Source organism: Cygnus atratus, chromosome 11 (genome assembly GCF_013377495.2).
Source record: "Cygnus atratus isolate AKBS03 ecotype Queensland, Australia chromosome 11, CAtr_DNAZoo_HiC_assembly, whole genome shotgun sequence".
Classification (NCBI taxonomy): Eukaryota; Metazoa; Chordata; class Aves; order Anseriformes; family Anatidae; genus Cygnus; species Cygnus atratus.
The window spans coordinates 21,814,430-21,885,411 of record NC_066372.1 but is presented as its reverse complement, the minus strand read 5'-3'; the positions used below and the strand labels follow the sequence as shown (position 1 = coordinate 21,885,411).

The following is a 70,982-nucleotide window of genomic DNA, read 5'->3' as shown; positions in this document are numbered from 1 at the left end:
TTCTGTAACAGAAAAAGCCACATCTAAGGAAAAAACTGCAGGCTTCTCTCAGGAAGCATCTCCAGATGTGAAGGGCTTATGCTTTACAGAATTTAGCCCAGTTGAGGATAAAACATCATCACATGTTTCTGCTGAAGATGTAAAATCTTGCAGGTTCAAGGAAGCTAAAGAAGAAAAATCTCCAGAAATGGACGACTTTTACATGAAAGATTTAAGTTATGAGAAGAAAGTGTGGTTTCCAGAAGAAGTGGAAGAGATTTCTGTTCAGGGAAGGCGGCAGATATATGATAAAGAGAGAGAGAGCACATTCTTGGATGAGGTACCAGAATATGAAAAATCCCCTCCTAAAATGGGAGAAGTGGAGATCCCGTCTCCTGTAATACCTGGCAGTCATACCTGGAGAAGAGTAGAAAGTGAAGCATGGGGCTCTGCTTATGAGTGTCTTCAGGAAGGAAGAGACACTGGAAGAGCAGGGCAGTTATCCAGTGAGGAGGATGAGGATCTCTGTCATGCCAAAGACAAACCTGTGTTACTGCAAGCAGAAGCAGAATGTTTAAAAGTGGAATCACGTGATTACAAAGAAGAGACACTGAAGATTGCCAAACCTACAGCAGAAACAAAGATTGTTAACATAGCTCCTGCTGACATCACTTTCCCAGACAGTTCTCATTTGTCTTCTCAGTATGTCTCTGGTGAGGAAAATCAGGCCAAACCATTAACTGGAAACAAAGAAAGGCAAGAATTGATGTTGACATCCAAACAAGATTACTCCTATTTAGACGATGAGGAGGAAGCTGTCCTGGATATCTATGCAAAGTCAATAGACCAAGCACTGAAAGCATCTCCCCTGCCAGTAACAGCTAGCCCTCTGGAAAAGCAGACTGGCACAACGCTAGAAACAGGGAGGTCTTACAAGATAGATCTGTGCAAGGCACTGCAACAGGAGGAAGTTCCATTGAAGGATACAGAAAAGAAAACAGATGTTAGTGGTTTGTCTCAGGAAATGGACTGTAAATACAAGATAGATAGAAAGCAAGAAGATGACTACAAATCCACCGAGGCTCACTATGACTCTACAGGAGGCAAAGAGCAGGTGGCAGCAGCATCTGCTCTGTTCCAATCTACAAGACCAGCAGAATCTGAATATGTAGCAGCATCCCCAGAAGAAAGTGCTGCAGGGTCAGGGCAGCATGCACAGTCCCCCCTAGGAGAAGTCCCTCCTCAGAAAAGCAGTGCTGCCATTGGCCATTCTGAGGCTGTGGGTTCTGTGAGCCGAGTGGCATATCTTCCTGAGTCCTATTCCAGGAGCCCTGTGGACCCTTGTTCCTATGAGGAAGGGGTCTGCAGAACCAGAGGTGATGACAATTCCATGAGACAAGAGCAAGAAGAAAGAAAACCAACACCCTATCCTGATGAAAGAAGTTTCAAGTATGCTGACATCTATGAGAAGATAATTGTGTCTGGAGTTGGACTCTCCCCCTTCACATCCAAGGATGCAGACATCTCAGGTCACACTGACAAGGTGCTAACAACAGCACCGAGCTCTCAGAAAGATCAAGGTTTTCATGTCTCTGCAAAGGAAGAAGAGTCCTGCCTTTATACCTCTGCTGAGAAGGAGTTGTCATCTCCAGCATCCCCTAAAGATAAAGCAGATGCAGCCTTCGAGTATACAGACATCCATAAAAGATACTTGCCCTTGTCTGAAACAGATAAGCCTAAGATATCTGAGGGACTGGAAGAACTGAAAGTGTCCTGTGCTTTGCCAGAAGGAGTGGACTCTGAACATCATCCATCATCTGCAAGTACAGCATTTATCTCTCCCACTGACATATTTTATCAAGAAAAATCAGCTACCTATATTGGTGCCACTTGTCCAGATGAGAACATCGTTTTGTCTGGTGAGGAGCAGATAACTCTGTCCCTGAAATCTGAAAGCCAAAATCTCAAAGATACATACTATGACAAGGCAGGGCAAGGGGAAGAAAGCATGAGTGACTCAGAGTTAGAGAAAGGTGCTACGGAGAGATCCGAAAAGGAGTCTAAACTGCATAGCCCTGACCAAGCTGCAGGCACAGTCTATGCACACATCTCAGCAATGGAGAAGTTCCATGTAACAGAACCACTTCTGCAAAGCAAGCATGAGGAGTCCAATTCACCCCCTTCTACTGCCTCTTCACCTTCTGATCCAGTGTGGAAAGAGGAATATGGAATTAGGAAAACTGCATCAGCCACAACTGTGGGAACGTATGTTGCTGGTTACAGTGACTTGCCAGACATAGGCAGAGATGAGCAGGCTTCAGAAATGTGCCATTTAAGCCAAGATTCTTTGCAAAAGAGAAAGGATGCTGAAAAATCCACAAAGGAATCACATTTCTGTGTAACAGATTATCCAAGTACAGAGGTTGTCTCAGAGGGCTATGAGCAAGCCATATACTTGAAATCTGCTTCTGAAAAACAGAAAGAGGAATACAAGAAGGGGCCAACAGGAGAAGGCAGAGTGATGGATATCTCTTCTGGATTTGAATGCTCCCTGCTAGGAAAGAGTGAAACATCTAGTGTGTTCAGACATGAACAAACCTCAGCAAGCCATTTAGGAGATATCTCTCTTCCTTTAAAGGTTTCTTGTGCTTTGTCCTCAGGCCAGGGGAAGAAAGATGAGTACTTGGAGGTTTCTGAGATCAGCAGCCGTAACTCATCTTTAACTAAATTCTCACCACAGAGTCCATATGAAGAAGATAAACTGTTCTCCAAAGGTCTGGAAAGAGAGTCTGTGCCCCAACAGCCACTGAAAGATGACTCTTCCAGCCTGTCAGAGGAACCATCATCTGAAGCAACCACTCCTGTAATACCGACTACAGCAGAAAGTTTTTACTCCCATATGCTTTCTGCATATACAAGTGCAGGAGCAGAACCAAGTACCAAGAGTCTTTGGGATGCATCTCCACAGATTCCAGATAATGCTATGAAAACCCATACAGCTGAAACCAAAGACTTCGCATTTGCTGAAGAACGTGGTTCTGCATTCAGTAGCGGCATGAGTGACAGCATTTTGCCGTGCAGAAAGGAGTGTCAGAGTTCACAGCCCACACCATTCTCTGCAGAGAAACAACAGCAGCCCTGTGTAACTAGTCCAGAGCAGAAAGCACCATTTACAGAACAGCTGATGACATTAACATCTCTCCCTGATGTATTGACATCATTTCCTCATCATCAGCATGAAGATGAAACCACAGCCAATGGTCCAACAGAGGTGAGCACCAGTCTGCAAGCTTTCCAAAGCACATACCATGCAGCAGAGACAAAAGATGAAAAAACATGCCCTGATTCTGACAGCAGTTTTTCTCCATGCACAGGCAAAGAGGACGCAGAGAGGCAGAGCCGTCCTTCCTCTCTGATGTCCCCTGAACACAGTTTCCAGCCCTTTTTCCCAGGTGTGCAAAGGGCTGGAAGAGCAGAGGACCATGGAGATGCTTCCCATGAGATGGAGCCACATTTAGAAGGCAGTTTTGACTGCAGACAGAAATTTTCCTCGTGCGAATTCAAGCACAGGAAGGGAGAGCTCTCGCCCTCCTTCATTAACCCAAGCCCTCATGAGCTCTCTGAAGATAGTGACCTCTCACAGGAGGAGGGTCATCCTTCAGTGCAAGGAAGACCACCCCACATGAGTAGTAGCCCTGTGCAAAGTGCCACAGTGGAGGAAACCCCTCCAACATCAGTGAGTGATTCTGGAACCTCCCAGTCAGACTCAGATGTTCCACCTGAGACAGAAGAATGTCCATCCATCACAGCAGATGCAAACATGGACTCAGATGAAGACGCTGATTTCCTCCCAGTAGATAAAGCTGTTGGAAATGCTCATCATGCCAGTTCTAGGTCCAGCCAGGATCCTCAGCCTGTTCCAATGGTAGATCCCCACCCTCATCCTCCTCACCCTGATGTATGCATGGTAGACCCTGATATGTTGGTAAATGAGCAAGGCATGAGCAGAACTGATAAAATTTCCAAGAAGGACTTGAAAGAAAAGAGCAAAAGTGTGAAGAAGCCTTTGAGTAAACCCAAATCTTCCTCTCCTGCCCGGAAATTAGAAGTGAAAGGGAAACGATCACCCACGCCTGTGAAACAGCCATCGGACAAATCTCCAAAATCTGCCACTGCCAAAAAAGAAAAAGATGGAGGAGAGAAGCCCAAACCACGTAGTGTGCTTGTGCAGCCTCCTCACACAGAGGATGAATTGGCCCGGAGTAGTCACAGCAACCCTGGCAAGAACCTTGTTAATGGCATCAAAACAAACCCTGGTAAGAAAGTCTTCATTAAACATGCATTTTTCTCTTCAGGTTCAATAAAAAGAAAAAACACTAAGTTAAATGTAGCAGAACAGAGTTTCCCAGTCAGGCATAAGCAGTGAGAAAGTAGAGAGGTTGTCATGCAAGTCACATAAAAAGATCAAAGCCTTGAGGAAAACTCTGAATCTCTGTAGAGCTGAATCCAACCACGTCTGCAGAGAGTCCTGTGAGACCTAATTCAGAACTCAATAGACTAAGATTCAGTTCCACCTAGGGGCTACAGCTGTGGAGGGGCAGTAGGTATTTAGAGTTGGGTGCTGTCAAAGAAATGCCAGCAACTGAAGGACAAAATACATCTGTGTTTAAGAAGTGGTGGTAAACTTTTGGCCTCTAAGTAGGGTAAGTGTATTGCACAGGACAGAGATAAAGCTCTCATGTAGAATAACAGGAACCACCATGGTCAGATATTTTCTTTCCTCTGAAATATTAAGTAGAGATGGGATGGGAGCAGCCCTCATGTCTGAGTACCACACTGCAGGGCACTGAATGAAGACGTGAAAAGGGTACTTTGCTGCAAGTGTCTGTACAGCCCATGGCCTCTTGCTAATGTTCACACAGAGACCAGTGCTCTACTAGTATGCTACCAGATATGCACCAGTTTTAGGTGATACAGTGTAGCTGCATTATCCCCATGTCTGTGCTGAGAAGCTGCAGTGCCAGGCTCTGTGCAAAACACAGACCGATTTGTAATCTTCTGTTCCAGATCATTGACACTGAGTGTAAGACAAGAGCCAGCAGGTAGGTAGTGTCAGGGAGAATGAAGAAAATCAAAACAGTGCTCATGGGCTATGGTCTCAGCAGATGGCCACTGAAGACACTGTGGCAAAGAGAGGGTGTAGTGGGAGAAGTGGAGGAAGGTTTGCAGAGGCTTTACAAGAGGCTCTTCTTGAGTGAGAACAGCTGAAGAGAAAGACCTGAAAAGAGCCTATATGTGTGCCTGCTGCAAATACAACTCAGGTGAGGAGACTGTTGTCGGATGACACACTGATGGTGTCACTGACAGCAAGAGGGATGTTCAGGCTGAGTGGTTGATGAAGGGTCTGCTCAGTGTAGTGGGGAGTGAGAGGAAAGTAGTGGACGGAGTAGTGAAGTGGTCACAGTGCCAGCCAAGGGAAGAGTCTGCAAGGGAATGTGGCCTGAAAAGGTCCTGAGCCAGCTGACTCATGAGTAGCTGACAGAGAAATATGGTACAGTCAAGAGAAAGCCTGCATGAGGGTATTAGTAGTGTGTCTGTACAGTGTGGTCAGGTCCTGAAGGCACTGCACAGAAAGAGCTGTCAAGATGGAGTGTCTGGACATGTAAGCCTGAAGGGAAGGTTGAGACAAAGATGCATGATTTCTGTGTTTGGAGCAGTGCTGTGGGTTGCCCAAATCACACTGGGGATGAGGAATAGACACCAGTAAGAATGACTGCAACAAGAAAGGATTTTTTTGTTTGTGCCACAGCTAGCCAGCACAATTAGTTGTCCATGCTAGTAGTTAGTGGCTTTGCACTCACAGAAGAGAGTACCCAGTATAGGAAACAGAAGACAGAGGCCTCTGTGACTCCACAGAGAGCAGAAGGGAGAGAAGGGACAGTCCTTCCATGGGTTTTGTCTATATATGCCTATTTACTGCTGAGTATAACAACTCCTTTGACCATCTCTCATCTCATAAATATAAAGAGCAATAAATGACGAAAAGATGTACAAAAGTTACAGCAGTGTTGCTAGGAAAGAGCAATAGTCCACAGAATAGCAGTGATTCTCAGGGATGGCAGAAAGCCAGGGTGGAGTTTCCAAAAAGACCACTGCAATACCCTAGGATATAAACGGATATAGAGGTCACAGAACAGGTTTTTTTAGCAAAAATAGATCATTAACACACAAAAAAAAGGTAGGACAAAGTATTGATTGGGATGACAACTCTGAAAAAGCTAATAATGGAACTTTTGAGTCCCTTCTTCAGGAAAGACTTGTGACTCTTAAGCCTTCCAGCCCCCCTTCACTCTCACCCAAGAACAGCAGAACTCCTTTTCCCTCCCTTTCAGTGCTGGCTCAAAATTCCACCCAGATCTCCTCTGAGCCTGGATAAATGTTAACTTGTTTGCTGAAGGGAAAAGCCTTTCTGGAATCCAGTTTCTTCAGTGCTAATTTGAGTGCTTGTGCATTCCAGAAGGGTTTTGATAGTCTCTGCTTTCTTTTTTCCAAAGCTTCCAATAGTCCTAAAAGCAGTTTGGCTGTGCCCATGGGTCCACCTGTCTATGTGGACTTGGCGTACATCCCCAACCACTGCAGCGGAAAGAACACAGATCCGGAGTTCTTCAAGCGAGTTCGAGCATCATATTATGTTGTGAGTGGGAATGATGCAGCCAATGGAGAACCAAGCCGTGCAGTGTTGGATGCGCTCCTGGAAGGGAAGTCTCAGTGGGGGGAGAATCTGCAGGTATGTCACGGAAGTGCCTGGGAACGTATGTTTCTCCTTGTGTCACAAGCACCTGGGGGAAGGTGCATGTCACAAACAAAGTACATTAAGAGAATACGAGTGGTACTGGGCATGTATTGCTCTGCAATCTCAGAGGAGTAACTATTTGTACTCTTGAGAAGGGGGACACTCTCAGAATGATGTGAGTAGTGTCAGATGTGTCCTCCATTCCACATCCTTCTGAGAGGAGGAAGCACTTAGAGATTATACATTCCTCCTCACCTGCTGCAGGATGAGCCTATCTGCAAGCAAAAACAAGCACTGCCACAGGCTGAATATTCATCAGTGTCCCATGCCCTGTGGCATGTGTTGCTAGCCTTGCTTGCTTAAGATTTTTCTTTCTATTATACTGGTAATAAATACTAACTTTTATTAGAGATTAAAAAACAAATGGAGCATTCTTACTTATATTTCTTGTGTAGTCAGGTTTGCAGGAGATTTTGGGTAGACGCTGTTTCTGATGACAGATACAGGAAGAGTGTATGCTCTTTCAGATGATGCACCCTCCAATTTCAAAGTCCCTGAGCTGCACATTGGGTCAGTAGGCAGATCAAATCTATAAAATTAGTAACAGTAATACTCTCAGCATTGCCCCTTTTCACACTGAAGGATCTTTCTAAGGCTGTTTCTGGCGCACCATAAAGAGAGGCTCTCCCCTCCACTGCAGCCATTTTCACCATTATTGTGGTAGTACTGCTAGTGTACAGCCAGCTCAGAGCCCCATTGTGCTGGTACTGCATAAAATAAAGCACCAGCTCTGCCTTAGAGAATGTGACATCTGAAAGGCATTAAGTGGAACAAGCAGTACCAAGGGGACAGTGTTCCAAAATTAATGGGAAATTTTAGCCTCAGCTCCTACAGGCATTGTTTACCAGTGCAGTTGTTCTCAAACAATCATGCCTTCCGCTTTCTTTCCCCAGGTGACATTGATCCCAACACATGATACTGAGGTGACAAGAGAATGGTACCAACAGACCCATGAGAAACAGCAGGAGCTAAACATCATGGTACTGGCAAGCAGCAGCACTGTTGTGATGCAGGATGAATCTTTCCCAGCCTGTAAGATCGAATTCTAAATCTCCCAGCCACACTTTGCGTTCATCCATTGACTCTCCAATCACCGATGCAACATCAGAGACACCATCTAATCACAGTCCAGTTCTCTGGTTTAGTCCGCTACATGGTTCCCATTTGTCAGGCAATCGGGTACCCATCTAGCTCAGCACTGGATGCCATGAAAAAGAAGTGCAGGGCTCTGTAATATTCTGGACTGAGCTAAGAGTTTGTGCAAGAGCAGTTGCAGGCCAGGGGCACTTCCATTTTCCCTGCTTTATTCTGCCGCCTGTACAGTTTCTGTAGACTATCTTGGCTGCCTTGCTGCTGTGAGAGCTTGTTCTACTCTCTTCCTGGCTGCCTTGCCATTTAACTTGTAGCACCATGAGCCTCATATTTCTGGTGAGGGCTAAAGTGCTGCTGCTGCATGTTGACAGTGTTTGGGGGCAGGGAGACAGAGAAAAAAACTAATTTGCAAAGCAAACCTACATGATGAGGGAAGGCCAAACCCTCCAACTGTAACATGACAGTGAAGGGCATTCTTCCATCCTCTATCCCGAGCATACAGGTGGTGTTCTGGGAGAGGGGGGGCCTGTACTCCAACCGGGCAGGGCCACCATTTGCCACGTCTGCAGACTTCTGTCCCAAATATTTGGTTACAGATGCCTGCAACACCTGCTCGCTATGCTCAAGGAGCTGGGCTGAAGGACATGTTGGTTTGGGGGGGGGGGGGTGTGGCGGTGGGAGGGGAGAGTTCAGCCTGTTGCTCTTGGCTACAAAGAGCACATTCCTAACCTGCTAACTTGAGTTTTGCACACTAAGTGGGTAACTTACTCCTGCACATCAGCAGTGCGACAGGAGGAGGCACAGAGGGGCTGTTGCCTGAACAGTCACACTCAGTATCCAAACGCACAACTACAGCCCCTTCTAAAGCAGAAGGGCTGAAACAACCCGGCCTCTGTTGGCCTATGATAGTTGAGAAACCTTCCTGTCCTTGTAAACCAAAGGCTTTCCGGAGGAGTGTGGTGAGGCAGCTGAGGAACTCGCATGCTGTACTGAGATGCTGTTGTCTGGCCAGCGTAGCTGATGTGTGCCAGTTCTGCAAGCAGCAGCAGTTTCCTTGCTACATGTATGCCAGTGGTCCAGCTTCTTAGCTGTGTTCAAGCTTTTGCTGCCCTCCCTAAGTGTGCCCAGGATGTGGGGAATAGAACCTGTGGTGTGAGGAAAGAGAACCCCTTTCCCAAAAACACTCGGGAGAAGTAGTTTAGCAATTGTGTTAGCTCATAGATCTTCCACAACTGTGGCAGGAACATGCATACATGCCTGCTGCCTGCACAGAATAGCTGCTGGCAAGACTGTGCTGTGCACACCTGCAGTTGCAGCTGGCAGCCCGCTGCTTGCACACCTATTGTGGACTTAGGTCCTTGCTGTATGGCCAGCCTGGCAGAGATGTAGTTGTGTGCCGTGAGTGCATCATTGCCGCTGAACAGTCACCCAGAGGGTCCTTGGCATTCAAGTCCATTCCTGCTGTGGGGCTGCCAGCCCTTGCAGCTCCAGGAATGCTAGTGCTCAGGCGTCTGTGTCTGCAGCACCAGGGAGCCTTTGCCACATCCTAGAGCACTGCAAGAGAGCCTTATTACAGGGATAACGTAAACTTTCTGTAAGTGAAAAAAGTGTGGTGGTAGGTTGTGAAAGAGACATGAGATGGAAAGCAATGCTGCAAGACTTGGCATACAACTCAACGTGTTTCCATCTGCTGTGCTTGGCCCTGAGCCAAGATCTGATTCCATAATAAGCATCCCAGGACTATGTGCTGTGTTTGCCTGGGACACTTCAGTCTCCATGCTAGCATTTTCTAGCAGCTGATAGAAAGAAAATGCTGCTTAGAAGCCTGCTCCTAGACTAAAATGGAGTTTCTAGGGAAATGGTTTATTTTGCATTTAATTTATATATTTATTTTTTGATCTTAAGCTGCATTTTGTTTGGACTTAATATTTTAATTTATACATGTTAACTTGACACTACGTGCTCTTGGTGTCAGCTCAGAGGTTTCTCAGTACAAATACTTAGATGCTGCAATTTAAAAAAAAAAAAGAACAACAAAAGACCACAGAGAAATTGGCAGAGTTTTTGCTGGCAGCAAAAGGGGGTCTCTGCTTGCAGCCTGCAAGGCTGTGTCTAAAACCCAGCAGCTGCAGGACAAAGCCAGAGGCCAGCAGCCCCTCCATGAGGAGCAGCCAGCCCTTTTGATGCAGCCCTTGGTAAGAGCATGTGAGCTTACTCAGGGATTTATGAAATCCCTGCCCTGCGCTGTATTCACGTTAACCATGGAATCAGTGTGTCTGCCAGAAGAATAAATGTCATTCTCTGTAACCCAGTGGGGTCAAGTGTCTATGAATGTTGGGTACAGCAAGCAATTGCAGGCAGTAACAGATCTGCTCCTGTTTTCCGCAGACACTGCTCTGGGGTTTTGCCTTCAGTGCTTTGGGGAGACCCTGGCTCACCTGCCAATAGCACTGGCTGGCAGCCAGCTGCAGGTGTAGGCTGCAAAATGTTCGATGCCAGGTAGTCAAAGCAACAAATGTGACATCTTCATTGACTGGATCCCTGGATTCCTCAGAGTGGCTAGGCATAAAAGCTAATGCACTAACTTTATACAGACCTACACATGAATGTTTCTCAATTTTAAACTTGAAGCAATTATGAATAAGAAGCAGTAATGGTGAGGCTTCGTAAGGTGCCTGCATCATCCAGGCAGGAGTGACATGTTCCAGCAAAAACACCTGCCCTCCATGTGCTGTGCTCCAGTACTCCGCAGCTATGCTGCTTGGATTGCTCTATCCTACACCAGTTCATTTCCCTGTCCTCAAGACTCCACAATTTTTTTTTAAAGTCTTTTGTGGCAGTCTGTTGTGCCTCCAGCCTCTCTCCCTCCCATGAAATCTTCTGAAGCTATGGGGGAAAAGGACTTGTAAAAATGCCAAATTCTAGAGTCTGACTCTGCTCAGCCTGCAGGAGCCAGCAGAACCCATCCAGAGCCAGAGGTAATAAATACAACACTATAGAGAGAAACAGTTAAACTCTGCTTTTGCTTGTTTCTGCATGTGGGCAACAACATGTAATCTTCCTGTATGTAATAGGTACAAAATACTATTTTAAACCTATAATTAAAAAAGTGAACGTCTCAACTGTATTGAAATGGCAACTTGTGCTCCCAGCTTCTATGCTAAATGTTTTAAAAATGGAGCCCTGATTCTTTTCTTCAGCATCATGTTTCTATTTGAATTTAGTTTCTTGACCTCTGTCCTTTTGCCCATTTCCATGTGAAACACTGTAACTAACTACTGTCAAGCGAGGAGCCCAACACATTAATAATAAAGCCACATTAATTGCGAACAAGAATACTTCCAGCTGTTTCAAACTGTTCTTTAAGTGAGTCCATGCTGTAGGCAGGGGGCATGCAGATACTGCTGCCACACCAGCACCCTCCTCAATGCTGGCCAGCTACAGCCCAGCCTGAGTTCAGGCGAGCCTGGGTGTTTGTGCTTATGCCACAATTTCACTCACAGCTGCTAAAAACCTGTGGCCCTGCCAAGAGGACACCCACGCCAGCGGTACAGACCTGCCCGGGACCCCTGCCCTCCCTCCTCAGCCCCAGCGGGGTTTTTGCACTGTTCCAGCCTCTGAAGTTGTCTCCTGCCCATGTTCAGTTGGCCAAGGGCCAGGATGCAGCCTGGGTGCTCCATGCACAGCCACTCCAGTGGACACTGCGGGCAGCTGCCTCGCAGCACTAAGCCAGGCTCTCCATTGTGGCTTCTGCGTTTCTTGAGAATCACCGCTCTGGCCAGCGTTCCTCAAACTGGTAGCATCCCCAGTCCTGTGGAAGGCACATCACAGCATGGCCTGGCCAGGAGTCTGCCGCAAGCCAGCCAGGCAGGGCACCAGCATCAGGGACTCAGCTCAGGGCCTGTGGACACTCAGGCGCTGACAGGGCACCAGGTGCTGCCCATCCTTATCGCAACAGCACGCCTTTGCACTACTGCAAAATTCTGCAGCCTTCCTCTGGAGGGAAAGACACTGTTTCAACTCTTCCGCTACTCAGCAGAACACTAGGAGAGCAGCCTTCTGCTCTGCCTGTGCCAGGCAGCAGTAAGGAGGGGCAGATGCCCAGTCAGCTCTGCTCCTGCCTGGTGGTCCCCTGGAGGAAACGCAGGGGCACAGTTGAAGACAGGGGAAAGAGAAAGGGACTGGGCTGCAGACCTCAGAAGGGGGGCCATTGTGGCTGGGGAGTATATCACAGCTTGTGCAGCATGTCACAGAGAGCTTACAGCAGCCTGCCAGAGCTGTCACTGACATGGGAGTGACCACAAACAGTTTCCATGGACTAGTACTATTCCCAGAGCTGCTTTCCTGCTAAACAAGTACACATATGCTGTGCTATCTGTGCCATGCTCCTGATAACTGAGAGGCTGTGGCCATACATGCATGTCCCAAAGGTGTACAAGGCTGGGTAGGCCAAGCACTGTTCAGCACCAACCTGCAGAACAGAGCTCCCTTGCCTGTGTTTCAGATGGACCAAGAAGGCTGCAGTGAACACATCTACTGCAGACTCTTCTGCAGGAGAAGGGAGGCAAAATCAGTTACTGTGGCAGAAAATGCAAGAAGCAGCATGCAGGGAGGTGGCATAAGGCACGTAAACATGTCCAGAGGAAGCAACTGTCCTCCAGCAATGAGCAGAACACCGAGGACAGAGGCTTTCAAATCTTAGCGAGACCTGGATAGAAGCATCAGTGTTGATCCATGGGCAGGTGTCTGTAACAAGGAACTGGACTGGTGCAGACTTCCAGAGCACACCTGGGCTTTGCCAGGGCTACAGTTCAGTGACAAACTGGACTTTGCTCAACTTGAACAAGAAGAGGCAAACAGCAAACCCTTCTAGCTCCTGGACCTACTGGTTGCCTGTGCTCAGCAACAGAGCAGGCATTAGCTGGGCACCATCTGCTAGATGGTTCTGGACCACAGCGGTAGGGGCAAATGGGACTCACAGCAAGGACAGAAAACAGATGCACTCTGCTGATAAGCTGTGTCCATCACTTCATGGGTAGGATGTGGAGCGGTAAGGATTAGTTGTTTGTGGGAAAGGGGCATGGCTCTGAGAAACCAGAAGAAAAGATAAGACAGTGAGGCAATGACATAGCCCTTCCTTAATCAGCTGTTTCAGTATTTGCAAACTGATTAGCCAGAAGAGTGTCCAAGGCTATAGCAGGAACATTGAGTTTGGTGTTTCAACAATGAGGTCTACCTGGACCTTGAACAAGCCAAAGGCCCAATGCCTGCATATGTGGTACAACCCACCAGTTTCTCCACCTCCCAGGACTTTGCTTATACATGGTACTGACAGAAGACCTAAAACTTTCCACAGCCTACACAATACATTGCCATACTCTTGCTACTTGGAATAGACAGCTGGAATTTCCTGCCTGCTCTGCCATGAAACCTAGCCTGATGTCTCTAAACTGCTTTCCCATTGCACATAGTGATGCCCATTCAGGAAAAAAAAAATTGCACAGCTGCATCTGCAAGTGTTTTGACACACCTGATCCAAGCCATCCCAAATACTGTAGACAAAATTTGTAGCTACACTCATCCAGAGATGCAGGACCAGGCAGCAGTCACTTGTGTGTAACACTGCTTATGTAGCCCAAAAGCATTAGAAAGTGCACTTTAAGCCTCAGCACAGATTTGAGGAGCCAGAGCTGGCTTTGGCAGGATTAAACCAAAAACATCAGCTCCTGAAATTGTATCCAGAAATTATGCATGCACACACACACACACCAACCTCTCCTTTGTGACTCATAGTGCTCACACCATCCATTTGTTTGGAAAGGTCTGGCTGGCCATCAATCACTGCTGCTGCTTAGTCAAGAAAAACACACTAAAGACTGCGCTAAGATCAGACAGTTGTGCTCAGGTTTCACCACACGCTCTGCAGGTGTTCATGTGGAAGTGTTTGAACACCATGAAAGACGACAAGCTTCTTGACAGAGCAGCTATTTAGCAGCCCTTTTAAAATAAAGGGCACTACTTGTTTTTAGCCTATCAAAGGGAGTAGCCACAGACTAGAACCCTGTTCTGACGCTGCTGCAGGTAGCCCAGCTTTCTCCTTGGTTGCCTATGGAAAGGTACCTGCCTTTAAGGCCAGAACATTTGCCTCCAAAACATAAGCATTACTCGTTACAAGTAACCAGACCGCTTCCCTGTTACCCTGCCCTGCATCAGGAAGTCCTCTGATCCAACAAACTGTCTGGAGAACACCACTTAACAGAATTACCAGTATGCAAAGTACCAATGCAGCCAGATAATTGCTGGCTAGAGGACACCAGGAACCAAAAGACATAGTCTGATGTTGAAATTAGACACTAATGAGAATTGGTATACATATTTGCACTTAAGAGATACGAAGTTTTGTATTTTTCATCACAAGTACAAAAACCCTGTGTGGGCCCAATCTCTCATTGAGCTTGAGAGCCACAGCAGAGCCACAGCTGCCAGCTGCTTCCAAAGTGCTGCTCCCTTTTTATTTCCAGGTGAAGAAACGGGCTGAAGATTGGGGAACATTGTAAATAAAACTGCTTCTTTGTGAGTGGGAACAATCTATCTAGGATTTCAACCACTGCAGCACCCTGCAATCCCCTCTTGCAGGACCTGGCCTTCAGGGATGTGCCATAAAGGCCATCTTTAGCGCTTAGATGACTTGGCATATCCCACAGCACCAGCTCTTGGGCAGTGCTACCACAGCGGCCACCCTGCCCAGATGTAGGAGCACAAGGAGACTGCAGGCAGCGGCCACTTTCTCTGGGGGAAAGGGTTCCCAGCTAAAAAGCACCAAGGCCCAGTACACCGCCGGTGCTGCTTGTCAGTGCGGCAGGCAGGCAGCTGGCACTGAGCAACGCCACTGACCATATTCTGGCAATGGGGAGGGAGCAGACAGGCAGACCTGTTAAGACCCTGGTGCAGAGTGAAACCATCCCACAGCAGGCTCCAGGCCCCCGAAGCCCATGCCAAGCAAGTGCCCACCTCAGCCCCAGCTGCGTGACCCGGCAGCCGGCACCACGCTCAGCCCCACCAGCCAGCAGCAGGTGATGGCGGGGCCTGCCCAGGCCGCAGCCTCCGCTCCGCAGGTGCTGTCCTCAGGAACCGTCGGTTCCTGGCAGGAGCCAGGCCCCAGCAGGGCCTCGGCTGTGGGAGCGAGGTGCTGGCAGTGGCAGGACCATGCACAAGCCTGGGGAGGGCTGCGGTGGGGCCACACAGCAGGATTGGTGCTTGGGCATCGCCCGAGGGGCCCGTGGGGTCTGGAGAGCTGCTCTGCTGCCAGCTCTCCCATGGCCAGCTCTTGGGGCCATGGTACACTGAAGCCTGGCAGCCTCAGTCAGACAGGCCAGGGTAGCTGGTCGGCCAGTCTTGACTTCAGGGTTGCCAATAGAAGCCAGAGAGCTTTCGTGCAGCATGTGGAAGGCCCTTTTCCCAGTCCCCAGCACCCAAACCTGTAGAAAGGGGAGCTGGGTTTCCTCTTGGCACAGTGCTGCACTCAAAGCCACTGTAAGACTGCTGCATTTCAGGTACAAGTAGACATCGCCATACTTAAATATCCAAACTCGCAGGGAGGCTTTATCAGGCACAGGAAAGAGGACATGGTATGCAGGACATGCTTGGAACTGAAGAAAACGTTTAGACCAGAGCTCCCATCCTACAGCAAACCATCGTGGGCCCTGGGAAGCCATGACCTCTTCCTCAGTATGATCAGTTCTTCTTCAGAGGAAAAAAAGTATCTGGCCTTCTTGAGCAAAGCCCCATGCCTGTGCGTTCACTTCATTTGTAACTAGTCTTGGCCACAGTTCCTCATTCCTTCAGGATGGACAAGAACAAGCAGTGCTTGCTGCCCTGCGCATCTGCAAGCTCTGGCACACGCACACTGCTGCACTAGTCAGCATCAAAGGCAGACACCAGACCCACAGCAGAGATTTACTGTGAACGTACATCATCACAACACAGCGCAGAGATCTTTGGGCACAGCTTCACAAAAACATAGATCCTAGCTACAGACGAACACACAGACTTGTCCATAAATGCAGGAGGTGCAGGAAGCACAGTCCTGGCCTGCACTAAGGATGTAGCAGGGAAACCTGTGTCAGTGTTGCCCTCAGGCTTGTGCTCGCAGGTCATTTACATAAATATGTATTAAATACTTTTCATTTTATATATAATAAAGATTTCTCCTTATTGGTTTCTAACAATCCTGATTTGCTCAAATAGCAGTTTCTCTTAATTTCTGTCACCAAGACTTCAGAACTTTACCTTGCCTGACCCCTGGGGACTAGAAAAACCCGTGTGTCCTCCCTGTACACCCCTCTCAGGCTGGATCTCCAGGCTCCTGCCTGCCTGCTCCAGCCCAGCAGAAAAATATTCAAGTCCATTCCAGAGAGAGTTCTTCTTGCAAGTGGCAGTCTTGAACCTGTTCCTCCCATTAAATTCTTTCCCACGCTCATTCAGAATGCTTTCTCCTCTTCCTATTCTTCCCAACATGGACTCTCTGGATCTGTTTTTGGTGGCCAATGGTGGGCATTGAGAGAGGAAGGAAGGAACAGAGGAGGTTGGTGGTTGTGAAGAACCCAATTACTTTGGACCCAGAATGCCTTTCTCTGAAGGCTGTGGGCCAACAAATCTCCAGGGACCAATTTGTCCCCTCTGGACTTACCACCCCAAAAGCCTTGTCTCTACCAACCCTCTAACTCTGCTGTCCCAGCAAGCAAACAACCCTGGGGACACCCTGCACTGATGCAGCGCCACATCCCTACTCCATGGAGGTGCTGTGCCAGTAACTGAGACTGAATTTGTTGTTTGTTTAACGAGGCAGATGGGGTGTTATCTCTTGCTGGTTGGCAAAGAGCTGGCTTGTGTAGGAGCAGAGCAGACTCTTCCACATCCCAGAGTCTTGTGGCCTTGGGATATGGCTTGTTCTGTGCTGCGGACAGCCGGCTGCATGAAGTGTTGTGCAGGAAGTTGGGCTGCCTCCAGGCTAGAAATGCTTGCAGTGTACTGTCCAGTTAGCAGCTAGTTCTGCTGACCCTCCTGACACATTGGCTGCAGCCCCTTCACGCTTGTCTCAGGAGGCAGTGGCTGCTCCTGGCATGGCTGACCAGACAGAAGCTGGCCTGACAGAGCGCTGTCCCCCAGTGGCTCCTTGCCCATATGCTCTGGGTCCAACATCTCTCCCAGCAACTCGTCTTCATGTTCGTTCTTGGACAGCCCTGACTGACTCAAGCCAGTCATTCCCCCTAAATACCCTTCACCTGGCTCCACTCTCTCTCCAGCTGGCCTTATCTCAGACTCTGCTTGACACTTTGGTTTCCCTGTTTTACTTGGGTCTAGCATTTCCCCAGATGATTCTTCTTCATCCAGTGCCAGCACACTTTTCTTCTCTGGGTTAGAGTTCTTGTCAGCCAGCTCCTTCTTGCACAGCTCCAGGACCCCGCCTGGCTCTGGGCCCTCACTCCAGGTCAGCGTTTCTGGGGCACTTGGCTCAGCCACTGACAACCCAGACACCCCCACCTCCACATCAAGCCCTCCTCTGTCAGGCTCTCTCTCTCCTTGCTCAGGGGACTGGCTATTTAGCTGCTCCTCGCTTTTTGGGGGACTGATGGAAAGTTTCTCGGTGAAGCTGAAACGAGCACAGCTGTCCAAAGAGGTTGGGGAGGACGGGCCTGCACTGGAGACAGTACTGGAGGGGCCACTGCTGTCTGTAAAGAGGAAGAGAAATCTTAAACATGTAGTTGATATTTCCCCAGCCCAAAGCCTGAGCAAACCCAAGCCGTTGGAGTCCCACAGTTCTACAAGCAATGGGTGAGGGTCACCTACATGCCATGCACCCTGGTAGGCGCTTGCAGCTGCTGTTAGGTGTGCTTCTGGCAGCTCAGCTGATGAAAACACAAGCACAAACACCACACTTACATCTTGTCATACGGTTGATCTATAATGCCAACACATCACATGTGAAATCTGATGTTGGGCTTTGAGCTGAAAAGCAGTGTCTTTCATTCCTTCATTATTATGGGACACTTATCTTTAACTTTGCTGCCCTTGGTTCCTGAAGCACAAAATCCCTGAATGTTGAACTAGAGTTGCCACTGGAAGAAGAAATATTACTTCACCACTGATGTTTGGCTTTGTTTTGTTCCTTTTGTTGTTGTTTGTTTGTTTTCATTGTTTGAGTGAAACCAGAGAAGAGATTTAGATTATATCTAGTCCAATGAATGGGAGAGGATTAAACAACTGCTGTACACCAGATCAGTTTCTTGGCCCTGCTTCCTACACAGCTCAATACACACTACTCCTGGAACAAGGAGTGTACAGCAAGAAGAGCGGAACTGCCCTTTCAGTGGCAACACTGACTTGTGTTATTAACGCATTTGCTGTGAAACTGTTTGATAAGCCTTTCCCCTTTGAGTTCCAGCCAGATCTGCAAAGGTAATTAACAACAGTCACCACCTCTGCAGAGACTGTGGCAAGTGAGGCTCAGGAGCTACAGAAAAGCCCGTTAAGTGAAGAATTAAATGACAGGCTGTCCAGTGTGGAGTTCTGGGTGAGGCATGTATGTGTTTGATGGGGTACAGAAGGTGCTTCCACATGCTGACACTGAGTTGGACACGTCACAGAGAAGCACAGAACTTGAGTTAAAAATGAAGTGCATTAGGCTATGTACTATTGCACTCAGTAGAGGATGCCTGGAGAGACGGCATCTATCCAACAGCAGATATCCCTGTGATATACAATGCTATATATAAAGAGTTCCTTTTTCCATCTTTCTTTGGTAGCTTTCCTACAGGGCATGAGACTTCTTTCCCCTTTCTGTTTCTGTTCCTTCAAGGCCAAAGCATAGAAACCCTGAATGCCAATACTTGGCTTTCAGCATTTGGCACCCTCTGCTCCCCTCTTCATCCCCGATCAAGAAGCAAGCACACTCACACCAAGGGGGCTTATCCGAACGCTGGCGCAATGGGAAAGAGGATGATGACAGGATTCGCTGAGACATAAAGGGGTCCCCTGGTATCTGGTTGCCAATCATTGAATCAAACAAAGCTTCAAGAAAAAAAAAAAAAAGAAAAAAAACAAGAAAAAAACCCATACGGATCAGTAATATTCAGACAGAGAGATAAAGGAATGGCCACACTGGGTCAAACCAGAGTCTACATAGCCCAGTAGCCACTAGCAGGCATTCAGGGAAGAGCTTAAGAGTGCATATTCAGAGCCATGCTTGCCCCCAGCCCCTGGGAATCCAACCCTCAAGTTTGCCCAGCTGGAGTTTGTATCCACGTCACTGTATTTATCAGCTGCAGACAGACCTGACTGATCACTTATTGCCAGTCCTGTCAGACTGATCTGCCCCAAAAATGTGAAAGATCAGAAGGCCTTAACTGACTGCTTGCCTCAGCTCTGCTCTGCCCTACCCAGAAACAAGCCCACCTCATCAGTACCTGCAGTAGACTGGACATGTGACTCACTGCAACTCCTGCACACAGCCGTCAGGAACTCATTGACCTGTCGCAAAGAGAGGGAGTTGTGCAGGGTCTCCAGGGGATAAATGGTAGGAACCATGGAACAGCCTTCAAAACCTGGAAAGAAACCCAATCAGAAAATGAATTGAGCAAACAGCAACCCAAATCCATGCAGGACTGCTCATGGCTTAAGGAGCTTGGCAGTCTGGGAATCAAACAACAGCCACGCTCAGGCCTAAAGTCACCTTTTCTAGGTCAAGAAAATCACCATTAGGCAATCACATGCAGTAACAGACCTGAAAGCAAGCATCCAGGCACACGCAAAAGGAGGAGAAGGAGAAGGAACCATATCTAGCAGCAACTGTCTTTGCTGCGATATTCGTGACCTTTTCGCTAAAATATCTGCTTATGACAGAGAACTCGGCATAGTTCCCCACAGTTTGCAGAAGCTAAAGACAATTTGAGTGAAGTCAACAGAATTTCCATGAAGACTCCTGCCATTAGTGATACTCCAGCCCGGACAGTGGGACACAGTCCACCCTCTCACCATCAGTGAGCTAGAGCACACTGCTACCAATGCAGGGAGTGGCAAAAGAACCTCCCTCTCCCACAGCAGGCCCTCCTCCAGTGTACACTGGACAGAACTCTCCCCCAAGGAAGGGCTGGACAACAGTTTGAATTATTTTTCCCCATAAAAAGAATGCATTTCCAGCAAATCCAGAATTACCAGAAATAGGTATCTCAACATTTAACAGACACTTGCTTAGAGCTAAGCTACATCACAGACACTGACAAGAAATTCTTTGCTATTCAAGCCAGCAGAATATTATGGCAAAGCGGCTCCCTCTTCATTCAAGCTTCTTGGCAATGCTTTGGGGCACCAAGCCAACCTGAATCTGTCAGAGGAGCAAGGAAGAAACAAATGAGGCTCTGGACATATGGGAATGCCTCCTCCTCCTCTGCCTCTAGTGTTTAAAGACCTCTACACTTAAGCTTAGGCTTCCCATTCGGTGACTCCCCAAGCTCCCTCTGAGAAGCCCAGAAAAAAAAAAAAAAAACTGTGAAGGAATCCTATCTGTTCCTACAGGTAAGGAAAATCACTTCGAAAAGCAAAAAGTGCAACAGCTTTTGATGCACTACTGTGTCAGGACTGCTGCCCAGCACACTGACAAGCTAAAATTGGTCCATGACAGCACCTGCTAAGGAGAAGATCAAGAGTACCTGGAGTATCTCCTAAAAGTAGACATTGTTCCAATCACTTCCAGGTTTCATTGGACACTCTCTGCTCAAACACACTCACCTAACCCAGTTCTGCAAGAGGCAAGGAGTGCGAGCCAGCAGATGGTATTTAGAGTGAATCTACATGCAATATAAGGAGGCTACAGACCAGATCATCACCAGTTTGCAGTGCTGCAGAGACATTCACTGCCATCATAACAGCTACTGGAGATAAATAACCTTCCAGCCAGCCCAGAGAGGTTACCTATGCCACAAAGAGCCTATAAACATTAATTCAAGACATAAGGATAACAAATCTTTGGCTGGAACAAAGGAATGTAAGACAGAAAAAACACCATTGTCTTCTGTCCCTTGCTGAGAAATCCTTTGAGCACAAAGGCTGAATAAGGAAGATTGTTTATTTATTATTTTCTCAAAAGCATCCTGGAGACAGATCTAAAGGAAAAGGGTGAGGTGAAGACTTAAAGACCAGCAGAGTGGAGATGGTGTTGGAGCAGCACAGGAGAGGCTAATGTCAGTTCACAACAGAACCTGTTTTAAGAGAGGCCAAAGCCGGCTCAGCTATCTAGGTCTCCAAAGTAAAAAGGAAGAAGATTAAATATAACATAGGGCAAAGCAATGTTGTTACAAGATACACTGGAGGCATCAACAGGGATGTGAGTGCACGGGCATGCCTCTAACAAAGAGAAGAAATCAAATATCCGATGTCAAAGGAAACATGACACCGACACCACCACTGATGTGAAACAATACACCTAGATCCCAGAAGTGCCAAATGCCTGCTAGCACAGATCTGTTCAGCAATACATAATCTCACTGCTCTCAAGGAAGTGGAGGAAAAGGTGGAAGTTTCTGTCCTTAAGGTGAAGCACTACATTTACAATTTTCAAGCAAGTCCTCTCATTTATATATGGCAGCCCACTGCCCTGCACACTTCTCTTTACCTGCTGCTTTGCTGTGGAGAGGCCAACAACAGCAGTTTCAAGCAGAAGTTATTGTTATAGACTGTAGTTCTTGCATCACAACAGTAGTAAGAGTCCCAAGCAAAGGCTCTGACCACTGTTGCACAACACATGCTTAGCAAAGAACTGGCACCTTGGGGAAGAGGCAACAAATAAACAAAGCAGGAGTGGAAAACACATGAACCTTTCCGATTTGACAGCTACTCAGTGCTGACAGCTCAGCTTCTGATGATACTTCCTGAAACTCTTTTTCTTGGAGCCTGCTGGGCAGGAGTTTGTGATGGGGACAATGGCACAAGAAAGTGAACAGAATTTCATTCATTTTATACCAAAGTCAAACAGCAGCCCACAGCCATTTTTCATTTAATTCATGTTTGTCTACACTAGCTGCACTAGGGATGCAGAGGGCAATCTGCTTTCTCCAGTTAGACCTGCCTGCAGAAAGAGGCACATATCTGGGCTCTGCAGACCAGAGTAGCTAGAAATGACTCCTAGGCTCAGCTGTAATCTCCTCTGGGCAAGGAGCACAGCGTGGCTATGGCTCTCAATTTTCTGTTCAGTAAAATAAAAGAAATTGGCTGTTAAGAGTTGATTAAACAAGATTTGGTAATGGGAAAAACCTTCAGATACTCAAGACAGAGGAGTCTGCATTACTTTGGATGTCCAAGGAGACTGCATGTGATGTGGAGGAATCTGAACGATAACACAGGAGCAGCCTGACACAGCAGCAGAGAGCACAGTACTGCCCCAACAGCTGTTCTACAGGTAAGAGCACTCGGAGGTACAACCCACCTAGAGGATTACAAGTCCTGTTTCAATTCTCCCAGCTATGCTGATGCCAAAGCTGAAAGCCCCGTCACATTACAGCTGAGTAATGTGCAAAACGGGAACAACATTCCCGTCTGAGCTCTCCCCCTGGCAGTTTCTTGGCACATGCGCACATCACCACACACTGTCAGGGCATCTATTCTGTATAACTACAGTTTATGAAGAAGTCTTCCAATTGCTGAAGGAGGGTGTGACTCTCACCTTAGAGTAGGGCTTTCAGAGCTGCCCAGTACCAACACACAATGCTTTAAAAGACTCTAATAAAACGATGACTTGGGTATAAGGACCCTTTTGCAGAGATTACCAAGCACACTACACTATATAAAGCCAATGGAGACCTGTACCTGTCTCAAGTCTTCCATTTAAACCAGAGAATCCCAGATTTCTAGGAGATTCCAGCAGGCAGTAGGAACACAGATGCAACTCTTGTGAACAGTTAGCGGATGACCCCAAAGAAAGGGTCAAGAAGCACCACCTTTTGTATGAACATAATGATGAATTCTGAAGCAGCCAACACCTACTTTATGATTACGTGGCCTGAACTCCAGGCAAATACATCACAGATCACCAAATGAACCCTCCATGCTGTATTACTCTACTGCCCTTTCACTGCAGATCTAACAGGTACTTTTCATCTATCGAGCTGTATCTCCTCCAGTCACCCTGAGGTCTATGTAATGGGAGAAGGGAGGAATAAGAGAGAAAACAAGACCTTGAATTCACAAGCATCTTCTTGATTACTACAGATGTCCCAGTCTACAAGGACAAATAAAAGGGTAAAACCTTGATTAAATCAACACCATTTCATTAAGTGGAAGCATCTGATTTGACTCAAGGTAACACAAAGTTTCCTAAATTCTATGTGTGCCCCAAAGAGACCAGCAGAAAGTTTGCTGTTTGATATGAGTTTGGAAAGTTGAGTCTATATGGAATGCATTTCCTCACAGAATGAAATCAGCACCTGTGTGATTACCCCTCAGAACTGGTAATTCATCAGCTCACCTGGGAGCCAGCAGAATTCGTGGCTATGTCACAGAAGCAGTTTTCAAGTAGTCCAAATGGCATGTTCCTCAGCTTTACTAAGATTGAGCTGAGGTCCCAAATATGGCAGGCATCTGCACTAACAGTGAGCTACTTAAAAGAGTGAAGGCACTGGCTGCTCCAACAGGCTGGTGAGTAGAAAGCATCCAGGCTGCTGTCAGCCAACAAAGACAGAGGCCAGAGAAGGCTCAGGTGAGAATTCTTTTGGTCACAAGCAACCCTTTTTGAGGATTATATTTTTGTCTGAGAGTTCTGAACATTAGTATACACACTTTGATAAGCAGAAGTTACCACGTTACTACGCATGTCTCCAGTTGTGAAATCTACGTTGGAGTGGAAGGAGTACCTATTCCTTTGTAACGGAGATCCAGAAAGCAGAAGGCGGACCAATGGCACCGATACATCCCCAAATGGTCTCTATGCCAAAAGTCTGTATGTCAGCTCTTCCGGAGTAAAGAAGCACTCGCCCCAGGCTTAGCACAGATTCTGAAGGGGATGGGAGAAAGCACACTCAGCAAGTTCCCCCTCCAAATGCCTGGTCAGTCAAGCTTTACTGTGTTGGGGAGCTTCAATATGGCACGTATATCTGTATGTGTTTATATATGTGTACATAATACATACACGAAATACATTTTTCATGTACATACATACATGAAGGACTTCTGCTAAGCAGCCTTTCTAAATTTAAGCCTGTGCAGTCAGCCTGAAGGTCTATTCTAGTTCAGCATCTCTCTGCCCACAGTGCTAGAAGTGGATATTCATGATGGCAGTATGAGACATGACAGCATGTAGCAACTCCTTCCCCAAATACCCCCCCCAACCTCCAGAGACCTGCAGCTCAGAACTGTTCTGAACCTGACGTGTCTCTTCCACAACATTCTCCAGTCTCCCCTTAAACTCAGTTAAGCTTTTAACACCCCCATGCAGTGCTGTGAGGAGTTCCACTCTGTGTAAGAAAAAAATCACTTCTGTATGATATGCCTCCTACTTAGTCTATTAGAAACCTCATAGTTCTTGTACTGGAGCAGAGACTGAACTGCAGATCCCTACCACCCCTCTCCAGACCACCCAGACTACTATCAAAATTACTCCTCCCAGACTTTCTACCTTTTCCATATCCTTCCCGGTGGTGATGGTTAGCTCTGAGCCCATCATTTTATGTATGAATTTGGGTCAGTTTCCCCCGTTATTCTAAATTTATTTACAGTGAACATCACCTGCTGTTTTACTGCCCAGTCACTCATTATCACATGGTCCTTCTGTGCTTCTTCACAGCTGACCTTTGCCCTTACTACCACTGTAATTCATTACCAACACAAACTCACTTCACGCTCTTCCTTTTCCTAACTAGATGAGCACATGTTCCCAGACCAATTGCTTCAAGGCTTCACCACTGATCTCTCCAACCACAGATGCTAGCTACACACTTTCAACTCCCTGTTTATATCTTTTAATTCTTTTGTGTGGACAGAAGTACAGTTGAGAGATGAGAAAAAGTTGATAGGAATACATAGTTTTTACAAAGGGGGGAAGTAGGACTGTCAGCTACAGAGACAGGAGAAACTTCTCAAGGAAGAACCCCAGCAGGAATTCCAAACATGTTAATTAACTGTGGGCTGGATGACAGTCAGACTGGGAAAACAGCAGAAAAAAAGAACTTAATGAGCGCAGAGATCTAATTTCCACATAGGAAAGCTACTATGTTGATGCGCATAGCTCATAGCTTGGCTGCATTAGGATAGGTGGCACAACCCAGCATCAGGCTGCAATATTTGGAGTGTCACTATCCAAAGTGCTGAGTTCATTTCCTCTCTCTCCAGGAGCTCACAGGAGATGGTCGAGATCTGCAGCAGGGGAAACTCAGCTTTGGCTTTGGAACTGTCTGCTTTGTTCCAGCATTTCATCCCTTCAAGCAGTTCTGATCCTCTTTAGTATTTGTTGCTAGGAGACCAAGGATTGTCCTAATTATAGATGAAAAGCAACTGCCATCTCCAAATTGCCTACTTCACAGAAAGGGCCATATCAAGAAAAAAATAGACCAAATATGAAAAACTCTCTTTTCCAGGCTCTGAAAATTGCTTGATCCTGGTGCTTCACTACATGAAAAGCTGTACTATGTCTACCCTACTCCTTCCACCTATGGGTCTGAATGAAAAGGGAAGTCCATGCATCACACCACACAGCTCAGCAAGCCACATGCACCAAGCAGGTTTTATGGTGCAGGGTGAACATTAACAGCCAGCCCTAGCTAGCTGCCCCCCTCAGAGACAAATCTTTTTACTTTTCTCATGAGCAGGGAGACGTCAACGCATCAGACTTCCCACCCATGCTAGATGCTGACAAACACCCAAGAAACAGTAGCAGACTTTGATTTTTAACATCTGGATTCAATACTGAAATCACCTACATCTTCCCACCAGACACATGACGCTGCAAACATCCTAACAGGCAGAACAGATGCCATGCAATGCAGACAAACAGAGGCTCAGTGTCTACTCTAGCTTAACTTGGTCTCTCTATAAATAACACAATCCCACAAGCAGTCACTTTCCCTGAATTTCCACAGCAAGTTCACTCTGCATGTGAGCAGCTGCAGTGCACCCTTAATCCTTCTTCCCACACACTTATTATTCATTTTGGTTCCTCCACTAATAATGGGACACCAAGGAGCCCCCTGCTGAGACCTGAACAGGCATATCATGTCAGCAGGGCATCACACTGGTAGAAGCACAGCATTTCACTTGAAGAAAGCTTATGGGCTTACCCTGGCTAAAGGAAGGAGGCAATGAACAATTGCCTAGGATGGAAAGAGCAGAGTTAGAGCTACACAAAGAGCACCGGCTCCACGTGAAAAGGCAACTTCCTAAAGCTCCAAAACTGCTGGGTGCAACAGCCCACACGCCTTGCTGCAGCAGCCACCCAGAGATTTAAGGGATGCAGTGAGGGAAAGGCTTTCCTTTTTTAGAAGCAAAGCATACTTTGCATTTCCAAGCAGACAGTGGTCCCTACTCAGCTACAAGAGCACGGGACCAAGGCAGCTGCAGCGTGCAGTACCGTAAAGACACTCCAAGTCATCCTGCCCTGAGATCAGCCAGCTCCTGAAGAGGCGCAGGTGGTAGGAGCACTGCTGGAGGTGATGGGCTAGAGTGGCATCCAGCGAGATGTTCCGGCTCGTGGCATAGTCAGAGGAAAAACGGCGCAGCAACTGGGCAACGTGGTGGTGCTCAAACGCATCTGGAGGAAAGGGGGCCATAAAGAGTGAGAGGAGTGGGGAGGCGCAGCTGAGAAATAGAAAAAATGTAGAGATGTGGGGAATGGAGCGGAGCTGCCAGCACTGGGGCTGCTGCATGGGAGACGACCCTCATCGCACACTGCAGCCCAGTCCCTCCCACAGTAAGCAGACCAGGAATACCCTCAGTGCTACATACCCCAAATCTTACTGCAGCAGGGCAGACTCCCACCTGGCCCAGCCTCTGCCAAACACAACTGCAGTGCATGGGCAGTCCCACCACAAGCAGAACAGCAAGGCTTCACCTTTTTAAGTGGAAGTCTGACAAATGAATAAATTCCACGACATATTCCAAGTCCAATACAGTTCAGGTTCAGCAGTATAAGAAAGACAGGCCCAGACTCACCCTCCCAGAGGAGACAAGAACTCCAGACTGCCAACAAAGCACAAAGTCCTGCATCTAAATGCAGCCAGTCACTTCAGCACATGGAAGAAAACAAATGACCTGGCACCAAATGACTGGAGGCTGTGCAAGATACACTGTGGGGACAGCAGGGCTTGACTGAGAACATATTGCTAGTGTGTGTAGAAAAACAGAAGTGCTGACCTTCCCTCTCTAGACTCTCAAAACAGCCCTGTGCAATCTTTTGTGATGTCCTTGCTATTGCATGGCAGTCAAGATACTAGCCTACAGGCCTGTCTTCTCCATGTGTGCAGCCTCAGGACTCATATTGTGCTCCCAAGACTCATGAGATCAGGTCATATAACATCTGGCTTGACACTGTGCTTGGCCACGGCTCTAGTTCCCCCGTCCCATCTCACCAAGTTGAGGCAGCTCTTAAGAAAACAAAACAAAACAACAACAACAACAAAAAAAAGATTTAGGGCTACAAATAACTTTTGCATCCTCAAGCAAGTGGTTCATGCAGCTAAATGTCCTTGCAGTTAAAAACAGTGTTACGTGTAGACCAAAGATGCTTAACTTCAAGTTCAGACCTGCTGGACCTCTGTCTTTGTCTTCTTGATTAAGAATCACTTTACCATTAGAAATATTCATTGGGTTCTTGAGAAAATCTGATGCCCAGTTTCGTTTTATTGTATTTTTTGTAGGGGGCAGGTGCTTTACACTGTGGCTTGGGAAAGACTGGTACTTGGTACAAGTTTTGGTTGGCAAGATAGAATGACACATCCTGCTGACATCTACCACGTTTTCTCAGATGGTTTCCACACATACAAAGTGAGCAGTTGGCCACTCTAGGAAAAACAAAATCAAGCAAAGAGAAAATAGGTTCCCTTTAGATATGTGAAACAAAGCCACAGTTAGTCATCCCTTCCTCTTTCATCTTTCCCAGAACTTTGGTCTTTGTAACAGTCTTCTAGACTTCCCTTCATCTTCCAGATCACAGAAAGCAGAATTTCTTCGTATTTACTAAGCAACAAGACTCCAGAAGCAGCCATGACTACTTAAGACAGAAATACTTAAGCTGGTATCGTTCAGCGATGTGCTTTGGATCTAACTTGTCTCAACAGCAGGAGCCATGAGGTATGGGTAGGAGTGGTGCTATGAAACAAACCTTTTCAAAAGTTTCAGTGTAAGCTATAATAAATAGTAGCTCAAGGCATCTGCTACAACCCATGTAGTGGTCTTTAATCTCAAAAGACTCACAGCTCAGGTGTTAGGTTACTATCAATATGAAGCAGAGATGGTGAGTAAATATAAGCAGTCAGATATCTTGCCTTACCAAGCCTCTTCATAGCTACTAGCACAACAGGAGTGAATATGGTCACATCACCCTGCGTGGCACGTTGCTGATCCCCTCCTGGTTTGGGATGACGCCAGGCCCAAGCCAGCACTGTACACCATCAGCAGATGAAACTTCTGGAGAGACACCATTTCCAGGATAATGTCATCAGGAAAGGTGAGACTACTCCCACCAGCACCACCATGCTTGGAGTAACCAAGGGACCACCATAACAAACAAGTTTGCAAACAGGAGTACCACTAACTTCATGGCCTCCTAAGACCACTGTGCTAAGGAATACAATGTGCAGAGGGAATGCTGCAAGAGAGCTCCTGCTCTCCCACGCAGACTGCACTTTTCAAGGCGACACGTGTAGCTCCAGGCTATCCTTGTTTTGATCCTTAAGATCCGCTCTGTAGAAACTGAAGACCTAAGCTGCAGTGCTCTTAGGATATGGAGTAGATATCCCCACACACCCTCAAATCCAAGAGCATTCTCTCCACCCCCTGCAAGGCAGCACAAGAGAAGGCCTTAACATCAGCAGTGGAATTAAAGGCTGCTTTACGAGTCCCTTCACAAAGCCACTGCTGTTGCTTTTTCACACAAATGCCTGGGAGGGAAAGCAGCCTGACAGATCTCCCACAAACAGCACAGGAACCATTGTGCAGTAACAGCAGATGAGTGAACAAGTTAGTCACAATGAGACAATGGGGAAAGGTGAAGCATGTTTGGACACCAGATACACAGACAGGCAAAAAAACACAAGGTGGCTGAAAGGAGAGCATGTGCAGAGAGGAGAACTGAATGTGAGCATGGGGTTAGAAGTGTGAGGGAACGTCAAATCAAGGAAGCAAACGTACCATTAGTCGGATGCTTTGCAAACGACACAGAAAATCGTTTTACGGCTGGCATAGACAAGAGCTCTGAGGAAATAAAAACAGATCATCTCAGTTAACAGCCTACCTCTAAGGATCCCCCAGCCTTCATATGCTTGCAACTACCCTTTCAAGTTCACCTTCTGGCTTGACCCCCATAATACATGCTTCCACTGGCATTACTGTAGCATCCCAGGCACTTTCTGCCCACAGGTTTGACTGAAGCTCTGAGGTTCCTTGGACACTGTCGGCTCTCCACTTTCCTTGCACTGTCCTACCAGTGGCTCCCCTGACCCTATAAACTCCTCGGTCACACTCCTTCCCACCACACTTCCAGCCATCTTGATGGAAAGCCAGGCTCAGTCCAGTGAAAGATGCAAGTAGGCCATGCTTGCAACTACAAAAGCACATTACCAAGCAATCAGCAGCACTACAGAATACCCTGAAAACCTGGAACCATAGTCCTCAGGATTCACCTCTGCCCAAGGAAAACACGTTGTTCTACAGAGGAACTGAAAAGCTGTGGCACTGGAAAGAGCAGCTCAAAACATCCTCTTAATGCAAGTTAAACACAGCTATTTGAGAATTGAAAAGCTTAATCAACTAACTAATTAGTGAACAAACAAAACACCTATGAAGGCATGCCTCTGCAGTTCTGTTGCTCAAAGCATTTCGATACGGAAGACGTTTTGGGATACACTTGTCACACTGGTCCTCAGGCTTCTCTTAGAGCCATGGAGCAAATCAGACCAAGGTCTCTTACAGAAATCAAACATCGGAAAGACAGTGAGTGCAAGGATAGGCTCTATGCATCTAATGGGGCACAAACAGTTGAGTTTTAAAACACACGGATTACTCTCCATATGCTCAAAAAAAACAAAAACCCAAAAGGATGAAAACTTCAGCTAATTCCCACTCTGGGAATTCCTTGGCTATCACAGAATCATTTAGGTTGGAAAAGACTTCTAAGATCACCCAGTCAAACCTTTAACCTAGAACTACCAAGATCACCATTAAACCATGTCACTAAGCACTACTTCTACATGTTTTTTTGAAGACCTCCAGGGATGGTGACTCAACTACTTCCTTGGGCAGTCTGTTCCAATACTTCACAACCCTTTCAGTGAAGAAATTTTTCTTAATATCCAACCTAAACCTCCCCTGGCACAACTAAAGGCCATTTCCTCTTGTATTATCACTTGGTGCTTGGGAGAAGAGACCATTCCCCACCTCGCTATAGCCTCCTTCAAGGTAACTGTAGAGCATAAGGTCTCTCCCTGAGCCTCCTTTTCTCTAGGCTGAACAACCCCAGCTCCCTCAGCTGCTACTCATAAGACTTGTTCTCTAGACCCTTCACCAGCTTCGCTGCCCTTCTCTGGGCACACCGTTCTTGTAGTGAAGGGCCCAAAACTGAACACAGTATTCAAAGTGTGGCCTCACCAGAGCTGAGTAGAGAGGAACAATCACTTCCCTAGCCCTGCTGGCCACACTATTTCTGATACAAGCCAGGATGCTGTTGGCCTTCTTGGCCACCTGAGCACACAGCTCCGCCAGGCAGCTTTCCAGTCACTCTTCCCCCAGCCTATCATGGGAAAGAATGGTCTAGACCACCTGTATGTATGACTTGGTGTGAGAGCCCAGCCAATCATATCTTTTGCTACTATTTAGGAACTGAGGATGTCATTTCTATTTCATGTTTCATGCATCCATTCCACCTAGTCTGTATGCCTATCACTGTATACCAAGGTTAGGGGACTTACATACCAATTTATGCTGCCACACCCCACATTGTATTTCTCTATTTACACCAACTGACTTGCCCACATAATATATTTAAGACAACTCTAAAGGTTGCTGCAATTTCTCTTTGCAACGTAATAGCCCTAGAAATTGTTTTTTTTTTTCCCTCTTTAAACTCAACAGTTAGAAGGCAAAGCTTCCCTACACGTGCATCCTCTGAGAAGTGTCTGAGTGCTGGTGCTGCAGTCAGCCAGCTGGTAACCACCTCAATCTTGCCCAGGACACCAGTCCTTTATCAGGACATCAATTTAAATGGTGCTGCAACATAGGCTACGGGACCACTGGCTTCAGACAAACCAACTTCAAAGCATCACCATCAGTGGACCTTCCCTCAACCTGAGCTTGGGACACAACTCTCCACTGAGGTCTTGCTTAACCCTCTTTTCAGTCCCAAGCAAAAAGACATAAGGGCCACTTAAACTTCACTTGAGCAAGTCTTTGATGAAGTGCTATGAGCCATGTATCATATCCTGAAGCATCACAGTCATGAAAAATTGTCAGAGTTCATGCAAAGACATGCTTCAGAATCTGAAGGCTTTTTAAAGATTATTAGCCTGACTGCGAAAAAAGTCTTGATACAAGTGTACTCCCGAGAGACTGCTGTAGCTGCTATGTCACTTACTGCAGTCAGTTTTGGTGATGTTTGTTTTAAATGCCGATATTCATCATTTCATTGGTACTTGTTTGAGCAGGACAAACAGATTAAGGGCTTATTTCACGTTCCAAACTACCTTCCCCAGAAGATAAATGTCCTTCTGACTCCTATTTGTTTTTCCAACCCCCCCCAACTTCTTATTATTGCGGCAGGGCACTTGTAGCACAGGGTGCCATAGCACACTATGAAATGTGAAAAATGAAATGTACCATCAAGATGAATAATTCTGCATTATGTTAGTCACATATTAGTTAAGTAAGTCTGACTTTTAAGTACTTGAGTGCACAGCTGCATCTAAGCACACAGAAACCTTGTCGCAGAATTTAGGCTAAAGCAGTAGGTGTCTGCTGTGGACCTTGACTGCAAGTAGCCGGTTGCAGGCACAGTCCCACTACACAGCCTATGGAGAAAGGCAGTGCTGCACCAGGACTGAGCAGAATCTGTCCTGTTCCCAGCTGAGCACAGAGCAAGCAGTCTGACAGTTTTCCCTGAGAATTAGTACTGCCTTCAGCCCACAGTGCTTGCACAGTTGTGGAAGAAAATCAGCCAGAGCCCTAGCTGGCCTTCTCAAGTGGCTTTCTTGGTATCCATATCCGTCTTGTGCCAAACACCATGAGCTTATTCTGGGATCCACAGGTAGCCAGCACTCAGGCTTGTGCAGCAGGGTTCAAAAAATCCTTCCAGTTCATCCTCCTTGCCTCTATCACACAGCCTGTTGTTTGCTAGGGAGCTCCCTAAAGAGGTGAAAAGCAACACTATTTTCTCTTACACTCTGCAAAACAGCACAGAAAGCTGGTGTACCTAATGGTCTCAATACAACAGTATTCAGGGGGTTCCAACAGGTCTGTGCATTGGATAACATCTTTACACCCCGATTTGCTAGGCCATTTTCCTTGCCTCAAAACTGAACAAAAATCCAAATGAATCAATCTCCTGTTTTCCCCGATGCCACAAATTATAACCTTAGTTATTTATCTCCCCAGCTCATCACATGTGGGTGTTGTGTTCATTGTGATCCCAGTAAGAAAGGCACTCAGACACAGCAACAAATAATAATCCATTCAAATGCTGGGAAACCCGAGTTGTGAAGTACTGGATGGATTTCCAACCAAGGCACAGCACACTGTGCAGACCCCATCCATGGAGAGGCTTGTCCAATGCTGCATAACTCAGTGTTTGCAGTACCTGAAGGGACGTATAAGATCATCTGTCCTCTCTCCCTTCCTGTGTTACTTTTGACCAATGGTTTTGGTTGGAAAGGACCCTTAAAGATCTAGTCCAAGCCCCCTGCAATAGACAGGGACATCTTTCACTGTATCAGGTTGCTCAAAGCCCTGTCCAATCTGACTTTGAACACCTCCAGTGATGGGGTATCCACAGCTTCTCTCAACAACCTGTTCCAGTGTCTCACTACATTAGTTGCAAAAAAATTCTTCCTTATTAAAAAAAAAAATCTCTCTCTTTCTTATAAGCATTGTTTATATATTGAAAGGCCACAATAATGTCTCTCCAGAGCCTTCTCTTCTCCAGGCTGAACCACTCCAACTCTCTCAGCCTGTCTTCACAGGAGAGGTGTCCAGACCTCTGACGACTTTCATGGCCCTCCTCTGGACCTGCTTTAACAAGTCCATGTCTTTCTTGTGCTGGGGACCCCAGAACAGTACTCCAGGTGGGGTCTCATGAGGGCAGAATAGAAAGGAATGTCCTGGTTTTGGCTGGGATAATTTTCTTCATAGTAGCTTGTATGGTGCCATGTTTTGGATTTGTGACAGAAACAGTCCTGATAACACACCGATTTCTTACTTGTTGCTGAGCAGTGCCTACACAGCGTCAGGGTCTTTTCTGTTTCTCACCTGCCACCAGCCAGTAGGCTGGTGCAGAAGAAGCTGGGAAGGGACACACCAAGACAAATGACCCCAAGTGTCCAAAAGGATATTCCAAATGATATGCCATCATGTTCGGCAATAAAAGCTGGGAAAAGAAGGAGGAAGGGGGAATGTTTCAAGTTATGCTGTTTGTCTTCCCAAGAAACTGTTACCCATAATGGAGTCCTGCTTTCCTGGAAATGGCTGAACATCTGCCTGTTGATGGGAAGCAGTGAATGAATTATTTATTTTGCTTTGTTTGCAGGCACAGCTTTTGCTTTACCTATTAGACTGTCTTTATCTCAACCCCTGAGCTTTCTCACTTTTACCTTTTCAATTCTTTCGCCCATCTCACTGCAGGGAAGTGAACGTGCAGCTGTGTGGGGCTTGGCTGCCTATTGGGGTTAAACCACAACAGGAGAGAATCACCTCCCTTGACCTGCCGGCCATGCTTCTTTTTATGGATGTTGTGGATGCCTCATCCCTGAAAGTGTTCAAGGCCAGGCTGGATGGGGCTTTGGGCAACCTGGTCTAGTGGGAGGTGTCCCTGCCCATAGCAGGGGGAATGGAACTAGACCATAGAATATAAAACCATAGAATGGTTTTGGTTGGAATGGGCCCTTAAAGATCATCTGGTTACAATGATCTTTATGAGGATATGTTTGGCTTTCTGGACAGCAAGTGCACATTGTAGGCTCACGTTCAGTTTTGAATCCATCAGCTTTCCCCAGGTCCTTCTCTGCAGGGCTGCTCTCAATCAATTCATCACCTAATCTGTTCTAATCAATACTTTACAGAGTCTGAACGACCTTCTTACTGGGATCATAAAGAACACTTACACTAATGCATTACATCCCTACAACTCCTCCAGGATACCTCAGCCTTTTCCTGTGCTCCAATTTCCTTGAAAGTAGCAACAGACTCTCTGCTTCTCAATACATAATGCACTAACTGCAGATCAGTCCTCAGCTGGCAACACCCCTTCATCCATGCACACTGAGCAACATTTATACTAATGGCCCAAATACATTTTACCAGACTGTCTTCCTGAACCACACAGCAGTACAAACTAGTCACAATAACTAGACCTTACAGTCCTTTTGCAGTATTTTGTCCAAGCATCCCACTTACCACAAGCATATCACACCTATTACACTTGCTTTCTGACAGTTCTCTCAGACTCTTCTGTGTGCCCAGCGCACAGATGGGGACTCCAGCACTCATCTTATTCCACCCAGCACATCACACTGCCTTTGGGATGGCCCCATCTTCTGTAGGTTGAGCATTACTGTCTCAAGAAAACATTGGCTTAACATCAGGAAGATCACCAAGAAAAGCAAAATGATTTGACGTGCTGGATTTCAGTACCAGGACAAACCTATTTCCTATCCGGACCAATAATCCTTCCTCCACAACAGCAAGCAGCATTAAAATACGAGAGCAAAATCAGACACCAGCACGACCATACACCAGCATTACCATAAATCAGCATAAAACTCCTCACACAATGTCAGCTCCTGTCTTGTCCTAGCAGGGTTCATGTTTTCTTGGGATATGACAAAATGCATTACTGTAGATGCGGCGAATATACACATTCAACCGTGTCGCTCTTCTTAATGGTCTAAGTCTCTGCCTTAGTAGTATCCTGAGACACCAAAGTCCACAAATTAACCTGCTGCACAGAGAACACACATACCGTCTTTGTATGTCAGGCTGCTGGCAAACTTTTTGCCATGGCTGCGTGCGTAGTCCTGGAGGTTGGGGGCACTGGAGGAGCCTCCCAGCACAGTGGTGCTAAACAGGCCGGTGCATTGTGACCCTGGAAAGGCATGGAAGGTGTTAGTATTACATCTCCACCACATGCAACTACAGAAAAGCAGGGTTAGTCGAAGAATGAGGAATAAACTGCCTACTTCACAGGCATCTCAGGAAGAAATTGATGCTGGGGGAGCGCGGGGAGGCAGTAAACCCCATTCTCAATTCAGCAGCGACAAATGCACATGAGGTAGGCCCAATACTCAGCTCCAGGAAAGTTCCTATCTCCTCTCAGTGGTTTATTTCCCTCTGGCTCTTCTGTCCTGGTCTACGAAAAACATCTTGACATCTGCCAGTCAGCAAAACTAAGTATTCATATCAGAAAAGCGAGGATGCAAATCACTGATGTTCATGTCACAGGCCTTTGTTTCTCTGCTCTCCTGTCCTTTCTCTGGAAGATCCTTCTTCTGCAGGGCACTAAGAAGGAGAAAGGGTTGTCTACATCTAATAAATTTCAACCTGTTTAATCTGTTGCTGTAAATGGAGATTAATTGCTCTGTCAAGCAGTAAGGAAAGCAATACGACCAGAGAATTTTCTTTCTCAAGCTGCTGCCCAGATGATATTTCACATCCACTTGGTCATGCTTTGACTCCTGAGTGGGTCCAAGTGTTCCACGATCTACATCCACAAAGCACCAGATGCCCACACAGTGTGGAGATTTGCATAACCTGTGGCAACGAATAAGGTGTTCAAAATGGTCTCAAGCACAGGAGGGCAACCTAAGACCAGTGGCTTTGGCAAGTGCTGGTGTTTGCTTCTGTGAAGTACAGCATTTTTTACAGCAACTTGACTTTATGTGATATTTAAGGAACTGCTGGGCATTAGAAACAGAACTCTTTTGACCAAGTAAAGCAATTGTCCACGAGAAAAAAAAAAAAAAAAAACCTTCTTATGGGCCAGACAAACCACTGATTGTCTATGAATTCTCTGTTAAACTGTCTTAATACTACAGTCTGTACTGAGAATACCAACTACTAAAAAACAACATTACTCCCGCTTACACTGCTTCCAGAAACAAGCAGGTTGATCTCGCTCCATCTTGTCTGCCAGGATGGAAAACCTGACATACTGCCTTCTAGCATTTATGTGGAACAATGCAACTGTTACTACTGTTAAAAAGATCGTGCTTATATTGCAAGCAGCTCTTGGTTCTAAAATACAGCACAATTTAAGTTGGAAGGAACCTTTGGAAGCTTCTTTCCCAATCCCCCTAGCAAGACCAACTTGGATCAGCTTGCTAGGGTTTGTCCAGTCAAGTTTTGCATACCTCTAAGAAAGGAGATTTCACCACCTGTCAAGGCCCCTGTTCCAATATTTGGTGCATTTGTGAAAACTGTGCTCCTCCTAGCTAATTGGAATTTCCCATGTTGCAGCTTCTGCCTGTTGGTTCTCATTCTATCACCATGTGCCTTGGAGAAGAGTCTGTCTCTGTATTCTCTGTAACCTCCCATTTAGGTGGCTGAACAACATTAAGGTCTCCATCCTCCATTCAGCTTCTGACCCAAAGACCGCACAAGCCCAGCTCTCTCGGCTTCTCCTCATCAACGGCACACTCCAGCTCCCACCCACCTCCACTGCCGTGTATTGGACTTACATAAGCCTGCTATGTCCATGCCCTTCTTGCACTAGGGAGCTCAGGACAGGACAGCAGTATTTCAGACACAGTCTCACAGATGCTGAACAGAGAAGAAAAAACAGCTCCCTCAGCCTGCCTGCTGCAGTCCTGTTAACCCAGCAGAGAAAGCAAGCCATTGTCTTCCTCTGGTGGAAGGGTGCACTGCTGCCTAGTGTCCATTTGTTGCCTATGACGATGCCAGCCCTTTTCCTACAAAACTGCTTTTTAGCTGGAGCCTCTGGAGAAAAAAAAACACAGATCCTGAGCTTTGAGTTATTCTTGTGTAAGCTCAGTCTCAGCTGACAGCACCTGCTTCTTGGAACAGTGGAGGATGATAAAGAGTTCTCATATGCTCTGAACCTAAGCTACTCCACCATATCACTGCTGATAGCTTTTCCAGCATGACAGACTAGCACGTACATGTCCTTCGACAAACAGGCAAAGAACTCTTGCCTGCAGGGTGACTGATACACAAGTCTTAGAAAATTTTCTCCTAATGCCTTAAAGTGAAGTTCAGTAGTGACTCAGCATGAACTGGAATCTGTCAGAAAGCAAACAAAATTTTGTCAAGTGGCAGCCAGCATGATGTTCACAGTCATCCTTCTACGGTTTAAAACAAACAACATCAAAAACAAGACTCATTTACCAGCAAATAAAAATGTAACAGAATATTTTTATCACTTACAATCTTGTGCAATCTTGAGTCAATAATCATTAAGCTAGGGATACCCCAGTGGTTCTGTTCTTCTACAGTAGAAAAAGCACTCTGTACGCACCCTTAAACCTGAATAGAATTTACAAGGATGACTGTGGATGACAGCAATTGTCTATGAATAAACTCTAGGAGTTCACTAACCAAAGTAAACAAACAAACACACATCCTAAAAACATAATGGTATACTAGCAAATTGGTTTTAAGATGTAGCAACACTTGCCAGAAACAGCAGTGTGTACTGGATTATTTTTGTATATTTAATTTTCAGATGTCTATTCAATGTTTCAGATGTTTAAAAATGGACATCCCCTGTTTCCCTATGGGAGAGGAAGTCTCAGAACAAGGCTGTCATCCCCACCAGCAATACACCACCTCTTACTCAAACAGAAAGGAGAGATTTTATCCCATTTCAGTGTTCTTGCAAGCGAAGAAAAGCATTGAAAGATCCCTAGGCTTCTCAAGCCAGAAGCATGCACAATACTGCAGACAATCCGTAATGATGCACTTGCTCCTGCCCAGAAAAATGAGGCATACTCCAAAGCATCACACTGCAAAGACAAAGCAAGCTGCTGCTCTCCCCTTTTCCAAACAGCCATTTTAAGGCATCTTTTAAAATACTCTAAAGACAGAATTCTAGCAAGTATGGCAACAGGGCAATTCTAGGAGCTCTGCCCTGCTCCCCTTTCCTGTATGCCTCAACATACAACGTTATACCAGAAGAGATGCATATGTTCCCTCAGAGATAAATAGCCAGACACTGACAAGGTCAGTGAGTAAGCTCAGCTTCAGAAAAGCTCAGAAACAGCGGTAGCATCTGAATGAACCACCTCATAGCACAGCTGCTGAGACAACTATTAAAGCCAAAGTTCAAGCTCACATGAGTTCTATATTCTTTCTCCAAGAGAGAGAGCATTTCAGATCACAAAGGGGGAAGAAATTAGATTTCTACAAAATAAGCAGGAATATTCCTTGAAGAGCTTGACTTTTAAAGGTAAAGAGGCACCATTCTTTTCAACAGTTCTCAGGCTGAGAGAACTTCACAGAAACAGACATCCTTATAACCAGAGATTGTGCAAGCTGGCATTGCACCACAAGTCTCTTCTGCTCAACCCTTCTTTGCATGCAGCTGCAAGTCTCTACAGACTGAACTGAGTATCCAGCTGTATCTCCTGTCACAGATCTGGTCTCTCAATTCCTACCCAAAGTTTTGCCTCTGCAGAGCTTCACAGTTGGAAGTGATCAGCAAAGGCTTTCCTGCAAGGCAAGTCAGGCAAGAACCTGGTATTAAACCTGATGGGATCACATTTTAAATTTTGTTGTCAAGGAAAAGTAGTCCTCTGCAAGAGTCCGGTATAGCAGTAGTCTTCTCTATCCCCAAAACAGACATTCCTCAGAAACCTCAAAAATGGTATAATATCTATGCTGTAAAATCTGCTTTCCAGAACACATGCCTCCTGGCACTCAGAAATCCAAACAGTGAAGACAGTTTGCACGTTGCATTTGATGTATTCATTCTTCAAACAGATGTCCTTCATTGAGAGAGTGCTATCTTAGAAATTCTCATATTAATTCACATGGATTCACAGATTAACCACAGGTTTCTTCAAGCCTAGTCAAGGCAGTCTATTATAGCTTCCTTAATCCTGCATGTGGTCTGTGAAAGGCAGTAGATATACCACACTCAAAAACCACTATGGCCAAGGTTATTATGCCTTTAAGAAAATAATATGCATCAGCATTACTTCTTCGACTTTTCCAACTGGCTGGAGCTATAGGTTGCAGACTCCATGGATATTTCCTTATCATTCCAAAGAAAATTCAATTAACTTGGCAAGAATTAGTTTCCAAAGAAGCTAATCATTCAAAAGTGACCAAAAAAAAAAAAAGATTAGGCCTTTCAGAAAACCCTTGGCTGCAGGATGCCCACATAACAGGGAAAAGAACTGGTAAATCAGAACTTCTGCAAGGAAATCTACGGCCATGCCTCAAAGCCAAAATGTAAAAAATGGCTTTAAAGAAAAAGAAAGTGAGCATAACTTGGGCACTTCCACCTCCTGGTGCTTATTAGTCATCTTCAGGATCTAGGTTTCTCAGCTACTTTAAAACTCATGACACCAAAGACTGCTATTCACCTTCCAAACAGATCTTGCTTTAGCAAAAATATTTCAGGAAAAAATTCCACTATTAACACATAGTTTAGCTTAGGTTGGCAGGGAATGGTATCCTCAAGGACACATGGAGAACACCAACTGCCCCAAAATATTTTCTGCCACTGGCTACCATGCAAAGAACAGCTAACCAGTGGATCCTAGCTCAACTGAAGCTGTCAAAACACTGCAGCAGATGACAGAGCTGTTCCATACAAGAGTTCTTTATGAAACAAAGCTAGAAATAAAATAGTCTTACATGAAGAGCAGCTTTGTTTGTAAATTACCGTTCTTCAGATCACAAAGCATACTAGTTCTCACGTGAAATCACCTCTTCTTACTAAGGTTAAAAATGGTGTAACAAATGATAGCAACACAGAAGCAGAAGTCCAGTCTCTAAGTACACAGGTTGCTCTGTTGTTTCGTGCTATAAAGGATGACAGGTACGTCTTCTGTTGCTAGAAACTGAAGAAGAAGATCATACACAAAAGGCATTACAATAAGATAGCCTTTATAGCAGTCTAGGCAGTAACACTACAAGAAGAGAGAACACATATACACAGACATACAAGGAACTTAAGCCAGATGTATATGGGAAGGGACAGACAGACGCACGCAAAAATACAGAGGTACAGGTGAACAGGCTGAGTATAGGTCAAGTACAGTACCTAAGCCACTTTGCTTCATCTCAGAAGACTGCCTTGAGTAAGTGCTGAAGAGGCGATAACCTCCTGATTTGGAAGAAGATTCAGAAAGTACCTGCAAAAAGAGATAGTATAGTTAGTGTCATGCCCTAAGTTACCCACTGATGTCAAAAGCCTTTATACACCCATAAAAAGTAAAGAAAAGTGTCTCTTCCTTAAAAATCACAATTTTCAAGCATACAGGTACTTGTATGCTAAGCTTGTGACAGTGTGTGCTCAATTTTAATTTCAGGTTTGTGTTGGGTTACGGAACAGTAGAGATTTCAGAAGTATGAAGGGATTCCTGTACTAAGCTCCTCGTATCCCAAAACTCTTGTTGGAAACACTGGGACATACAGTTCCTTCTTAAGCAGCAGAAATGTCCCCTTAAATATAGCATGCGCTCACTACAAAGAGCCCCCACATACTGCAGACAAAGATTACAGCACAAATGACACAGAGACAGAAGACAGCTAACAAACATCCCAAACTCTAACTTTCTGCTTTCACTGGCTCAGAAAATAGATACCAAAAATGCCCATGAAACACCCTGAAGGTGTCAGCTACCTGCTGACTGTGAAGCTAGCCTTATGCCATACAAATAGCCATGAAAGAGAGTAGTAAGATCAATAAAATCAATCTCTGTTGCTTTAGCAGATCAGAGACTGACAGCTCTAAACCCTATGACAGATTAAATACTCTAATAAACCTGCCAGTTAGCAGGGACCTCTGGTTTGCATGAGACCACAGATAGGAAACAGGAACAAGAAATGGGGAGCTGAACTGTGAGATGCAAAGGCTGGAATCTAAGGGAACACAAAGATAACAATGTGGCAAGGTGAACAGGTTGCAAGCAATCTGGTGGCTGGAACATGAATGCCTTTACAGAGCATGTAATCTAAATATACTTGTGTTTTTCAAGCATTTCCTTACTTGCTCTTCCTCATCAATTCCCTGTTTCTTCAGTGAGGAGTTTGGTAGGTCAGCTTTCCAAAAAATCCCTGTTCAAATTCCATCCCCAAATCAATCCACAGAATCAACTCAAAATCTGGCATGTTAAGAGGAACCTCAGGAAACTAAAACTAGGCAAAAGACCTTCACTAGAACGACCTAGACAGCCCGTTGCACTATTACCTCCATGGACCCTGTCTTCCGGTTCCTGATCAATGGTGATCTTCGCTGAATGCTGACCGGCTCAGAGGGCTGCGGAGACATTTGCTGTGCACGATTTGGCTCATCAATGCCCTTCTCTTTGGAGAGGTCCTCCAGGCTGCCTTGGTCTGTTTTTTTGTCCTCATTCTGCAGTAGGAAACACTGACAGCTCCAGGCACTGCCCAGGGCATTTACTCTAGGCTCATATCTCCAGCTCTGCTAAGCTCAGTGAGATATAGCATTCTGCTTTCTCCTTACACAAAGACTGTCCTGAAAAGCCCACGAAGTTAGGCAGAGAACATAACCCACTTAGAGTCCTCAGGCACAAGACTAAAGGCCAGAGGAGAACATGCTGCTGGAGACTGGACTGCAGCAGGGCCCAGCAGAGCAGCATGGGGTCTGACAGATCCATGCTCACCATGTCCCCAGCACGCAGGCCACAGTGTCACTCTTGTCTAGGACAACGTGCTCACCTCTGCTGATGCAGGCCGAAAGCCAAATCCCGTGGGGACATTTCTGTCTTCCTCACAGCCTTTCACACCAGGGCTGAAATGCAGCTCCACATGGAAACGCTCTTCTGAAGATGGGTCCTGTGAACACGAGTGATAGGGAATAAATAAACGAATAAAAATCAATCCCATTGTCAGCACAGGCCATGATCTGGACTTAGGTCAGCCCACCATGCTGGTGCAGCACGCATCCCAAGCACATCCTTTTGGAAGAAAGGCAGAAGCAACAAGGAACCACAAACATACTGTCTCTAGGTTTGTCTCATCCAAAAGGACAGCCCTTATTAGCACAAAGCTGAGGCATTCAAACTGTTGTTATTTTGTGACAACAGCCACCAGAAGACCAAAACAGCATCAGGCTATATGTATATATACAAACCTAAAGCATAGCCCCTTCTGATCCATTCCTGTTGCAAAATCAGAACTTACTGGCACAGGGAGAGATGGGTTCCCTCCTATAACTTTCATCAAGTTACTCCAAGATTTAAGTAACTGTCTCTCATATTCATTTAAAACTTATATATATATATAACTTACAAAAAACTTATATATATATTTATTTATATATATATATTTAAAAGGTAGCCAGAGCTTTTACAGGATCTGGCACTAATGAAAAGCCCAAGTTTCATCATCTCAATTCACTAACAGACTTACACCACTCAAGATCTCTATTCTACTATTAAAATCCCACATCAGCTCTCTGAATACAAAATTCTAATTCTAAAGCTTACAGAAAAAAGGGACTGCTCCCCTCACCCACTACAACCTCCTGCAGTACAGGTCACCAAACCTGGGATTCAGTATGTACAATCCAGTGTCAAAACTATTTATGGACATCACTGTCACCTTCCATATTCCATCTGTTTTTTTAAGTGATTATCTTTACTTCCTGAAGATATCAGTATATACTTCCCTAACTATATCAATCTATTTCTGTTCAGTTAAATAAAAGAAGTTTATGAATGTGGGATTTATGGACATTTTCTAGAACTATTCTGAATAAACTGTCAAATATAATTTGGTTTTATTTTGTTTTTCTTACTGTTCATTTGTAATTAATAGTAAGAAACACCAAATGATTTTGCTTTAGGACATGCTTTAAAATAGCTAGTATCAATTACGTAAGTTTGGTGTTACTGATCAGGATGGCATTCTGCTTACATGTAACAAACATTAACTGAGTCACTTCCTCTCACCTAAAAATAAAAACTAGCGGTTGTGTAAATGATCCATCCATCATTATTTACAAGGTGAGAGAGCTCAGGTCACAAACTTCCCAGCTGAACACATCTCTCAGGGGACTGTGCCTTGCATCATGGCAGGAAGGATTTTGTCCTACAGCTATATCCCTCACCTTGTTGTTGTCCTCGTAGAGCATGATAACAATCTGGGTCATGTAGTTCAGCTCTGAGATAGCACTCAAATAGTCCATGGCTCTCTTCCACTGCTGGTCTTTGTTCTCCTGATATATACACATAAACAGTCGCATGGAATAAGCAACAGCAGACACCTTGCAGCATTCAGTGAAATGGGTCTGAGAGACTTAGCCTCTCCACGAGGTAACAGCATTGTCAGGACAAAAACATCTTGCTTAACTTGCATGAAGAGAGATGACCTTGCAATGAGGGCAGGATGCTTACAGTAAGGAGCAATTGCATAGAGGGATACTACAGCTACCCATACAATCCACGTGCAGTTCTGAGCACATCCAGATGCAAGCCCCCTACGCCATGCTGACTGAAGAAAAGCATAACCCACAGCGGTACCCAAACACAGTCATTCTCAGTGTTCTACAGAACGAGTATCTTAGAGAAATCACAGAAAAGCACAAGGAATGAACTGGTAAATAAAGGACTGAGTGAAGCTGCTTGTACACAATGCTGAATGATGTCTACAGAGCCACGCTGGACCCTTGGGCTCCACAAGGCAGGGCAGCCCACCCGTAACTGTTTCCCAGCACTGCTAGGGATTGGCCATACCTAAAGTGCCACTCATGCTGCTGTGGAGTGTCCCACCACCTTGATGGACATGAAATGAACCCCATCGGTACATATGAACTAAGATGCAGCTTAACATTCTTATACTGGCAAGACGGCATCCTCTGACACTTGAGTGGGGAATAAAGCAGCATCTTACAGAGTGAGCAAGTAATACAGAGGTACTTGCATGATGGCTGCCTGCAGATATAGGTAGCTTCCAAAGACATCAGAAATCACACCTGATAAACAACCCCAAACTCTCATGGCTTTTGAGAACACCATGCTTAAAAGCAGGTAGATAAATCATAGTCTAAAGCAGAGCTTTTCTCAAGGTCTGCATGATGATTCCTTCAGGAAGTAGATTATGAGAGCACAGGAAGAGGCTGGATTGGATGAGTTAGTCCCCTAAAACTCTGTCATCTGTCCCTCTGGTACAGAACACCCCCTATGCATTTGCAACCCCAAGTCAATTTTCCTGTAAGCAAACTGATTTTCTTGACTTAGAATTGACCGAAAAACACTAAATAACAGTGACTGCATAACTTTTTAAATAAAGAGCTGAAGGAGGCAGGAAGAAATTCCTGCATCACCACTGCCTCATATTGCTATCTTCCTACACAGGCAAGTGGTCTAGACTCATCTAAAATCAACAGAACTTTTGGAGAAAACATGCCTCTGGACAAGTAAGGCAGGCAATGTCAGGAAAGAGGAAGACCAATCCTCCTACATGCCAGAAAGGCAGGAAGCTGCAACATGCAAACACAGCAGAAATGGAGTAGGCCAGAGGCCATTGATGCACATCATTACTGGGAACACTGCCTAAAGGGGCAACCTACAAACACTGTCTACCTTGGAAAGGGTTACTGAGAAAAAGCGGGGAGGCTTACTCTGTGAGCACTGCTGGAACACTTACATCCAGGAGCCCCCCATAGCGGAAGATGCTGAGCAGAGAGTGCACATGGCTCTCACTGGTGAAGTATAACCGTGTCCGAACATGGCGACCTGGTGACAAAACTCCTCTTGAGTACCTAAAAAAAATGTTTAGCCCCATGTTACTCACAGTCTGCCAGTGTATTAACATCTATCATACAGCACCATTTCTGTTTACTTAACAAGAAAATCATACACTGGGAACTGTCAAAGAGACGCAGGAACAGAACAAGCAGAGTGAACATTAGGCACAGAAGCAGCGAGTGGTAGAGACACAGACATGCAGAAGTGCCTACATCACACTAGCACTTGCCCCTTGCAGAGACAGGAATGAAAGTACCACCATCCAGCTACAATCGGTTTAAGCTTCTTTGGCACCTTGGCTCACTCTCAGCAGTCTCAATGTGCCTTTCCATTTCCCTTCCACTTCAAGGAGCATCAGACAAACCAAAGGACACACCAGGAGGGAGCAGCGTATGTTCAGTGCCTCCTCACACACCAGTATACTCTTCTGCATGGCTCCCACACACTGCTCCAAAGCTGGCCCTCCCCACCAATAACAGCATGCAGCACAGCCCTTACAAAGGATGTAGCTTGTTGACAGACTCATCTTCATGGGTTCTCTGTAGGTCCAACTGGATCTTTTTAATGAGAGGAAGACAAAAGCCAATAGCAATTTCCAGTTTCTCCTCCTTATTAATTCCATATTCCTGCAGGAAAACAAAACAAAAAACAAAACAAACGAACACACAATAGATATCTTTGAGCCTTTGTTCTTTGCCACATCTTAAGATGAAAGGAGGCTGGACTTCCACAGTCCTGTCCACATACAGAACTACAGTTAAGCAAGGCCAGAAAGGGAAACACCACTCAGCAACTTTCTCATTTTTTCCACATATTGAGGAGGGTGACAGAGGACAGAGGCTCCTCCAAGAATCCTAGTCTGCCTGAACACAACTATCAGTAGACTTTCAACAACTGAGAGAGACAAGTACCCAACAGGGAACTTCCTCTCAGGACACACACAATTTGATGTATGAACACACATACCCAGATCTGTCACAAGCAGTAATGCAACAACTGCTATTTGCAGTGATAAAACTTGAAGAGCTAAGCTGTAAATGGCCAAAGGACCTCTCACCAGGAATAGTGTGGGAAAGCTTAGAAGCCCACTTCTGCCTTACATGGGCCCAAGGCAACTGGACCCTGCTGTTAGAAGCTCATTTCACATAAATGAAAGATTTGTGCCTCAAGTGGGACAGAACAATGGTGAATAAAGAGATCTATTGCAAATGGCCCTCCTTTCCCCTCCCATTTATACATGCAAAAATTTTGTGAGAAGCAATCCAACTTTGCAAACTCAAAAAGTCCTAGTTTAACAAGGACATTAGATCTACCATAAAAAGCCTTCACTTTAACACAGAAAACCCTACCCCAGGTACAATCTTGTGTGTGGAAGATGGGATGTTGTACAGAGCACACACTCAACTCGAAGCTGTGCTACAATGCACTGTGATGAACATGGGAAAGCTGCTGCATCACCTGTTGATTGCTCTAATGCTGCTAGAATCCTCATCCATGAAGAAAGCACTGCCATATCTTAAGTCATATATGGTTTTGGCATTATACAAACAGTAAGAGAGATATCTGAGAAATATCTGTGATACACTGCTTTAAAAGTTAATGTGCAGGAGATGCAAGAAAAAACAGACAGAGAATAGGTCAGAAAGTGGCACCACAGATATCTTCACACAGGCAGGACAGGCTATACCTGGGGTATGATCACATCTGCCAGGGCTTTAGAGAGTCTGAAGAGCTCAGCTGTGCCTTCCAGTTTCAGTGCACAGTTGTGCTGCACATCATACTTGATGCAGTCATAGATATCGGGGATCTTGCTGATGTCGTAACGGCCATTCTTCATGCGAAAATCTCTCTCCAGCTTACTCCAGCGTTGCAGCATCAGTTCCAAAGTCTCGCTGTGGTACAGCTGCAGGTCTAAACAGCAGAGAACACAAAAACGCATTCACATCCTGCCTAATTCCATGTAGATTTCAAGTGACAGCTACAACTGACTTCTCCCAGCATAGAAGGCATTATGCCACCCACAGGAATCCAAGCCTGGAAAAGCCACTGGACCTGTTGCACTGCATCTTAACCTGCAGCAATAAATTATTTCTGAAATATCTGAAAAAAGTGACACTGCTTTCCTTACAGCTTGTCTACCATAGAATATGTCAGTGTCCCACATCCCACAGGTGCCTTTATCCAGCCTCTGTGCTGTTATAAGGAAAACTCTCAGAGGTCAGCAAGTCATGACCCAAAGAACTTGCCTACAGCCTTGACCTACCCTCCAAGACATTCCTGAAAAAGCCAAGCATATCCCTCCAGGCCATAGTGCTGCTGATTATATTCCTTCTAAAACCAAGACACATATTACATTTCTGTTGCATTACAGCTCTCTTTACCAGTAGCTGAAAGCAGAATAGGAGCCTTCTATATCAATAGCACATACAAAATTTCACTCTACAATTTCTTTGCTATAGTTACATATATAAACCACAGTGATGTTTGGGAGCTCTGAAGTCAGAAGAATAAATGAATCTGCTGCAGACCCTTTCCAGCTCTGATGCTTGCCTGCAGATTTTGGGTCTTCCAGACGTTTTCGTATCTGGGAGGTGAGATTCTCAATCAGGGTGAACACCTGGTTACAGATCTCTACTGGATTCTGGATAAAGGTCATGGAATTGAGCAGAGAAGCACTACCTGTAGGTGCTAGCTGAGAGAAGATAACAATAGAGATTAGTTAGTAGCTTTACAGACTGTGAACACAAAATACCTGCCTTCTTCAGCTGCCCTGCTTTAAAACTAGGTACTAAAGTTGCATTCCCAGCCAAGTGTAATAATCTGGCATAACGCTCAAGGTAATTAGGCATGTTCTTAGAACCAAACTCAGAGATAGCAAACAACTGTCCCTGTCAGATCAGACCTTCCTCCACCTACAATATCCACTCTTGGCTTACTTTGCTTCTGTGCTTGAACAGAAGGGCTCCACAGGTGTTTTAAGTATTTTTCTGAGGTGATAAATATATTCCTTAATGGTAATGGGTTTCAGTTCTGTAAACATATCTCAGAGTCTGGGAAAAAGTATTCTGTAATCATATCTCAGAGTCTGGGAAAAATAAAGTGTCTAGGGACTGGTTGGAGAGGCAGCTACAGTGCTGGATGTAGTATATGCCCTCTACTCTTCAGTTACCAGACACTGACAGGACCACGTAAGGGTTTGTATCCAAAAGATCTGTTCATATGTACACGAAAGATCTAGCATCTGGCAAAGGTGAACTGCCCACCCACAGCAAATTGGATTGTTCCAGGCAGCATGCAGCAATGCACCCTAATCAGGGAGCCCCAGAGAAGATAAGGACAGAAAAGTCTTCTTGCTTTATGTCACCTATATTACCGACGTGGTTTCCTGTAAGGCCGGGATAAACAAAGCCTATTGCATTTGGTTCTTGTGCTTACAGCCTTAGTCTCTGACACAATCTTATCCGTCCAAATCATGAGCCACAACATACAAAAATAGGAGCTCAAAGATTCACTGGCTTGAAAACCAAGAAGGAAGATTGTGACCATCTAGCCTCACCACATGCAAATCACAGGCTCACGCAGCAGTCCCAGAACCAAATCCAGAACTTCTAGTTGGACTACAGAAAGGAGCTTTTCCAAAGACAAACTGGCATCTGAAGCATGTTCAGCAAGCTTTGTATCAACATAGACCTTAATGAAATTAGATAGTGAAAGGGGGAAAAAAGTCACATGAAATGCTGTCTTTTCTGCATAGAGATCACTTACGAAAGATAGTTACTTTGGGTTTATAGATTCAAAGTTCACCCTACTCCATATCAAGTTGTTTCAAAAGTTCATCATAGTTCCTATTGAATCATGTTTAAGTCTCTCTGCTGCAAAACATACTATTTTTAACCCCTAGCTGGCACAATCAATCTGATTTAAATAGCAAGCAACTCACATTGCTATGCATATGATTCCTGTACTGGGGCTATCAGGTACAGCATACAGTACATATAGTATACAGTACAGTATACACTTGCGCAGAGCTGCTAAAAATCCAGATTCCTGGTTAGGGGAGAAGGGAAAGGGAGGGAATAAACCAGTGAGAGCTACCACACTGGCAGGCTATTCTGGGACCACTTTCCCATCCTGCAGAGAAGTAACTGGGGAGGAATTTTCTCTTACACAGAAGAGGCAATGTCTTTTGCAGCTTTTCAGCTGAACCCGCTGCTCTTTTCAACATCACCCCCCTTTTGAATGTAGTTCCCATTCTCTGCCCTAGACCCGCACATTTTCCCTACAGTTTTGTGCAAGAGCATACATAGAAGGTCATGCGACTGTGGTCAGCTTATTGCAGGACCCATTGTTTATAAAAAGCCCTTTAGTTTTTGACACTCCAGCATCAATGTTGGGTAGTGTTTTCTATACGGCACTGAAGAAAGAGGTTTTTGTAGCGTCCTCACTAAAAATTCCCCTAGATCTATTTTTTTAAATTTTAACCTGTACGAGACATAGTTCACAAGACTAGATGAGCAACTTCTTCCACAACAGCTTGGAGCTTTCCTCTAACAAGGGTTACACTGATTTCACACACTGAAAATCTTTGAAAAAAATGCCAAATGTCAGTCAATCACATATTTGTACATGCATTTATAAAACAGGTTTGTCAAACCCATTTTCTTCTGGCATAGCAATGAGAATAAAATGCACTGGGACTTCTAAAGGGAGAGAAAGGTACCATGATGATGATTCTTGAAGTGGACAAGTGGACACCGGAACAACTGTGAGGATTTCCACTTGGAGACGTACAGGGACTGTTACTCCCCCAAATCCTTCCTTTGCCATTCCTAAGCTCTATTTATATCCTGCAATTCTGACTAGAGTTGATCTGAGACTAACAGAACTACTGTTCACATCCCAGCCAGCTTCACATCTTAAACTACTGCAGCAACGCTATTCTCCTTCTAGACACAGGAAGCTCTAAGACTATGCAGGTGCTTTACCTTCTCATAATCCTCTTCACAGAACTCAGCATCCTTCTGCATGATTTCATGCAGTCGTGCCTTCACTCTGTGTTGACAGCTGCTAAGAGAATCACTGTCACTGTCCAGGAGACCATTCATATTGGCACTTTTCACCATTTGCACCAGGATGGGGGTCAGCTCTCCTTCCAAGGCCAGCAGACCCTAATACAACAGAGGACAAGATTTCAGCTATGTGCAACCCATGCAACAAACATTTCTGTTAGTTTCAAGGCCAACCTTCAGTCAACTTGAGTGAAATCTCAACTGTCCTTGAAGAGCATTTTTACAGCACCAGCATCTATTTTTTCTAGCATCAGCATCAGCCATTTTTCTAGGCAAAACACCATCTCTGCCTGCAGCAGTCCCAGATTTGTCTAGGCAATCCTTAAGCAGGCAACACAATTTGCTGGAAAATGTTGATACAGCAGAGGCTCTGAAGAACAGCTACGGTTACCACAGGATCCCCCTTGGCTCAAGCTGTAACCGCAGATGAATCTGTCTCCTCCCCAGCCTTCACCCCAAAATGCACCAAAGACATTTGCTGTCTGGGCACCGAAGACATTTGCCCTCTGGCTGCGCAGTCAGAAACTTTCATTTTGTAGGCAATTAATACTCAGTAATGTGTTCTAACATTAAACACCAGCAATACTCTGTAAGTAACTCCTCAAGTCAGAGTCCTATATTGGGCATAATACCAAAGACAACATACATGTGCAGCTACACCGGGTTTCCAGTGCTGCCCCACAAACTTGCTATTAGCATAGCGTACCACTGCCCTCCCAACAGGCAGCTGGAAACTCCTAGGACAGTTCCTTCCTCATCACCAGATGTTTTCTTTTAGAATTGTCATATTCTAAGACCAATGTAGCAGAATTAGCAGATGCCCAAGAGAGGAAGAACCTTTGCAAAAGCTGCTGCTGTCATCTGAACTCGTCCCTCATCGGAGGCATAAATCTTGAGATCATGACGGTATGTGCTGTGCAGTCTGAGCAGGCCACATCCAGGGAAACCAGCATAATCACCTGGAACAGAGAACAAGGTCAAAATAGTATTCTGACGTCTGCAAAACTATCAGCTGAGTATACTGCAGAATACCACTACTTTAGACAACAAACTTCCTTGCAGTAACAAAGTTTTGTAGAGAATTAATCACTTTCACAGCTAGCATTTAGGCTGCTCCAAAACACAGAGCTCTAGCCAATACATGAAGCCTGAAAATCTGTTTCAGGTTAAACTGGGAAAGTTCATTTTGAGGAAGAAATTGAGGATTCACCAGTAAAGGTCTGATGCTGTCTAAATGTTGCAGCAACCCTCTCCCAACAGTCTGTAACTGTTTTGCTAGCTTGAATGCCCCTGTGCAGAATAAAGCAGCACAACAGAATTGCCTCCTTCTATTTGTTCTCTGCACAAAAGCAAGTACTGCTGCCATGAGAACTGCAGCCAGAGCTAGCCAGTAATGAAGCACCTGGCTTCCAAAGCATATCCTGTACAGCTACAGTTATCTTGTGGCATGAAAAATAGTTTATTTATGATGGCTGAGTCAACCAGAGGAGACAGATCAGTAATGAGAGAAAGCAACTCATGCAGCTTTGAGTCTGACCCTCCAAAAACAGTATAGTGGTGACTCATTTGCTATTGGATGGAATCCCATGATGAATTTGTACAGTACCCAGTCACACTGGATGAGAAGATGGGGACGCGGCTCCCAGCTCTGAGCTCATAATTCAGAGAAACACTCTGCTAGATAAGGACAGACATTAGACAGAAGTCAGCTGTATATCTGTACAAAGCTGCCATGTACCAACTGCTCTCCAGGAACTGTGACACAGCATCTCACTGCAGATTAAGATCTCTCCCCAAGTGCAGGACTTTGCACTTCTCCTTGTTGAACTTCATGAGGCTCCTGTCAGCCCATTTCTCCAGCCTGTCCAGTTCCCTCTGGATGGCAGTATGACCCCCTGGCGTATCTGCTGCTCCTTCAAGTTTCGTGTCATCTGCAAACTTGCTGAGGGTACACTCTGCCCCATCATCCAGATCATTAATGAAAACGTTAAACAAGCCTGGACCCAATATTGACCTCAGGGGTATACCACTAGTTACTGACCCCTAACTAGACTTCACGCCATGATCATCACCCTCTGGTCCTGGTCATTTAGCCAGCTTTTGGTCCTCACCACTGTCTGCCCATCTAGTCTATACTTACTTCATCAGATTCTCTGTGAGGATTTTATGGGAGACGGCATCAAAGGTCTTACTGAAAATATCCTCTGCTCTTCCTTCATCTACCAAGCCAGTCACTTCACTGCAGTTTATCAGGTTGGTTAATCATGCTTTTCCTTTGTGAACTCATGCTGCCAACTCCCAATCAACTTCCTATCCTTCATGTGCTTGTAAACAGTTTTGAGGATTAGTTGCTCCATCACCTTTCCAGGGATCAAGGTGTAGATGACCAACCTGCAGCTCCCTTGGTCCTCCTTCTCGCCAGTTTTGAAGATAGAAGTGACATTTCCTTTCCTCCAGTCCTCAGGCACCTCCTCCAGTCACAATGATCTTTCAAAGATAATCTACGGTGGCCTTTCAATGACATCTGCTGCCTCCTTCAACACTCATGGGGGCATCCCATCAGAACCCATGGACTTGCATACGTCCATTTTGCTTTAGTATTCCCTAACCTGATCCTCTTCCACCTAGGTTAATTCTCCCTTATTCTAGAAGAAAATCTTCTCCAATTCACCTTAAATTATCTTAAGTGAATCGGTCTCATCAGACCGATATAGAAGTATATTACTTCTGACTCTTCTTTACTTGGATGAGAAAGGCAATCTCAGTCTTTTGTTGTTGTTGGCAGGGGGTGGGCTCCTGGCTCTGTACTAGGTGCTTTTCACAGTCACAGAATTAAGGTAGAAAAAATACAGGTTATTTCACTATTGCCCTGTCCCAAGGCATAATTATCCGTGTTCCAAGACAGATTTCCTCTGTTCTCTATATCTGACCTAATTTCATTCTTAATAAATATATAAATTCTGAAGTGTTGCTGCATCAGGATTATTTTGTTAGACTTGCTTCTCTTTTCTGAATACAGGCAGATTAATTGAAAGAGGCTTTTCCAGCCCTAGTGATTCTATGTCCCATACTAAGACATTCTGAAGTTTAACCACTGCAACAAACACTGCTGGCTAGCTTAGCTATCTTTGGTTGCAAAGCCCACTTGAATTATTTATCCTTATCAGGTCAACTCAAAAGAACAAAAACAGTGATGACCTGAATCACAAAGGCTGCACACAACCTACAGACATATGAGCATTCCTCGCACTGGTGATTACCTGGGCTAAGCAACCTGGTACAGTCACAGGACAGGACCTAAGATGCATTTAAAAAGCTTACCTTGGCCACCAGGGTACATACAGCGAAAGGCTCGCCCCAGCTCTTCTGCCTGGACTCTTCCTGCTGGTGTCAACTCTCCACCCCACTTCAGCACCAGGAGAAGAGAAGGGGAAGACTCTCTGCGACCTTCTAGGAGACAAACAGGTACTCACTATGTCAGATCTCAAAGCTGAGCTTGCAGTGGGAGAGGATGAGAGGAAGAAGTTGCCACCAGAGCCTTGCAGAGCATTCTCAGCACAAGTCTGACCCAGAATCCACAAGAATCAAGCCAGCAAGTACCAAATTAAGAACCACTACTTTCAGATGGAATAGGCTGACATTCACTAAATTGGAAACATAAGCCCTGTGGCACCATCCAGGGTGTACTGGTACACTACATTGTGTATCGCTTCACCCCTTCTTATGATGGCAGCAAAGATAGGATTAATGGGTCATTAATTCTGCTAGTATATCCAGGGGTCTTTATAGGTAGGATAGCTGTACACACTCTTAAACACCAGGCTTTAAAGATCATGGCAGCAATGTCTGATTTCTTTACCTTCGTCTTCACTTGCAGCTTTTGGATGTCCATGAGGCAGATAGGTCAACTGCACCTTACGGTTAATGCCAGAAAAATGTCCATACCTATCACAGTGAGAGGGGGAAAAATCAAAAATAAACCAACCCCATTCACCCTGTATCCACAGGTCCCTAGACAGCACACAGCAAAAATACACAGTACAAGCACTGACTTCCTGTTACAACACCAACTGCCGTGGAGCAAGAACATTTTTGACATCTATCTATGACCCAGCATGAACACACACAAAAAAAAGCTATATAACCTCCCTAAATGAAATTCAAAGACCCATTTACTTGCCTGCTCTTCAGTTGACAGCATTCTGTGCTCTCATACCCCCACAAGGACTTTAATCAACCCTAGTTATTTTCTATCTACATCTTTAGCAAGTGAATTAATGGGATCACAGAAAAAGAATCTGCCAGCCACTCTAAGTGTAGCCACACCTCTAATGAGCGGAGAGAGCAGGGGAAGGAATCATGGTAAAAAATAATTTTCTGTGCTCCACAGACATGGCTTAAATAGACACCGCCTGTGTATGCCACAGTGAGAGAAACCTTCCTTTTGTTTCTGAGATGACACCACCACCATACTGTCTTTTATTTCATCTATATGCAATCTAAGAGGACACAAACTTCTTTTCATGTTTTCCAAGCTGCCTTTTGTTAAACTTTTGTCACCGAACAACCTTATTTAAATCACATTTGTTCCAAATTTATAAAAATGCTTCATATTAATATGGTCCTTACAGGACTCCAGCTCCTTTCCCACGGCAAAGGAAGCTCAGTTTTGTCTCAAGTTGTTCAGACAAACACCAGAGACACTTGGAATAAGAATCAACAGCGGTTTTGATGCTGAGGAGAAAACGTTAACAGGAATGCACCTTTTACATATAGCTTCTAACAAGGGACAGAGGATACCCTGAGTTCTGGAGAGCTAGCTGCTTAAGACATCAGCAGCCCAATTTGCTTCTGCATCACATGCTGACCAAGGCTCTGAGACAGAATCAGAGTGCCCCACTATATGAATCCTTACATCTCCAAGACGCTCTTCAGCTGTTCCAATTTGGATTTCCGCTCCTCAATCTCACAGTCACTGTGGGTTCCCAGTTCCACCACAAGCTGCCGTGCAATGTCCAGCACTTCCTGTTGGAGGGCAGACACTGTCTCAAACACCCAGCAATTCTGCCTCTCACTCACCACCATAATCTTACAAGGCCTCCAGACAGTCTCACCCACCATGAGGGCCACATACATACTCCTCAGAGACATGTCATTTCATAAGACACAACTCTGGCAGAACAAACTTTCACACTGCAGTTTGCTTCATCCTCACCCCGTGCTCCAGCCCCATTCAGAACCAAACAGGTCCCTCAAACGGTCCTGTCCCAGCCTGGAGCTGTCTCTCATTGGAGGCAACCACAACAGATGGGCAAGCAGCATCAGGTCATCCCCGTTCTACAGTCTTCAAATCATCCAGGAGCAGTTTTCACTATGCTCTCATACTATCACCCTGCTGAGTGCATAGTGGGTGGAGAATGAGAAAGGGAGTGTTTCTGCAACAGACTGTTGCCTTTCTGAGGGTTTTCACCCTCTCAAAAAACTGCCTCACACTGGGATCCAAATTACCTTTATCCACACAGTAACCCCAGAGAGGGCTCCTCTCACCTGTAGCTGCTCTGGTTTCTTCAGCTTCAACTTCCCTGTCTTGTAGCCATCGTATTTCTCAAATAACTCAAAGAACCTGTATGGACAACAAAGAACCCTGATACAGTTTCTGTTGTTTCAGTGCTACAACTTTCATCCCTACATATGCATTCATGCACTATTCTTCGGAAGAACCAGCAGACCCACTGGGTCCTCCCTGTGCTTCAGAAATTCTCATAAAAATTAATGTTTCCAGGCTCAGTTAAGAAAAGGAGGTAGCCACTATCTTGCAATTTAGTGGGGTACTTCACTTTGAAGAACCTAGCAGCCTTCACTCTTTCTTTCAGTGTTCACGAAGAAGGTGACTAGATTCTTATGGGGAAAGAAGACTCCCTCAACTTAGAAGAAAACATTTGATTGAATGGAGCTAGGAAAAAGCACTGCTTTCCATGTGCTCTTCTGCTGTGCTTCTTGATTCAGCAAATGGGCCCTCCTCACTTCCCAGCAATGCAGCATCTTCGTGCCTTGACTCTTACCGAGGATGCTTAACTTCCATCTTCATTTTCTGCTTTGGGGTACGATCTCCATGCCGGATGACTGCAATAACACAACGAAGCTCCATCCTGGGGAAACAGAAGATATACTTGACAAATGTGTCCCTTGGACAGTATTTGCACTTTGTCCCTCATGTAGCCTCCATGGGCATTCATTTGAGAAGATGACAGGTACTCACATGGTGCCTGAAGTTGTGGGGACAATAGGAATATCTTCTGCCTCTGTTGGGATAGACCAGGGAATATGAAACTGGGGAGCCAACTCGCGCATTATTATGTTTCTGGAAGAAATCAAAACATAAAACTCACATTCCCTTGGTTCTCCATCTCCTGCCTGGTGGTCCTGCTCAAAGATTTGAGAACCACAAACAGATACCTTCCTTGCAGAGACATCTAGCACACCACGGGCTAGTTAGGGCACCCCCCAGGGGACACCAATTTCCCCTCACATCACCAATACTGCATCTGGCCTTAGCAACCAATCTTAGATGTATCCTGTAGGATACTTCTAGGTATAGAAAAAGACAGCTAATGCCAATGCAGGCAGGAGTTCCAGCTGCTATACATAATTAACCCCTTCCTCCCAGAGCCAAGCTTTCACTTTCTGAACAAATTTCCCTAGCTGAACCATCCACAGATTTCTATGTCATACTTATCTCCATTCATTATACTTTGCTGTGGGTTCCTCTACCCTTTTACATACCCAAGGATTTTGGCACAGTCATCATAATACTTCATAGAGTTCTTCACAAAACTGAAGCCGTTCACATCACAAACAAAAGAGTGGCCATTTGCCCGCAGGAGGTCAAACCCACACACTGTTTGCTGCATGAGAAAACACAGGACACAGGATTCATAAGCACATTGGGAGGGAGTACCGCAAGCAGGACAGCAGATGCACAGCCAAGTACGGCTGATACATGTGCCCTGTTAGCATATGCTGCCCAGTTCAGCTCCACTGGTGCCTCCAAAGGCACCACTGCTGCAGCACTTCTACATTCTATGCCTGCCTCACGGGTCTTAAAGTGGGAAAACAGCCACAAGTTAGCAGTAAGAGGCCCTTTAGAGAAACCTCTACAGCTTCACAGCTGCACCAAGAGCCCAGCCCATGAGCTCCTGGATTAAGCCCATCGGGTCTAGCCCCCCTACTCCACAGAACACTAAAGGATCAGAACAGAGCAGCTCCAGGCTCTCTTGCTCTTGCCTCTAAACTCAACTGTTCTGAAGCACACTGAAGAAATACAGACAATAAGTGGTGAATTCACAGACATCCATCAGTATGTGGAAAAGGCTGTAAGACGGAACAGCTGTATCAGCACAGCTGCATGGGTTGCAAATTGCAGTGAGGCCAGGAACAAGTAGTCAAGTGCAGCATCTGCTGACACTGATGAACATGTCATGTAACTACACCTAGACTTACATACATTCAGCTACCTACCTCTACAGTAGAACACAAACGCGCACCAAAGCCACATCAAAAACAGAACAAAAAAAAGCAGAGGAAATGAAGGCCAGGGTCTCTACACATGTACAACTAGGAATAGTGAAGGAGGGACCAGCACATATGACAAAGCAGCACACTCAGAATCTGATATTAAATGCTTAGATGTGTGCTGGACACCAGCCACCTGCCCGCACAGAGGGCATTTGATGGAGGCCCTCCTGCCTTCCCAGTCATCTTTGATCAGCAAACTGCCAGGGCCAGCAGGACCAGCTGTACCCAGCCTGCAGAGATGGCAGCTGGCAGCAGTCATGGAGCACAGTGGGGTAACAGAACTCAGGCTTTAACACTGCTTCAGATACAAATCAGACATTCATGGTGTATCCTGCTTGTGTAGTGGAGAAAACAGACAGACCTTAAAGGCTACACAGACTTTCCGTGCAACAAGTTTCTCCATGGCAGTCAGCATAACTGGGTAACGAATTTCTTTCCCTTCACTGTCCCGTTCAACCTTCCCATCCAATGCAGGAGATTTGCGAGCCTCTGCATGGGCATAGTCTGGCCCAACAGTGTACACCTAGGAAGAGAAATAGATATGCCTGACATAACCATCTAGAGTAACTGCATCTTCCAGAAGGTTCTACTGCAGACACATGGAAAAATTTAGATGGTTTCACACTTTCTTCCTGTTATGATCTACAGAACGCCCACTCCCCACTTTGGGATCCAAGCTGCACAGACAGCACCTCACAGCTTAAACAAACACTCCAGAGTCAACTTAGGCAGGACTGCCCAACCTTCAGCTATCCCAGGCTTGGAGAAAGTAGGAGCGATTCCAGGCTTTCCATTACCTTTACATCAGTGCCATCTGTAGGCATGAACTCCTCATAAATGTATGACCCTGTCTTCCTTACACTGCTCTCTGGGGAGTACACGCTACTCCGGCTACCAATCTGAAAGGAAAGAATAAACACATCAAGGAAGTCAGTTGGGTTTCTTTTCTTAGATGGAAAAACAAAAAGCATAAGCTTTGTCCCATAGGGAGAGAATTGGCTGAACACCTCTCAGAACCCCTAGCTGTTACAGCATAATTATGGAGGACAAAAAAGACTCTAAAAGACAGACAATAGGTATGTCCTTTTCCAGGCCTAAAGAGGAGAAAAGTTATTATAGACCTTTAGGTTGACTCCAATAGCTACAAGGATATGCACCCAAAAAAAGTAGATAAAGATGTGTAAAGTAAGGAGACTAGCTAATAAGGAAATGATAATAACTGATGACAGTTCATAATCAGACCAACTTTACTTCTTTCTAGGACAGTATGACAGATCTTATGGACAGAAGATGATGTCATTTTAAGTTCTAGTGAGGCTTTGGATACAATTTCAAATGGCATGTGTGTATACTAGCTAAGGAAACAATCGCTTTAGGTTTACTAATGGCAGATGTGTAACTGGAAAAAAAGATACATCATAGCTTTTAACTGTTTGCTGGCAAAGTAGAGGAAGTGAGTAAAGGCAGATTCTCTGTGAAATCTATGAATACATAGTGCATTTATTACATTTGCAAGCAACACTAAGCTGAGAAAGGCAGCAAGCATGTTAGCAGACAGGAACAGATTTTAAAAAGGATCATCTCAATAAACTGAGGAAATGATATGGAAAAAAACAGTATGTAGTTCAATAAGGGACACATTTCTCCATAACTGCTACACAGAACACTGGGCAGACATAGGATGGCAAAGGTGAAGTCACCATTACCACTAAAATACATTCCTCTGGAATTCCCAGCTGTTTAAGGTTCAACAAAAATTTCTAAGAAGTTGTGTTCCCCAACACAAAACCTTCCTTTCCCCTTCACCTGCCCCAGCACTCCCTCCTGAAGCCACATGCATCTTTCAGACCCACAAATTTGTTGGTCTCAACACCAGAACTAGAGATCCTCTCACCTTCCGAAAGAGCCGCTGGCTGCCCCCACCTGCTGAGGTCGGGTAGTAAATATACACATTATGGTCCTCAGCACTGACCGGCTTCTCTACAAATGGCTTTGGGAAAACAGCTCCATTTACTTCCACATGGTCCTCTCCTTCCACCAAGTTGCACTCTGAAGACAAAGCAGAGCAGCAGCATGTTAGGAAAAGTGGAAGCAGCCCCTGTGCAGAGCTGAAGCTCTTCAGTCCTGGCCAGTAGGCACAACCAGCAGAAACGGCTTTTCTCCACCAAAGTCAATAGACTCGTGAATCAGACGTGCTTGAGCTGATTATCAGTGCCCAACCTCTGCAGAATATCTTAAATAGTACAGTATGTGCAAATGGCTTTCAGAAGAGCCTGGGCACTTACCTTCCGGTCTATCGGGGTCTCGATTGAGGACAGCATAGCGGGGCAAGTCTATTCCCTCTTCTTGAAGGATCCGATACACTTCACGCCTGGAGAGGACAGAAACAGTGAGATTCAACAGAAGAGTCTGGAATGGGAAAACTGAAATTCCTTCACTACAATTACACCTCGGGGTGCCTGTCAACACCTGCAGGAACACTGCTCACAACCCAAAAATACAGTGGGAGGTTTGGTGTCTAGTATTAGCCCTACCCGTATACAGCCAAAACAGTTTGTATGCACTGCGGTACATGACTACAAGTTAGTTTTACTAACTGGCTAAGAAGCCTCTTGAAGTGCCTCACCAACATACCTTCCTTAGGGTCTGACTTAGCCTTGCTGCCCCTAGTTTCTGCCCCAGAATGCCATCCCACTACTTGGCTCTCCTACTAAGAGGGTAGTCTTTTTGTCTTAGGCACAATAGTCTCATTCCATGAGACCACTTCCACATCCTACTTCATTTGGCCATTCCTTACAATGCATTTGAACCAGAAGACAAAACATGCCAAGTCTCAATGGGTTTACCCCCAGATCTACTCCATTTTGTGTTATGGGGAAACAACCCCTAAAAGCCTTGCTAAAGTACCCTTCCTTCCCATCTCATTTGCTTGTGGCCAGGAAGAAGCTTGCACAGCATGCTAAGAACAGAAAGCGGACAAAGGAAGAGGGAAGGGGCTTTATTGGATCACAGACACTTACCTGTCCTGGATATAATACTGCATACCAAGGTCATTAATCAAAAATGGCTTGCACAGCTTGGCATATGCAACTGCTTTATCCAGAGGGAATCCTGAAATACAGAAAACAAAACAAAAAGAATGAATGGAAGCTCCCTTGTCCACATATTAGGTAGGCTAAGGCCTGCTACAGACTTTTACCTTTGGAGTGGAAGGAGATTAGGCAGTCACAGGAAGGCCAGTTCTCCACTGGTTCATTCAGAATAACATCTTCCCCCATAATCACAACTGTGATATATTCAAACTTGCACAGACGCTCCAGAATTTGTGTCATGGGCTTTGACTTGGACTTTTTGGTCATGGCACAGATTCCAACCACAATCTGCCGTTCAGGTGGCTAAAGGGAAGACACAGACTGTTTTAGTTCAGGATTGGCTGCTTTACTGAATTTAAGCTGTAAGTGTGCAAATGCGGCAATACTGAACAAACACAGGATTTTCTTCCAACCCTAAGAACTCACAGCCCTTCCTAGACTCAGACCATACACAGTTCCAGCTCCCACTAGATTCCACTGGTGGATGTCATTAAGGAGCAGCCCAAAATGATTGTTTCTTTGCCGGGCAACATGTACCTCCTCCTTTTACAAGGTACTAATGCCATGGTCAGAGAAAAAAGTATCTGGCACCTGAATAAGCAGCAGGGACTGGAATCCTCCCTCATATTCTCTGGCCCACAACTCACCAGGACAAGTTGCAGACTTAAGAAGACTTACAGAAGAGCTGCATATGCTTTATGGCAAAAGACTACAGCAGGACCTCAGTCTGTTTTATCTGAGAGAAAATGAAGGGGAGATCACAACAGCAAGTAGTTGTGAGTAGAAGAGAAACAGTATTAAGGGCTCTTCCATATACTTGACAAAGGTATAGCAAGATCCAGTGGGACAAATTTAAGTCGAATAAGGCAAGATAGAAGGCCTGTATTCAAAAAATGTTGGTAACTGTAACAGAAGAACAGGATAAGGTCTGTGTTGGTCTTTCCATCACTGACTGTTTTTAATCAAAGACTGGATGTTTTCCTGATGAAGCAATTCTGGTCTAAGCAAGATCAAACTCAGTAAGGTCATTTGAAGTGATACACACAGGACTGTGGGTTACACGGCACATGCAAGTGTGGCTTCAAACTATAAGCTGAGACTTCAGAAGTTACCTGCACTGACTTGCAAAGCCAAGGGCTGAGGTTCCACAGCAAAAATAAAATGCCACAAACACTGGGCACTCCCATCACTGGGCCATCAATACTGTATCACTGTATCCTTCCTAAAGCTGAGTCTCCATGTGCTGCAGATGTATTTGATATTTCAAGGCAATTTCTGTCAGGAATTCACTAGAGGGGCAGGCAGCAGAGGACTGTGCAACACCCTAAAGCATCTGCATGGGGGAAAAGCAACTTCTCATAACTTCAGAGGAGGAAATGTCACTTTTAATGTGCCCAAGGCACCTAACTGTTTCGCTGGGATGGACTGGTGTTTTCCTCAGGAACAAAGTGAGGGACATTCCACTCCACTCTACAGTACTTTGCTCAGCCCATTCTGAATTAAAAAAAAAACAAAACACTAAAGCTATCACCAACTTAAACAAGTCCCAGCTGAATCACCAGAATGAAAGGATGAAAGGTCAGGAGTTCCTCTGCCTCATAGCAGTGCCCTCGCCCACGAGTCTTGCAGAGACAAGTTCAAGCTATTCACTGGTTTCTCTGCACTGTCCTTGGAAATCTACTTTCCCATCCTTAAAGAGGAGGTCAGCATATGCTGCTGATGACCTTTCTTAACTGTGCTAGAGGATCTACCTGTATTAGCCCCCACGGGCTGCGCATAGACAGGATAACAGCTGATAAAAGTTCTGCAAGGTCCCTTCATGCTGTACTAGGAATAAGATTAAGTCAGAGCAGTTCACCATGCGAGCAGTCCATTCAGCCCACCAAAAGGCAAGATGATTTCAGTGGCATGAAGCTCCTCTGAAGAGAAGCCCTGTACAGAGGCCATTGTGGGGACTGAAAGGGTGGGTTGAATAGAGGCCAAAAGTAGTCAGGAGCTGGAGATCATTCTCCTTTCTGCAGCCTGTTCCTGGAGGCTACAGAAAAGAGCAAATGCTTCCTCCCCGCAGACACTTCTCTGCCCTTATTCACGGTTCCTTCAGTTTTCCTCAAAAAGTTCCCTGGTAAAGCAAAAGGTTTACAGCAGTATCAGGGTTAAGTTGCTAGGATAAAGAAATCTGCTGTTGCAACTGGAAAAGACCTGCAAGTGAAAAGGCTAGAATTTACTGCAGCACGAGGCACCAAGTCTGGCAGCATGTCAGTGCAATGCATCTTTCACATGGCTGTGCCACACAGCCTGGTGCCATGTTTCCCACAGTCCTGACTGTCTGTAGCCTCAGCAGGAACCATGCAAAACCTGGCTGAAACCCAGGAATTCTGCACAGATGCTCCAACCCAGAATGCCAGGACCTCCTTACCGACTCCTCCTCTTCATCATCTTCAAAGAAATCGGTTTCATCCGTCTTCATGTTTGATTCCAGGAAGTCTGTCTCATCATCCCTGGAACCGACGACAAACCTGGGAGTGGACTTCTCTCCCTCACTGGAGGTCGTCAGGGACGACATGGCAGCTTCGGTGGCCGACCATCCCGCTCTGGAATCACAGTGCGCAAAAAGTGGTAAAGAAGGGCCTGAGCCAGGGCTGATGCCACTGGGAGCAGGTGAGGGTGGGCAGGGCAGGGACTGAGCTAGAGTGAACAAGTCCAGGGACACGCTGCCCAGGACAAACAGGGAGAGCCAGGTGAGATGAAGAGAGCCTCTAGGCAGAGGAATGCAGGAAGAGACCCTCAGGGTGGGAGGGGATCCAGGACCCAGAACCATTTTAGAAAGGTAGCTCCATTGTGCAATGAGCCCTTTTGCAGCAGCTGGGAAAGGGACAGTGTCGCTGCTAGCACTGAAATAATTTAAACCTTACAATGATGCATGCTCCAAGCCTCTGTTTAAATCATGGAATGGGACAGTAGACTTGCTCGCAGCCTTGTACACCCAAACTGGAACTTGGAAGTTAGGAGGAAGCTTAGGAGAGTGACGGTGACTTCCCAATTGCCAATTTTCATCCTTCTAGCTCAAGAAGACCTAAAGTAACAGAGAGAACAGTTTGAGAGACATATGAGTTTGCAGGGGAGAAGGGAAAAGGAAGGACTGACAACTCTTTGGCAGGTAAAGAGGACACAAAAGAAGGAGCGGCTTGCAGGTCAGGACTTCTAAGTTTTGCAAGCTTGGCTCTGATTTACTCTTTGACCATGGAGTCTGGTTATCCAGATACAAGCCGTTCTTTATAAACACTAGGAAATGAGCACATCTTGCACAATCGCCTACAGGGGCAGCACTGTCGGCCACACAAGCAACTGAGTTGAATGTACAGTATGCATGACCTGTACAGACCAAGGACACAACTGTTCAGCTCTGTCCATAGCTGTGCACACATAAATGTCAAGTGGTTGCCCTTTACTTTGGTTTCCCCACGCAAATGGGGAAATGGTTTCCCCATGGTGAAAAGCTTTCCTCCCTCTATTCCAGCCAAAACCAGTACAGGAAGTGCAACCTCGAGAAGATGACTTTGTAAACACCTCATGCTAATATTTCCTACAAATGCACACTCTACCACTGCTTCTTGTACTCTCACATGATCTCCATCCTTCCCCAGACTGACAGTTACTGCACTTCCTCTTTTGAGGCATCCCTGGCCTTAGAGCCAGCATATCACAGGAGAATGTACCACCACATACAACTGGATTCCCAGTCCTCCCTGACAGCTCTTCACAAAACAGAGGAAATGCACCCAAATGCCACCTGCCTGCTGCCAGCACAGTTTCATGGTAGGTGCAAATCCCCTCACCAAGAACAAAGGAGGGAGACTGACTTCATCCACTCGAGCAGGGTGGGAACAGGCAAAAGAAACAAATATACAGCAGGCAATCCAGCTGCCTCTGAAATCACCAGGGAAATATGGATAAAACTAAGATATGCCTCCATGCAGAAAGGCTGCACACTCCCAGAAAGGACAGGAGAGGTAAGAGCTGAGCACTCACGGAAAGCACTGGAGCAGAAGCACGCTGGACAAGTGCCCAAACCCACGCCATGAGGCGCAGGCTTGACAGCAAGACTGTCAATTTGCACACCAGATCTGCCAGGGGAGCCCAGGCCAGCAAGAAGACACAGCAAGCCCAGCTCACACCGGTGCACAAAGGCCAGTGCTGCCTGCTCCTACGTGCCGCTTGAGGCACAGTGCACACCCAACACATGAGCATCCAGATTAGCGAGAGTTAAAGCTTTAATCCACCACCCATGCTCTCGGCTGGCGGTAGCAATAGTACTGGCAGACCAGGCTACACAGGCATTTCTACTGTGTGCGCCGTATAATCCTGCTACTTCCACACAAGGACAAGAGGAGGATTCCCAACATACTCAGGAACCGTTTCTGTTCCTTGGCCCTGCTGCCTCAGCATGCCAGCGCAGAGTGAGACCTTAGCAAGTTCACTATCAGCTTGGTGGCTGATGACTTAATGAAGTAAACCACGCCAAGAAGAGGAGGAGGAGGACTGTCTTCACCAATCGCATACTCTCCCCTCCCTCCTGGAAAAAATAGATCAAGCAGCAGGAAAACCTTTGGCCTAAGAACTAAGAAAGCAACAGGTTCTCTACATTCCTGCTTCTATCCCAGAAAAAAAAAAAAACCTTCTACTTTGCTCTGCAACTATTTCTGGAGGGTATGACATGCCATACTAAAAATGAGTGAAAACCCAGAGCCTCAGTGAAGCCAAAGGCCACTTATACATCCAGCATGCCCTTGGTGTTAATGGGATAAACCTCGTTATCTCAGGTTGTTTCTGGTGAGAGGAAAGGGACAGGGTATAAGCAAAACCTTTTCCAAGTTTCTGTTTAAAGCATATCCCTTCTCTGACTGGCTTTCTACCAACCAAGGCTACAGTCACTTGATGAAACAGTTACAGGCATAACTAAGGTATGCAAAATTCGGACAGACTGCTGTTAAAGGCAAACAGGCAAGAGAAGTACCATTCTAGTGTAACACACAGATTACATGAGGATTTGCCACCATGCCTGAATGAGCTCTAGAGCTGGGATATCAAAGAGTTTATATGACAGGAGAAGAGCGACGTCTGTTACAGAAACAGTACTAGCAAGGTTCCTGTACGGTGCTCAGCCTACATCCTCCCTGCTGCTTTTTTTCTTCAAACCTAGAGCTGTGAGAGACCCTGGCAGTATAGGATGTTTGCTTCTCACACAGGTGTCCTGATGGTTCTACATCATTCTCGCTGCTCCCTGGGCTAACTGCTCCTACAGCCCATAGGTTCAGACCAGTTCCCACTTGCTAAGAGTACTACAGGTCTCTCACCTTTCACAAATCACAGCAAGAAAATAAATCGTTAATGTTGCTGGCTGTACCGTCCAAGAGAATCAAAAGCCTTGACAAGACAATGGCACGCACACACAAGTTAAGCATGGTTCTTATTTTTAAATATTCATGCTTGCTCATCCCATCACAAATATATGAGGAAGTACGTACCAGCCATTCCAGCTAAAGACATCCTTGCACTCTCCTCCAAGGACAGCCATGGTCTGCTACACAGTCATACCAAAGGTTAATGTAATCACCTAACGGCAAGCAGAAACTGCTGACACACAACCCGGAACTGAGATTTAAACTTTGCCTCTGAGTGTTCTGGGACTAATTCAGCTCCCTGGACTACCTTCCATTAGTGATAAGAAATGAGACGTAAGTTGTTTCCAGGTTCTCCAGCAGATGAATCTGGCGGTGTTCTGATAAGGACGTCCACAGCATGGAGAGATTTGTTCTTTGCGCCCAACTTCTGAAGTACCAGAAATTTAAGTGCAGAAAGGATGATCATATCTTGCATTAACTTCACACCCAGCATGGCATTAACAAGTGAAAACTATGTGGCTATGTGGGAGGGGTGTTGTTTCTGATTGATTAGTTTGGTTTTTTGTTTGTTTGTTTTTAAAACAAAGCCTGTTATAGTTGCAGAAGCACTACTTGACAGCACAGTCTCTACAGCGGAGAGCTGAAGGACAAGGACTGCCGTGGTTCTGGCGTGCGGTGACCAATGAAAACCAGTCACATCGCCAGTGGCAGCAGCCACAGGTGGCTGGGAGCGGCTTCTGCACCCCAGGGAGCCTGGGGGAAGCAGCAGAGCGGAGGTCAAAGGAGTGCAGGATACCACTGCATGCAAACAGGCTGTGAGGATAAATGAGTTTACAGAACCCCATCCTGACTTAAGCAAGGTCAAGTACCCGACATATGACAACCTTTAAGAATACACATAGCTGACACTTTAAAATACTGATGATCATCAGTATTTAAAAAAAAACAACAAAACTTATGCCTTGACCCTGAATGTATGATCAGTGAAGTAACTGTACCAAAGGGGTCATTTCCATTGTCACAAGGACTATTTGTATTAAGGTTAATTACATACTTACACACAAAAGGTGAAAGCTGTACTCTTATCAAAAATCAAGTCACAAACTCTTAATTGCCTCAGAAAAAAAACCACACGCCTATTTCAGAGTTAATAATTAAAAGCTATTTAGACTTGGTGTATTAAAGAAAATTTTCCATGTTTTATTAACAAAGAAGTTCAATGTCTTCAAAATCAGGCAGCTGAAGTCATGCTTCTAAACATACTGTTCTGCCTGTTTGAACAGCACTGTCAGTGACTGCAAATCTATCAACAACTTCAAACCCAGAGAGAGTGCAGCAATGGTTAAAACACGTTTCCTGACTAGGAGCTCCTTCTCCTACACAACGCCTCTGCTTGCAAATCCAGCAAAAACCTGTTGGCTTACCTCCTCCACATTTGAGCAGCTGTTATATTGTTCACATAGCAAATGCAGGAGTAAGATCCACTCTTGACTTACGAAATTATTTTATGTGTTGTTTTTTTTTTTTTTACGAGATTTACGAGATTGTTAAGTGTGAAGCTTTACAGCATCAGAATTTCTGAGCCTGTAATTGTTAATAATGATTTATTAGCAATTTTAAACATAAAATAGTATTTCCTTTTTTTAATAAGGAAGATTATAAACAAGTTTAAAGATGTTTGAACTTTTAAAACGTAATTTGTTATGTTTGTTAGCTTTGGTTTGTTAGCCTACAACCTGTGGATACGGTAGCACTTAATGCTCATTTTTCCCCAGCCCGGGCTGCAGGCGGGCCGGTAACCGCTCCGGGGGCAGCCGCTCGCACGCCTTACCCTGCCCTCGCACACCGAACGCGAGGCCGACGCGCGCCGGCCCGGCCGCCGCTCCCCCGAAGGCCCCGGCGGAGCCGAGGCTGCCCCGCAGCACGGCGGGGGAACGCCGGGGCCGGGGCCTCGCGCGCGGCGCGGCGGCAGCGCCTGCCCGCGAGGCTGGGCTCCGGAGCCCCGCCGCGGCCACGGAGCCACGGCAAAGCCGCGCCGGCCCCGCCGCTCCGCCGCCGGAGGGACGCTCGGAGCCAGCGCCCGGCCCGCGGCGGCACGGCCCGCCCGCAGCGCCGGGGGCGAGGCCCGGCCCGCTCCGCCCGCTCCCCCCCCGCAGGGCCGCGCCGCGCTCGGCCGCCGAAGGGGGAAGGGGAGGCCGCGGGGGGGCCGGGCCGGCCGCGGGGCGGCCGCAGCGGCGGCCGGGGCGCCCCGCGCCGAGCGGCGGCCGCCGACACCTACCCGCCGCCCCCCGGCGCCCGGCGCCGCCCCGCGCCCGGCAGCGGCGCCCCCGCCGCGCCCCGTCCCGCCCGGCGCAGCCCGCGGCGGAGCCGCTCCGCCGGCGGCGGCGGGGGGCGGCGGCAGGGGGCGCCCCGCCGGGCGCCGCCATTTCCCTCCGCTCACCTGCGGCCTCCGGGCGCACCCTGCGCGGCCGGCGCGGCCGGCGGCCAATCGCGACCTGCTGACGGCCGCCGCCGGCCAATCGGCGCGGGGGGGCGGGGCCGGCCTGCCGCGGGAGGGCGCGGCGCGGCGGCCCCTGGCGGCCACGGGCGGCGCTGCGAGGCCGCGCGAGCCGCGCGCGCGTGGGCGCGAGCGCCGCGCCGGGCGCGGGCGGCGCCGCCGGGCCCCGCGTTACCGCGGCAACCGCGCCGCGCGGCCCGGCGGGCGCCCGCGTCCCGCGGAGCGGGGCCAGCCCCGCGAGCCCTGCGCCGCGAGGCGGGGCGGGCCCGCAGCGGGCGGGCGGCGCGACCCGGGCACGGCCCGCGGCGCTGCCGTCCCGCGGCGTTCGCGGCGGCGGAGCGCGGGGCGGCCCGAGGCGGGCGCTCCGCGCCCCGCCGCTGCCGCGGCCGCCGGGAGCGCGGCGCTTGCGGCCGGCTGCCCCGGCCCGGCCGGACCCGGCGTGCGAGGGCAGCGGGGGGGATGCCCGGCCGCGGGCAGCGGCGCGGGGCGCCACGGTGACAGCAGCCCGCCCGCGTCCGGCCGGGCCGCCGAGCGCCGCCCGCCCGCCCCGGCACGCATCCCGGGCCGCCTCCCGTCCCGACACCGGGCCGTCGGGGCGCCTCGTCCCGGCATCCGCGCCCCGCCGCCGCCGGCTCCAGGTGCGCGGACTTTGCCCCGGCCGCACCCTCGCAGTCGCGGGCTTCGCCCCGCTGCGCCGTGCCCGCCTGCGGCGGCGGGTGCGGGGCGAGGGGCGCGGGGCGAGGGGCGAGGGGCGCGGGGCGAGGGGCCCGGGGCGCGGGGCGAGGGGCGCGGGGCGAGGGGCCGGGGCGGGTCGGGCGCGCGGCCCCGCCGGCGCTGTCCGGCGCGCGGTGCTGAAGGCGGCGGCGGCGGCCCCGGGGCGGGGCGGGGCGGCCCGAGCAGGTGGCGGTGCCGTCGCGGCCCCCCCCGTGCAGCCGGCTCCCCGCCCCCCGCGCACCCTCCCGCCGCCGCCGCCGCCGCCGCCGTTCCCATTCCCATCACGTCCGCCGCCCGGCCCCCGCCGCGCTCGCTCCGCCGCGCCGCCGCTCCGCGATGGCCAGCACCTTCGCCCGCGCGCTCTCCGCCCGCCGCTCCGCCGGCCTCCTGGCCATGGTGGGCGCCGGCTCCCTCGCCGCCGGCTTCCTGCTCGCCCGGGACGCGGTCAGCGCGGGCGACCGGCAGCGGCGGCGCTACCCGCCCAGGTACCGGGCGCGGGCGGCGGGGGCGCACGTGTGGGGGGGCCGGCGGCGGGCGGCGGGCGGCGGGCGGGGGCCGGTCCCCGCGGCCACGGCGCCGGGGAAGGGCGCGGGGCCGTGCCCCCCTCCCCGTCCCCAGCTCCCCGGGGGCCGCTCGCGTCCCGCGGCGGGGAGCGACCGGGACCGCGGGGAACCGAGCCCGGGGAGCCGGGCGGCGGCGGGGGGGACCGGGCGGCGCGGCGGCGGCGGGGGGCTCGCCCGTGTTGGCCGCCTCCGGCGGGAAGGAGCAGCTCCGCCTCGGGCGCCCGTCCCCGAGCCCAAGGGCACCGGGGCCGCCGGGCGCGGGAGGGGCGCGGGCCGCGGCGCTGGAACCTCCGCTTCGAGCGCGGCCTCCCCGGGCCGGCACCGGGCCGGCACCGGCACCACCGTCCCGGCCGGGCCGGGCTGCGCCTCGCGCGGGCGGGTCGGCAACCGGGAGCAGCCGCTGCCGCGGCGGGCCCGGGGGCGGGCGGAGCTGGACGGGGCTGGGCAGCGGAGGGGGCCGGGGGCTGGGGCAGAGCTGGGACCGGCGGAGGCGGTGAGTCCGTCCGGCGGGGACAGCGTCGCAGAGATGTCAAGCAAAGAAATGCCCCAAGCTTGGCCCGGTTGTTGCAGGAGCCAGTGGAGGCTTGCCAGTATCCTGGTGGGAACAGGACGGAGCAAAAGGAAGGCTGCATTTTCTCTCGTCCTGGCAAAATACCCTGGAGCTCTGTCCGTGTGGGCCTGTGCTGGAGCAGAGGCTCCCTGGCTGCCCCGGGGCTGGCTGTGGCTCCTAGCCTTTCACCACTGGGCTTTACCGGTGCCTGACGTTGGGACAAGGACTTTTCCAGGGCGTT

General features: G+C 47.0%; 3 protein-coding genes across 9 annotated transcripts in view; 2 read left to right on the top strand and 1 right to left on the bottom strand.

Moving 5' to 3' along the window:
- The window catches only part of MAP1A (microtubule associated protein 1A), a 60,518-nt gene extending 49,258 nt beyond the window's left edge, over nt 1–11,260 (top strand). Inside the window, exons 5-7 of the mRNA XM_035568895.2 lie at nt 1–4,295; nt 6,534–6,766; nt 7,726–11,260. The exon at nt 1–4,295 is cut by the window's left edge and continues 4,550 nt beyond it. Of these exons, the coding sequence (XP_035424788.1) occupies nt 1–4,295; nt 6,534–6,766; nt 7,726–7,881 (4,684 nt within the window). The 3' untranslated portion in view covers nt 7,882–11,260. The remainder of the gene's footprint in view (nt 4,296–6,533; nt 6,767–7,725) is intronic.
- Nucleotides 11,261–14,309: 3,049 nt separating this feature from the next.
- PPIP5K1 (diphosphoinositol pentakisphosphate kinase 1) lies at nt 14,310–68,914 on the bottom strand. 7 transcript variants are annotated; one of them, XM_050712924.1, is made up of 31 exons: nt 68,249–68,312; nt 63,928–64,088; nt 63,432–63,606; nt 61,123–61,318; nt 60,944–61,034; nt 60,209–60,294; nt 59,818–59,972; nt 58,721–58,822; nt 58,285–58,446; nt 57,132–57,253; nt 56,608–56,709; nt 56,411–56,497; nt 55,896–55,971; nt 55,264–55,373; nt 54,208–54,293; nt 53,670–53,798; nt 51,186–51,307; nt 50,265–50,447; nt 47,830–47,971; nt 46,967–47,190; nt 45,778–45,905; nt 45,179–45,293; nt 43,641–43,748; nt 42,248–42,364; nt 41,757–41,921; nt 40,608–40,698; nt 35,343–35,465; nt 29,312–29,374; nt 19,390–19,527; nt 18,881–18,994; nt 15,247–17,655 (listed from the first exon to the last, which is right to left on the bottom strand). In XM_050712924.1, the coding sequence occupies exons 3-31, from the start codon at nt 63,576–63,578 to the stop codon at nt 16,970–16,972; spliced, it is 4,170 nt and encodes a 1,389-aa protein (XP_050568881.1). In that variant the 5' UTR covers nt 63,579–63,606; nt 63,928–64,088; nt 68,249–68,312; the 3' UTR covers nt 15,247–16,969. The 7 variants fall into 7 exon arrangements, with proteins under 7 accessions (XP_035424782.1, XP_050568881.1, XP_035424781.1 ...); XM_035568889.2 differs by lacking the exons at nt 18,881–18,994; nt 68,249–68,312 and adding an exon at nt 68,858–68,909 and having other exon boundaries at nt 14,310–17,655; XM_035568888.2 differs by lacking the exons at nt 29,312–29,374; nt 68,249–68,312 and adding an exon at nt 68,858–68,909 and having other exon boundaries at nt 15,248–17,655.
- A 1,050-nt stretch (nt 68,915–69,964) lies between these two features.
- The window catches only part of CKMT1A (creatine kinase, mitochondrial 1A), a 10,046-nt gene continuing 9,028 nt past the window's right edge, over nt 69,965–70,982 (top strand). Inside the window, exon 1 of the mRNA XM_035568947.1 lies at nt 69,965–70,113. Coding sequence (XP_035424840.1) covers nt 69,965–70,113 — 149 coding nt within the window. The remainder of the gene's footprint in view (nt 70,114–70,982) is intronic.

What these genes read in the sequence shown, in the direction of transcription:
- PPIP5K1 (XM_050712924.1), bottom strand. Translation starts at nt 63,578, where the DNA reads ATGTCGTCCCTGACGACCTCCAGTGAGGGAGAGAAGTCCACTCCCAGG. An exon ending in ATGATGAAGAGGAGGAGTCG is followed by an intron (nt 61,319 to 63,431) that starts GTAAGGAGGTCC and finishes TCTTCCCTTTAG; the next exon opens with CCACCTGAACGGCAGATTGT. An exon ending in CAGATGTGATCATACCCCAG is followed by an intron (nt 45,906 to 46,966) that starts GTATAGCCTGTC and finishes GTTTTCCTGCAG; the next exon opens with GAATATGGAATTAATAAGGA.